The sequence below is a fragment of the Zea mays genome, chromosome 3 (assembly GCF_902167145.1).
Source record: "Zea mays cultivar B73 chromosome 3, Zm-B73-REFERENCE-NAM-5.0, whole genome shotgun sequence".
Classification (NCBI taxonomy): Eukaryota; Viridiplantae; Streptophyta; class Magnoliopsida; order Poales; family Poaceae; genus Zea; species Zea mays.
The window spans coordinates 224,003,240-224,074,790 of record NC_050098.1 but is presented as its reverse complement, the minus strand read 5'-3'; the positions used below and the strand labels follow the sequence as shown (position 1 = coordinate 224,074,790).

At 46.2% G+C, this 71,551-nt stretch overlaps 3 protein-coding genes across 4 annotated transcripts; 1 reads left to right on the top strand and 2 right to left on the bottom strand.

The window, feature by feature from the left end:
* Positions 1-34,477: 34,477 nt before the first annotated feature.
* LOC103651496 (uncharacterized) lies at positions 34,478-36,974 on the bottom strand. Its single transcript, NM_001301571.1, is given in 5 exon segments — positions 34,478-34,857; positions 34,979-35,044; positions 35,125-35,195; positions 36,536-36,628; positions 36,745-36,974. Coding segments are annotated over 5 exon segments (567 nt in total). The 5' UTR covers positions 36,812-36,974; the 3' UTR covers positions 34,478-34,587.
* A 14,771-nt stretch (positions 36,975-51,745) lies between these two features.
* LOC103651495 (psbP domain-containing protein 5, chloroplastic) lies at positions 51,746-55,072 on the top strand. Of its 2 annotated transcripts, XM_008677138.3 has the most exons (11): positions 51,746-51,939; positions 52,069-52,247; positions 52,555-52,675; positions 52,830-52,879; positions 53,107-53,174; positions 53,433-53,531; positions 54,046-54,105; positions 54,203-54,262; positions 54,423-54,477; positions 54,579-54,628; positions 54,790-55,072. In XM_008677138.3, exons 1-11 carry the CDS (start codon positions 51,869-51,871, stop codon positions 54,886-54,888), a joined length of 912 nt encoding a protein of 303 aa, XP_008675360.1. In that variant the 5' UTR covers positions 51,746-51,868; the 3' UTR covers positions 54,889-55,072. The 2 variants fall into 2 exon arrangements, with proteins under 2 accessions (XP_008675360.1, XP_008675361.1); XM_008677139.4 differs by lacking the exon at positions 53,433-53,531 and having other exon boundaries at positions 51,760-51,939.
* A 5,976-nt stretch (positions 55,073-61,048) lies between these two features.
* On the bottom strand, positions 61,049-66,614 carry LOC100286079 (uncharacterized). The gene is given in 5 exon segments (NM_001158967.1): positions 61,049-61,657; positions 61,751-62,266; positions 62,345-62,472; positions 65,993-66,114; positions 66,453-66,614. Coding segments are annotated over 5 exon segments (951 nt in total). The 5' UTR covers positions 66,500-66,614; the 3' UTR covers positions 61,049-61,519.
* Between the last annotated feature and the right edge of the window lie 4,937 nt (positions 66,615-71,551).

Below are 71,551 nucleotides of genomic sequence, written 5' to 3'. Positions count from 1 at the left end.
TCGGTCGGTTCCAGCTTCGCAAAGGGGAAGAGCCACAACACATGTACAACCGGCTCAAGACCTTGGTGAACCAAGTGCGCAACCTCGGGAGCAAGAAGTGGGACGACCACGAAATGGTTAAGGTTATTCTAAGATCTCTCATTTTCCTTAACCCCACTCAAGTTCAATTAATTCGTGGTAATCCTAGATATACTAAAATGACCCCCGAGGAAGTTATCGGGAATTTTGTAAGTTTTGAGTGCATGATCGAAGGCTCAAGGAAGATCAACGAGCTTGATGATCACTCCACATCCGAAGCTCAACCCGTCGCATTCAAGGCGACGGAGGAAAAGAAGGAGGAGTCTACACCAAGTCGACAACCAATCGACGCCTCCAAGCTCGACAATGAGGAAATGGCGCTCGTCATCAAGAGCTTCCGCCAAATCCTCAAACAAAGGAGAGGGAAAGACTACAAGTCCCGCTCCAAGAAGGTTTGCTACAAATGTGGTAAGCCCGGTCATTTTATTGCTAAATGTCCTATATCTAGTGACAGTGACCGAGGTGACAACAAGAAGGGGAGAAGAAAGGAGAAGAAGAGGTACTACAAGAAGAAGGGCGGCGATGCCCATGTTTGTCACGAGTGGGACTCCGACGAAAGCTCAAGCGACTCCTCCGACGACGAGGACGCCGCCAACATCGCCGTCACCAAGGGACTCCTCTTCCCCAACGTCGGCCACAAGTGCCTCATGGCAAAGGAGGCAAAAAGAAGGTTAAATCTAAATCCTCCACTAAATATGAATCTTCTAGTGATGAAAATATTAGTGATGAGGAAGATAACTTGCGATCTCTTTTTGCCAACCTCAACATGCAACAAAAGGAGAAACTTAATGAATTGATTAGTGCCATTCATAAAAAGGATGATCTCTTGGACACCCAAGAGGACTTCCTTATTAAAGAAAATAAGAAGCATGTTAAGGTTAAAAATGCTTACGCTCTAGAAGTAGAAAAATGTCAAAAAATATCTAGTGAGCTAAGGACCTGCCATGAGATGATTGACAACCTTAGACATGAAAATGCTAGTTTAAATGCTAAGGTTGATTCGCATGTTTGTAATATTTCGATTTCCAATCCTAGAGATAATAATGATAATTTGCTTGCTAGGATTGAAGAATTAAACATTTCTCTTGCTAGCCTTAGAATTGAAAATGAAAAATTGCTTGCTAAGGTTAAAGATTTTGATGTTTGCAATGCTACTATTTCCGACCTTAGAACTAAGAATGACATGTTACATGCTAAGGTCGTTGTCGGCGTTTCGAGACCGGGGGGTCCCCGAGCCGACGAGTGAGTGTGCCGCGTGCCCCAGCCCAGATGGGTCGAGCGCGTGGGCGAGCGCGAAGGGGGGAGAAGCGAGGTGGCCGGAGACGGGCGTGAGAGAGGTGGAAATCCCGCGGCCTTCGTGTTCGTCCCGCGCCCAGGTCGGGTGCGCTTGCAGTAGGGGGTTACAAGCGTCCACGCGGGTGAGGGAAGCGAGCGGCCCCAAGAGAGCGCCTGTCCCGTCCTCGTCCCCGCGCGACCAACCTTCTCTAAGAAGGCCCTGGTCCTTCCTTTTATAGGCGTAAGGAGAGGATCCAGGTGTACAATGGGGGTGTAGCAGAGTGCTACGTGTCTAGCGGAGGGAGAGCTAGCGCCCTAAGTACATGCCAATGTGGCAGCCAGAGAGATCTTGGCACCCTGCTGGCGTGATGTCGTGGCTGTCGGAGGAGCAACGGAGCCTGGCGGAGGGACAGCTGTCGGAGCGGTCGAGTCCTTGCTGACGTCCCCCTGCTTCCGTAAGAGAGCTGAGAGCCGCCGTCGTCACAGAGCTTGTGGGGCGCCATCATTGCCCATCTGGCGGAGCTAGCCAGATGGGACACCGGTCTTGTTCTCTGTGACCCGAGTCGGCTCGGGGTAGGATGATGATGGCGCTTCCCGTTGACGTGGCGGGCCTGTGCCCTAGGTCGGGCGACGTGGGGGCTCCTCCGAAGCCGAGGTCGAGTCTGTCTTCCGTGGCCGAGGCCGAGCCCGAGCCCCTGGGTCGGGCGAGGCGGAGATCGTTCGACAGAGGCCAGAGCGGAGCCCGAGCCCTGGGGTCGGGCGAAGCGGAGTTCGTCGTCTTCTGGGGCTGAGCCCGAGTCCGAGCCCTGGGTCGGGCGGAGCGGAGTTCGCCGTCTTCCGGACCTTAGCCCGAGTCCGAGCCCTGGGGTCGGGCGGAGCGGAGTTCGCCGTCTTCCGGGTCTTAGCCCGAGTCCGAGCCCTGGGGTCGGGCGGAGCGGAGTTCGCCGTCTTCCGGGTCTTAGCCCGAGTCCGAGCCCTGGGGTCGGGCGGAGCGGAGTTCGCCGTCTTCCGGGTCTTAGCTCGAGTTCGAGCCCTGGGGTCGGGCGGAGCGGAGCTTCCCATGGCGCCTTTGGCAAGGCATGACTGCCTGTCAGACTCACTCTATCGAGTGGCACTGCAGTCGGAGTGGCGCAGGCGGCGCTGTCCTTCTGTCAGACCGGTCAGTGGAGCGGCGGAGTGACGGCGGTCACTTCGGCTCTGCCGGGGGGCGCGCGTCAGGATAAAGGTGTCAGGCCACCTTTGCGTTAAATGCTCCTGCAACTCGGTCAGTTGGTGCGGCGATTTAGTCAGGGTTGCTTCTTAGCGAAGCCAAGGCCTCGGGCGAGCCGGAAATGTGTCCGCCGTTAATGGGGGGCCTCGGGCGAGACGGAAGTCCCTCGAGGTCGGCTGCCCTTGTCCGAGGCTAGGCTCGGGCGAAGCGTGATCGAGTCACTCGTATGGACTGATTCCTAACTTAATCGCACCCATCAGGCCTCTGCAGCTTTATGCTGATGGGGGTTACCAGCTGAGAATTAGGCGTCTTGAGGGTACCCCTAATTATGGTCCCCGACAGTAGCCCCCGAGCCTCGAAGGGAGTGTTAGCACTCGCTTGGAGGCTTTCGTCGCACTTTTTTGCAAGGGGACCAGCCTTTCTCGGTTGCATTTTGTTCCGGTGGGTGCGCGCGAGCGCACCCGCCGGGTGTAGCCCCCGAGGCCTCGGAGGAGTGGTTTCACTCCTTCGAGGTCTTAATGCCTTGCGTAATGCTTCGGCTGGTCTGGTTGTTCCCTCATGCGAACTGGCCGTAGCCCGGGTGCACGGTCGGGGCCCAAGCTCTCGGGCTGGTATGTTGACGCTGTCAACGGTCTGGCCGGAGCCGGGTTTGCGAGAGCAGCCCCCGAGCCTCCGCACAGGGCAAGAGGACGATCAGGGACAGACTCGACTTTTTTACATACGCCCCTGCGTCGCCTTTCCGCAAGGAGGAGGGGGGGAGAGCGCCATGTTACCCTCGATGGGCACCGAACATGGTGTCTCCAGAGAGCTGCAAGCGGGTAATCCGAGTGGACGTCCGTGCCCCGTTCGTTGGGGGTCGGCTAGGGGCCCAGAGGCACGCCCAAAAGTACCTGCGGGTGATCTGCCGGACCCGGTCCCCTGGCGACGGGGTCCGAGGGCTCGATGCCTCCTCCGATGGGATTCCGTTACAAGATCGTTCCCGCTGGTCTCGGAAATGTCCTAGGGTACCTCGGGAGCGCAGCCCGAGCCTCGGTTATGTATCGAACGTACCCCTGGTCATCCCTCGCTCGGCGTCTGAGGCGACTGTGAACCCTTCGGGGGCCAGCCTTCGAACCCCTGATCAGTAATGGGCGCGGAGCCCGAGTAGCCTGAGGCGGCCATGGAGCCCTTCGGGGGGCCGGCCTTCGAACCCCTGACCATGTGTGGGTGTCGGGCCCACGCGATCTGAGGCGACTGTTGAACCCTTCGGAGGGCCAGCCTTCGAACCTCTGATCAGTAGGGGGGGGGGGCGCGGAGCCCGATTCCTTCACAGAGAAGGATCCTTTTCGGGGTATCCCCCTTTCCCGGTCCCTGTTGCAAGAGATAGAGAAAGAGGAAAAAGGAAAAGGATACGAAATCGAACGACGTGGCGTACCTTTTTTGGCGCGGTTATTACGGCGAAGGCGAAGCGTCGCCCGCTTCTCCTGCCAGAGGCGCCGCCTGTCCCGCCGCGGAGTTAATGCGACGGGGCGAGTGGTTGGCGGGGCGGCCGTTGCGCGTGCGCGAGCCGTTCGAGGAACGGATCACGGGCGCACCATCTTCACGCCGTGGGAGGAGGCTCTCTTGCTGTCCCTGGATGGGACGTGAGCCTGGCTGACGACGTGACTGCTGCTCCCGCCCGCCTGCCACCGTCATTACTGCCGGCCCACTTTCGGCCGCATTGACCGTCGCGCCAGGCTGGCGCTGCTGGGTCATGCGCTGGGTCGCCTCGAGTCGCGGCATAGGTTCCGCAACCGAAGAGGTGCGACGGTGGCGCAAGTGGCGGTGCGGTTGCTTGCATGCAGCAACTGGCGCGCTGGTTGCGTGACGCGTGGGCCTGGGCCTCCAAGCTGGTGTGTCAGAAGTCGGAGAAGCGCGTCTACCTGGCGCGGTTGCATGCCGCCTGCATGGCTGCCCGCCCCTTCCGCCCGTTGGCCTGGGCAAAAGTGGGGGGTCGCTTGTAACCGCTGGGCGGTTGTGTGCACCACGCGCGGCGGTTTGGCTTCTTCTGCTCTGAGCCGGTTTGCATGACATGCGGGACCCAGCCCCCGAGCCGCAGGGGAGGGCCTTGGAACGTGTTGGAGAAGACTCGACCCGTGGCGCTTGGGGGCGCACGTAGGGAGAGTTGCCTTTAAAAGGAGGGCGACCCCTTTCGGGAGGCAACCATGTCTTCTTCCTCCCTTATGCGTCGTGTCTTTCCATCTTCCAAGCCCCCGGATGGGGGGTATCCGCCGTCTTTCCGCCTCCTCATTGGAGGAACGCAACTCCGTGGGAGTTGGTACCTTTCAGCCATCGTTCGGCTTCAAGGATTTTCACCATGCAGCCCGGCCGCACCCCTCTACCGGCGGTCACCCAAGACGGTGACCTCCGGCTTGATGGTGGGGGAAAGCGAGCCGGGCTGCGGCCTCTGCCCCTCCCTCAGCCTCAAGGATTTTCATCACCAAGGCTGGGGAGGGGAGTGTGCCGAGTTGGAGTCGGCCCCTGCGTGGGCGGTGGCCCGCTCCTTCACTCAGTGATGGGGGGGAGCGGTTGTTGTCCGTGGCGCTGGCAGCTGCAGCGTGCCCGACTTTCGGACGCGAGTGGCTTCGGAGCCGCTCGCGGCGCCGGCGTCTGCCACGGCAGCTGGAAGAGGTTCTTCCGCCGGCGTGATAGCCAGGGCCGGCCACAGGCTGACCTCCAACTCTACGGCCTTCTGCCCGTCCTTGCCTTACGAGTTTCGGCATGGGTGGGGGCCTCCTGGCAGCAGCACCCGCCCTGAGGTCAGTGCTGCCGCTGTTCGACCCCCCGGAGCAGAAGTCGTCGTCGTCGCTGCTGCTGGAGCAGGTGACGGCGCGCCGTTCGTCGGCCTTCCGTTGCTCCGCAGGCCTTCCCCCTCGGAGTGGGGTTGTTCGTACCTGCGGAGGGGGAACCGGAGTTCCATTTGTAATGGCACTTCGAATGCCAGTGTTTTTGTTCATTGTGGCTGTCGAGGCCTGAACATGTATGTAATTTCGGCACGGAGCCGTGTTTTTTCTTCATTTTCGAGCACTAAGTCTCGCCTGTTGATTATCTGAACCGCTTCACCAAGCATGAGTCGCCCCGTGTCAAGGTGATGAGTGAGGTATCCGTATCCCGGAGGCGTAGGAGTCCCTTGGCTCGATCGACCTTGTTGTCTGGGGCTCCTCTAGCTTAGTTAAAGGGACCCCTTGGCCGCTCTTTGATGAGCCGAGGCCAGGGGTAGCGATATCAGTACGAACAGAGGCGGAGTTGGCTCGAAAATGGGAACCTGGTTGGCCGGAGCCTAGCCGGGTTGTCCGTCAGCGGGGCCGACGCCGGAGTCGATCAGCCGAGGCCTCGGGTCGGGCTGGCGCCCTTGGAAGATGGTTGGCCGAGGCCCCAGGGGTAACCGGCCGAGCCGCCTGCTCGGGCCGGATTCCTGGAGAAGTCCCTGGACCGCGTCGCCGTCCGAGGCTAGGTCGGACCTCGCTGAAGGCGTCGTCGATGCCGAGGGTGCTACAGCCCCCTTCAGCGTGAAGACCCGAGCCTGCAGGATCAGATTGTCTTGTAGCGTGTGCCTTCTGCGGCCGCCGAGGCCAGATATCACACCCTCGCTATGTTGTAAAGCCGCGTCTCCTTTCCTCTTGTTTCGAGCATCTGGACTTTCCGTCGGTAACAGGGATGTTTGCGTGGGCGAGAGTTGCTTCTCGCGGAAGGTGATGAGTGAGGTATCCGTATCCCAGAGGCGTGGGAGTCCCTCGGCTCGGTCGGCCTTGCCGCTTACGCGTACCTTCGCCCGTCCATGAGGCCCTGTCACCGATTCAGTCGAGAAGGCTTGAAGGACCGCCTCGGCAGAAGAGCTTCCGAGCGTGAAGACTTGTTCGGTCCGCGGAATCACTTTGTCCGAACGCGAGTTACTTATCGCAGAAGGTGATGAGTGAGGTATCCGTATCCCGAAGGCGTAGGAGTCCCTCGGCTCGGTCAGCCTTGGCTGCTTACGTGTACTCCGTCGTTTCTAGGATCCGCTTTTCGAAGTAGTCAAAAAGCACGAAAGAAATTCTGCTAAAAAGAGATCCTTTTTCGAGGAAAATTTCGACGCAGAGGGGGTCTCCCCCCTTTTAGCCCCCGAGGGAGGGTCGGGCTTTGCCGAGGCGAGGCCGACCCTTCCTTGATGACTAAACTTTGCGTGGGTGCGAGGTATATGAACAACTTGAAAACATCTTGAGGGTAGAAGCGACGTAGCTGTTTGATGTTCCAAGCGTTGCCGTAGATCTCGCCTTGATTGTTGGCCAGCTTGTATGTTCCGGGCTTCAGAACTTTGGCGATGACTGAAAGGATCACGATGCCCAAGAGGGGGGGTGAATTGGGCTTTTCTAAAAATCAACACTAATTAAAACCTAAGCAAGAGCTAAACAAGAGCCCAACTTCACCCCAACGACTAGCACGAAGAAAATAATACTAGAAATGTAACAAGGCTAAAACAATGCTTCAAATACTTGCTAAACAAATACACAAAGTAAATAGCTTGAATTAAGTGCGGAATGTAAAGCAAAGTTTAGAAGACTCCTCCAATTTTTTTCCCGAGGTATCGAAGAGTCGGCACTCTCCACTAGTCCTCGTTGGAGCACCCGCGCAAGGGTATCGCTCCCCCTTGGTCCTCGCAAGAACCAAGTGCTCACTACGAGATGATCCTTTGCCACTCCGGCGCGGTGGATCCCTCGAGACCGCTTACAAACTTGAGTCGGGTCACCAACAAGATCTTCACGATGATCACCGAGCTCCCAACGCCACCAAGCCGTCTAGGTGATGCCGATCACCAAGAGTAACAAGCCATAGACTTTCGCTTTACCAAGAGAAGCCTAATGCAAGTGGTGTGTGCTCTAGGTGGCTCTCACTAGCGCTAATGAGGAACAAGCGCGGATTATGATTCTCTAATCTCCTCACTAGGCTTTTGGTGCTTGCAATGCTCTACCAAAGTGCTGGAATAAATGTGGAGTGCAAGCCATTGAATATGGTGGGTGGAAGGGGTATAAATAGCCCTCACCCACCAACTAGCCGTTACAGGAAACTTGCTGCGCGATGGCGCACCGGACAGTCCGGTGCGCCACCGGTGCGCCAACGGTGCGCCACCGGTGCGCCAACGGTCACTTCCAACGGCTAGTTCTGACACAGAGCCGTTGGACTCATGGCGCACCGGACAGTGAACAGTCCACTGTCCGGTGCACACCGGACAGTCCGGTGCGATGTCCGGTGTGCCACTAAAATTCATCTCCGAAGGCAGCGCTCTCGGGTTTCTGCGACTGGGAAGGCTCTGCTGTGAACCAGCCTGGTCCCACCTGGCAGAGGGTGCACCGGACAGTCCGGTGCACACCGGACAGTCCGGTGCCCCAAAGCCAGAAACCCTAAGTCTTGTTTTTCAGCTGATTTTCAAATCGGTTTTCGCTCTAACTTGTATATGAGTTCTAGAGTGACACCTAGCACTGTGTATGAGTGTGATTGTGCACCAACACTACACTAGAACTCTCTTGGTCAAACTACTCATCGACAACCCCTCTTTATAGTACGGCTAAAAGAGAATAAAAGACCTAACTAAATCGCGAGTGTCCACATCTCCTTGACACTCGGACTCCGTAGACCTTCACCTTTTGTTCCGTCGTTTTAGCCGTCGCTTCGAGTTCTTATCTCCGGGATTGCTTTCACATTGTAGTGCTTTTACCTGTCATGTGACCTAACTTACCACTTGTCTCTGCAAAACACACGTTAGTCACATATAATATTACGTTGTCATTAATCACTAAAACCAACCAGGGGCCTAGATGCTTTCAATCTCCCCCTTTTTGGTGATTGATGACAACCCTACAAGTTTTGTGAGAGTAGTTTGTTTTGAAGATTCTGTCAATTGAAAAAATGGTTAGTTATACTCAGTAATTTTTGACAGAAAGAATGTGTACCATAATAATAAGAGTGAGCGCATACACATCATAAGATTCTTGTTCATATAAAAGAAAAAGTAAATTAATGAAACAAGAACTAGAAGACTGGAGATATGATATAAGGTGAAAACGTAATACACACAGTCAACCAAAAGCAACGAGAGTATATGACGAGTTTGTGAGCCAAAAACATAAAGCTAGTACAGAGAGTAGCAGGCACAAATATTACATCAAAAGGACACTGACTCTCTACTAACTCTCTGACTCCCCCTAGCTCTCACAACTCATATCTCTCCCCCTTTGGCGTCAAACACCAAAAGGGACCTAAACACCTGATGCAGGAGGAGGCGACGGGGGCGCATCCGGTCGAGGTCGAGGTAGCAGAGCAAACGCCGACGGAGGGTCAGAGTCAGGCTCGGATCCAGGATCTGCGGTAGAAGCTGGAGCTGGTACTGACTCGGACGCAGGCAGCGCTGCAGGAGCTACCGGAGCAGATGCAGTCACAGATACTGCCACAGCGGTAGTGGTAACAGCAGATGCTGGTGGCACTGGCGGCTGCGGGCAGACAGAGCTGAGAACTGGAGAAGTGAACGCCAAGGTGACCGGCCGGAGCGGAGAGGTAACAGCAGGGGGTGCAGACAAGATCGAAGGCACTACTGGAGCGTGAAGCGAAGAAGGCGGAGCAGACTGAACTGGAGACGTTGAGATACCAGAATGCTGAAGCATGAGGGCCATGAATGCCCTATTCTCTGCCCTATCCTGAATAAGCTGCTGCTGAAGTGAATCCTGCCTGTCCTGCATAGTCTGAAACATTGAGAGCATCCTCTCGGACATACGGGCCTGCTCGGCTGCCAGCTGAGCCTGCTGCTGAGTGAGAGTCTGAAGAATCGAAGCTAGAGCAGGGTCCATAGCCTGAGTGGTAGCAGGGGCAGCACTAGAGCTCCCAGCCTCATGATCATGAGAGCGTGGATGCATAGGAGGCGGAGGTGGAGGAGGAATCCCAAAATCATCATCATCATCATCATCATCTGCTGCACCCTGGGTGTCAAACTGTCGAAGTGCGGCATCCTCGGCCTGAGTGTCAAACACAGGAGCATAAGCTGGCACTGGAATCTCTGGAGCAGGACGGTAAGATCCAAACACAAGGCGAGAGGCCTCAAGGGTGCTCTGAAAGCGAGGTGGCTGGATCAGCTGCGCAAATATGTGGCATAAGTAGTGAGCATAGGGCAGCTGTCGTCGAGCACGAATCCCATCCAGAACAGTGTCCTCAATCTCACAGATCAGAAAGTCCACAACATCAAACTCAGAGTGGGATACCAGGGCACCAAGGAGCCATAGCTGAATATGAGTAGTGGCCTCCCTGTATCCCATCCTAGGCAGGAGTGTCCGTCTGACGAGCTCATATAAGTACTTCGCTGCCGGAGTGAAGTCTGCTGGAGAACGTCGCGACCCATCTGAAAAAGGCGGGCGGAACAGAGCCGCGACGTGAGCTGTCCCTGGAGCCACACCGCCGTGAGGGCGACGTGGAGGATCTGAAGTGCCGTAACAGAGACTGTGGAGGCGAGTCGACGAATCAGGGAATCCAAAAAGCTGTCTGATCTGACTGGCAGTGATCGTGACATCCTCGCGCTCAAAACGGAACCTCATCCACTGATGATCCGGGTCAATCCAAACAGAGGCATAGAAGACGCGGACCCACTCCTCAACATATCTGCCGCTGATAGTCAGAAAGGATAGAAGGCCTGGCAAATATGTGAGATGCGCCTCAGACTCAGCACCGGCTGCTAGCAAGAAGGCTGGAAGATCCAAGAGGCGGTGAACTCGTAGCGCAATCTGAGCTGACATCTGAGCCCTGAAGAAAGACTCCTGAATCCGAGTGCTGAAAAGAACTCCTGCTGCTGGGTCTCTCTGAGCTGGCAGCCAAGACTCCACGGGTACGTACCTGAACCGACGTACCCGGGCTGCAGTAGCACGCTGAAGATCAAATAGACGAGGATCCGAAACCAGTGGACGGACCTCAGTCTCGTCACGCTCCCGGAAGCGAGGAGGGGGAACAGGTGGAGCAGAAGCGGGAGCGGGGGCAGGGGAAGCAGTGGAAGCTGGCGTGGTGCTGGTAGTGGGTATGGCGGTGGAGGTGGATGGAGCAATAGGAGTGACTGGGGCAGGAAGAGTGGGTGGTGGAGTGGAAGCGGAGGTGTGAGTGGATGAGCGAGACCGGGAGGCGACACGACGAGCACGGAAAGCAATCTGATCTGAAGGAACATCCGGCTGATCTCCAAGTGCTGCCTGTGCAGCGGCTGCTGCAGCTGCTGCTGCGGCACGAGCCTCTCTGTCCGACCGCCGCTTCTTGCGGCCTTCCTGCTGCTCCAAAAAGACAGTCTTCCCCTTCACCTGCCTGAAGGGGCGACGAGGGTCCTCGTCATCGCCACCCCCTGACGCCGACGCATTCTTCGTGCGCGGCATCCTGAACTAAAGTCTGCAAATGAGATAGAGAGACTAAGCACAGAGCAAATAGTGACTGATAGAATTATCAAAGAGTGAGATGTCTACCTGGAAAGCGCACACTGGAGGTGACGATCCAGGCAGAACGGAAGACGGCACACACAAAGTCACTGAAATGACAGAAGAGGTGAGCACGTATTAGTCACATAGTCATAAGCATATGAAATGTGAACAAATACATACACAAAGAGATATGGCACGAGACGGGACGATTGATAAGTCAAAAGCCGTGAAAACGACGTTTGACGGACAAATAGAGACATAGGATGATTGGAATGCAAATTGAGGCACAAAACGATATGGGATTGAGCCGATACTCCACGAATAGGTTTATATAGGTCAATATGAGTGAAGTGTGTGCTTGGTTTGAATTTAGGCGAAGAAATAGGGTTTTGGGCACTCGGCTCGGAAACGATCGTGCAAAACGAGAATTTTGGTTAAATTTAAGCCTGGGATCTCGGATTGGCGTGAAATTTGGCATGTAGGTTACTGGAAGTGTGGTGAAGGTGCCTGAAAAATTTGGGTTCAATTGGAGCAAGTTTGGCTGGTTTGGGCATTTCACCGAGCACTTGGTGTGCGGGGATCTAGGGTTTTAGGAATATGGCCATTTGAGGTGGGAATGCCCTCCCGAAGGAGCTAAAGGTTTGCAGGGATACACAATGGAGGTACATGAACACATTTCAACAATTGGATTCACAGGAATTTGAAGATTTGCAAAAGGTGGGAGAAAGGGTAGAGAGGGGGTAGACTTGTCACAGAGGACTGAGAGGAAGAAGAACAGGAGATGGGAGAGAGACTTGCTCACCGAGGGAGGGATGGAGAGAGGCGAGGTCGCCGGCGATGATGGCCGGAGATGGTGGCCGCCGGAGAGGTCGCCGGGAGGAGGAAAACGCCAGACGCAGAGGCTGGGCGGCTGGGGGAAAAGAACAACCAGAGGGCCTCTGGCTCGGCTCGGGCTGGAGGCTGTTTTTTAAAACGCGAGATGGGCACACCGGACAGTCTACAGTGGCTGTCCGGTGCACACCGGACAGCGCACAGTAGATGTCCGGTGAACCACCGGACAGCGCACAGGAAAAGAGGAACTTCGCGCGCGGCTGCCGGTGCACCGGACATTGCACAGTGCAGTGTCCGGTGCACACCGGACTGTCCGGTGAGCCCAGACAGAGGAGAGTTTGGAAAATTTTGAATTTTTCTATCTAACTCCTAACCAAACCAAATCCCAACTTATAATCACACAAAAGAACACTTGTTGGGACAGGTATTGGCACCCTCATATACTTTTCAAAATATTTTGCCATAGGCTAGATAATTTTTAGAGAAAATAGGCAAATGGTGAAATTTGCATTTTGGTTTGCACTAGGGGTTTTTCATGAGTGATTTGAGTTTTGAATACTCCCCCTAAGTGCAGTACCTCATGCATATTTCAAGAATCAATAATTGCTTGAAAGTAAGAATTTAAGTGCTAAAAGCTTAAAACTAAGACTTGTCAAGTTTGACCCGAGTTAATCTTTTTCACTCGCTTTATTGGCGGTTATCTCAACTAGGTTAGACAAGCCCTAGATGCAATACAAGGAATTTAAATATGCAATGCAAGTGACAACACCATTTGACATTTCACATAAAATTTCTGAGATCAAGGATATTTAGTTCATTCCTCAACATGCAAAAGCGGGTCTTATCAAGTGGCTTAGTGAAAATATCCGCTAATTGATCTTCCGACCTCACTCCTTCTAAAATAATATCTCCTTTAGCAACATGATCTCTAAGGAAGTGATGACGGATATCAATGTGCTTGGTGCGAGAGTGTTGTACAGGATTATTAGCAATTTTAACAGCACTCTCATTATCACACAACAAAGGTACTTTTTCTAGAACTACACCATAGTCTAGAAGAGTTTGTTTCATATATAAAATCTGTGTGCAACAAGCACCTGCGGCAATGTATTCCGCTTCGGCAGTTGACAAGGCAACACTATTTTGCTTTTTGGATGTCCATGAAACTAGTGATCTGCCAAGCAGATGGCATCCCCCAGAAGTACTTTTCCTATCAATTTTGCAACCGGCATAATCCGAATCGGAATAGCCAATTAAATCAAAAGTAGCTCCTTTGGGATACCACAGACCAACGCTTGTGGTGTGCTTGAGATACCTAAGAATTCTCTTAACAGCGCGAAGATGAGCTTTCTTAGGATTAGATTGAAATCTAGCACACATGCAGACACTAAACATGATATCGGGCCTAGATGCGGTAAGGTATAATAAACTACCAATCATAGAACGGTAGAGGGTTTGATTAACCGGGTTACCTCCCTCATCTAAGTCGAGATGTCCATTTGTAGGCATGGGGGTCTTGATTGGTTTGCACTTCTCCATGTTGAATCTTTTCAACAAGTCTTTGGTATACTTCTCTTGAGAGAGAAAGTTACCATCTTTCATTTGCTTGACTTGAAAGCCGAGGAAGTATGTTAGCTCACCAATCATTGACATCTCGAACTCCTTCGACATCAATTCACCAAATTCCTTGCAATGACAGTCATTTGTCGAGCCAAAGATTATATCATCAACATATACTTGACAAATGAAAATATCACCGTTATGTTTCTTGGTGAAGAGAGTTGTGTCGACGGTCCCGATTTTGAAGCCCTTTTCGATGAGGAAGTCGCGAAGACGCTCATACCAAGCCCTTGGAGCTTGCTTTAGCCCATATAGCGCCTTGGACAACCTGTAAGCATGGTTAGGATATCTAGGGTCTTCAAATCCAGGCGGTTGCTCAACATATACAAGTTCATTTATGAAGCCATTTAAAAATGCACTTTTTACATCCATTTGATAAAGTTTTATATCATAGCATGATGCATATGCAAGCAGGATACGGATGGCTTCCAGTCGAGCAACCGGTGCAAAGGTCTCTCCAAAATCTAAGCCTTCAACTTGAGAGAATCCCTTTGCGACAAGTCTTGCCTTGTTTCTTACAATCACACCTTGATCATCTTGTTTGTTTCTGAACACCCACTTTGTTCCAATGATTCTTGCATCTTGTGGGGGCTTCTCCAGGGTCCAAACTTCGTTACGGGTGAAGTTGTTAAGTTCTTCATGCATGGCATTCACCCAGTCCGGATCCTGTAGCGCCTCATCTATACAAGTAGGCTCAACACAAGAAACAAAAGAGTGATGTTCAATAAAATTAGCATGTCTATGTGATCGAGTAATAACCCCTTGTGAAGGACTCCCGATGATTTGGTTTTGAGGATGAGCTTGAAGTAGTGATGAGTTTCTCCTGTTAACCACTTGAGAAGAAGATCCTGGAGCATCAACATCTTCGGCTTGTACCCTTGCTTGTTCATTAGAGACAAAAGTATCTTCATTTGCATGCCTCTCATCTTTTTCATCATCTTGTGGTACATTTGATGAAGAAGGCCTGTCAATGATTTGCACCTCTTCTTCATCTTCTTTTGGTTTGATAGCTCCAATAGGCATGTTCTTCATTGCTTCCCTAAGTGGCTCATCACCTACATCATCAAGATTTTCAAGTGCTCCTTGGGAGCCATTAGTCTCATCAAATTCCACATCATATGTTTCTTCTACCACGCCAGTGGCATGGTTGAATACTCGATATGCTTTGGACTTTAATGAATAACCCAAAAGAAAACCAATATCACAACGTCTTTGAAACTTCCCTAGATGATGGCGTTTTTTGTAGATGTAGCATTTGCACCCAAACACCCGGAAGAAGGAGACGTCTGGCTTTTTCCCATTTAGCAGTTCATAAGGAGTCTTCGCAAGTAGCCGGTGAGGAAATAGTCTGTTTGATGCATAGCAAGCAGTGTTGACAGCTTCAGCCCAAAACCTCTCCGGTGTGTTATACTCATCAATCATTGTTCTTGCAAGAGTGATCAAGGTCCTATTTTTCCTTTCAACAACTCCATTTTGTTGAGGTGTATATGTGGCAGATACTTCATGCTTGATCCCAATTTCATCACAGTACTCATGAATGTTGGTGTTGTCAAATTCTTTGCCATTGTCACTTCTAATCTTCTTAATCTTGCAATCAAATTCATTTTGAGCTTTCTTGGCAAACTTCTTGAATATAGATGCAACTTCAGATTTGTCATGGAGAAAGAACACCCAAGTGTATCTTGAGAAGTCATCAACAATCACTAGACAGTAGAGGTTGCCACCGGCACTGACATAATTTGTAGGTCCAAATAAGTCCATATGAAGTAGTTCCAGTGGCCTTGATGTTGACATGAAAGCTTTAGTGGGATGTGTATTAGCAACCTGCTTTCCAGCTTGACATGCACTGCATGGCTTGTCCTTTTCAAATACCACATCCTTTAATCCTCTAACCATATCTTTCTTTAATACCTTCTTGAGTGTGCTCATCCCAACATGTGCAAGCCTCCTATGCCAAAGCCATCCAAGAGAAGCTTTGGTGAAGAGGCAAGTTCTTAGGTCTGCATCTTCTGAAGTGAAATCCACTAAGTAGAGGTTGTTGTATCTAAAACCCTTGAATACCATTGATTCATCATCCATTTTTGTTACAATAACCTCTGATGGGGTGAATAAGCATTGAAGTCCAAGATCACAGAGTTGTCCCACTGATAATAAATTGAAGCTCAAAGGTGCAACTAAGAGAACATTTGATATTGATAAGTCATTTGAGATTGCCACCTTGCCAAGTCCTTGTACTTTTCCTTTTGAGTTGTCTCCAAATGTGATTTTATCTTGACCATCAACATTCTCATCTAATGAGGTGAACATCCGTGGGTTGCCTGTCATATGTTGTGTGCATCCACTGTCAATAACCCAATGGCTCCCACCGGTCTTGTAGTTCACCTACATTCACAGACAATTCAAGCTTGAGTTTTGAGAGCCCTATATTGCATAGGACCAGTGACTCTCTCAATTAAGGACTTTGCCACCCAGATTTGTCTAGGTCTACTCTTATTTGGTGGACCTAGGAATGTAACCTTAATCTTTCCATTTGCAACCTTTCTTAGAACATAGTGAGCATTGAAAGCAAATGGTCTTGAGTGCTTAGGCAAGGGAGTTGGTGGTTTAGCTTTGCAGTTGTGGGCAAAATGACCTTCATTTCCACACTCAAAGCATTTGATAGGCTTGTGAGTCTGCTTTGGCTTGTATTGAGTGATAGATTTCTTTTGCACAAAAGCATTGTATCCAATACCACTCTTGTTATTTTTCATAACAGTGTTCATAAGCAGCTCATTTTGGAGGTATTGACCCTTGTTGAACTTTTGCACACTTGTTGCAAGATGTTCATTTTCACTTTTTAGTTTCTTGACCTCATTCTTAAGCCTTTGATTATCCACTGCCAACTCATTGTTGAAATCATTGTTCTCAATAGCAACTTTTCCTCTAGTAGTTGCATCAGTCAAATAATTCTTCAATTTTTGGTTGTCTAAAGTCAGGACTTCAACTTTTTCAGTCAATTCAGCATGTAGACTAGTTTGCTCTTCTTGAATCAAATCATCACATGAGGTTGCTACATCAAGCTTAACAACAGGGTTAATAGCCTCATGTGTTTTGCAAGATAAAAGTTCATTTTCAACAAGAAGATTGTCATGATCAAATTTAATTTGAGTATAGTCTTCCTTGATCTTAACTAGTCTATTTTGCAACTCCCTATTAGCTTCATTTAATTTGTCATATTTTTCCTTAGCATCTTTTAGGGAGATTGTGAGCTCATTTACAGTTGATGACATAGTTTTATTTTCTTCTTTTATTTCATCACTAGCCTTTATAACTATGTCATACTTGGTATTTAAAGATTCATTTTCATTTTTCAACCTATCACATTTAGCTTTTGACTTTCTAATGATTTGAGTATATTCTTTAAGTAAGTCAGCTAACTCATCATATGAAGGTGAAGCAAATTCTTCATCACTATCACTATCACTATCATCATCAATGTCATTTTGTACCTTTCGTTCACCCTTAGCCATAAGGCACAGGTGAGAAGTGGATGATGGCGATGATGGTGGTGAAGAGAAGTCCCCGGCGATGGCCGCAACTTTTTCATCATCCTCTTCTTCACTTGAAGAAGATCCACTTGATGATTCGACGTCGGTGAGCCAGTCACCAACAATATAGGCCTTTCCATTCTTCTTCTTGTGGAACCTCTTTTGCTTCCCATCCTTCCTCTTGAAGAATTTCTTTTCCTTCTTTTCATCATCACTGTCATCTTCTTTCTTGCCCTTGAACTTGTTCTTCTTGGGCTTGTTGCATTGATGAGCAAGATGACCAAGCTCACCACAGTTGTAGCAGTCCATCTCAGAGATGGGCTTTCTTTTGTTGGAAAAGAACTTCTTCTTCCTTGAATCAAATTTGATGCCTTCTCTGTTTAGCTTCTTCAACATCTTGGTGGTCTTCCTTACCATCAAGGCAATGTTTGCATCAAGGTCATCATCACTTGAGGATTCTTCCTCAACTTGTATTTTTGCTTTTCCTTTTCTTTCATGATTTGCTTTGAGGGCCAAATCCTTTCTTTTGGAAGATGATTCTTCTTTGTCGTTGATGTGCATGTACATTTCATGGGCATTGATCTTTCCCAAAATTTGTGTAGGTGTAGTAACCGAAAGATCCATTTGATGTAGCACAGTGACAATGTGTCCATATTTGTCTATTGGGAGGACACTGAGAATCTTCCTCACAACATCCGGTTGTGAGATTTGAGTAAGCCCCAATCCATTGACTTCCTCTACAAGAATATTAAGTCGTGAGTACATAGCGTTTGCATTTTCATTAGCAAGCATTTCAAAAGAATTTAACTTTCGCATAGCTATGTGATATCTTTCCTCACGTTCACTTCTAGTTCCTTCGTGTAGAGCACAAATGTCCATCCACAAATCATGAGCATTTTTATGATTCCGAACTCTATTGAACACATCTTTGCAAAGGCCTCTAAAAAGGGTGTTTTTGGCCTTCGCATTCCATTTCTCATAATTGAACTCATCACCTACAAGATTTGTGGGATCTCTAGGTTGGGGAAACCCTTGTGTGGCGGCTTTATAGACACCAATGTCTATAGCCTCTAAGTATGCTTCCATACGAATTTTCCAATAAGGAAAATCGTCACCATCAAAAACGGGAGGAGGTCCATCCCCACCGGACATCGTAACTCTAGCGGTTAAGCTAATCTATGAGCAACAAGGCTCTGATACCAATTGAAAGGATCACGATGCCCAAGAGGGGGGGTGAATTGGGCTTTTCTAAAAATCAACACTAATTAAAACCTAAGCAAGAGCTAAACAAGAGCCCAACTTCACCCCAACGACTAGCACGAAGAAAATAATACTAGAAATGTAACAAGGCTAAAACAATGCTTCAAATACTTGCTAAACAAATACACAAAGTAAATAGCTTGAATTAAGTGCGGAATGTAAAGCAAAGTTTAGAAGACTCCTCCAATTTTTTTCCCGAGGTATCGAAGAGTCGGCACTCTCCACTAGTCCTCGTTGGAGCACCCGCGCAAGGGTATCGCTCCCCCTTGGTCCTCGCAAGAACCAAGTGCTCACTACGAGATGATCCTTTGCCACTCCGGCGCGGTGGATCCCTCGAGACCGCTTACAAACTTGAGTCGGGTCACCAACAAGATCTTCACGATGATCACCGAGCTCCCAACGCCACCAAGCCGTCTAGGTGATGCCGATCACCAAGAGTAACAAGCCATAGACTTTCGCTTTACCAAGAGAAGCCTAATGCAAGTGGTGTGTGCTCTAGGTGGCTCTCACTAGCGCTAATGAGGAACAAGCGCGGATTATGATTCTCTAATCTCCTCACTAGGCTTTTGGTGCTTGCAATGCTCTACCAAAGTGCTGGAATAAATGTGGAGTGCAAGCCATTGAATATGGTGGGTGGAAGGGGTATAAATAGCCCTCACCCACCAACTAGCCGTTACAGGAAACTTGCTGCGCGATGGCGCACCGGACAGTCCGGTGCGCCACCGGTGCGCCAACGGTGCGCCACCGGTGCGCCAACGGTCACTTCCAACGGCTAGTTCTGACACAGAGCCGTTGGACTCATGGCGCACCGGACAGTGAACAGTCCACTGTCCGGTGCACACCGGACAGTCCGGTGCGATGTCCGGTGTGCCACTAAAATTCATCTCCGAAGGCAGCGCTCTCGGGTTTCTGCGACTGGGAAGGCTCTGCTGTGAACCAGCCTGGTCCCACCTGGCAGAGGGTGCACCGGACAGTCCGGTGCACACCGGACAGTCCGGTGCCCCAAAGCCAGAAACCCTAAGTCTTGTTTTTCAGCTGATTTTCAAATCGGTTTTCGCTCTAACTTGTATATGAGTTCTAGAGTGACACCTAGCACTGTGTATGAGTGTGATTGTGCACCAACACTACACTAGAACTCTCTTGGTCAAACTACTCATCGACAACCCCTCTTTATAGTACGGCTAAAAGAGAATAAAAGACCTAACTAAATCGCGAGTGTCCACATCTCCTTGACACTCGGACTCCGTAGACCTTCACCTTTTGTTCCGTCGTTTTAGCCGTCGCTTCGAGTTCTTATCTCCGGGATTGCTTTCACATTGTAGTGCTTTTACCTGTCATGTGACCTAACTTACCACTTGTCTCTGCAAAACACACGTTAGTCACATATAATATTACGTTGTCATTAATCACTAAAACCAACCAGGGGCCTAGATGCTTTCAATGACGAATGGCCCCTCCCAGGGGGGCGTGAGTTTGTGCCTCCCTCGGGCGTCTTGCCGCACCCGAAGCACCAGGTCGCCGACCTGGAGGTCTCGGGGCCGGACCCCTCGGGCGTGGTAGCGTCGCAGGGACTGCTGGTACCGCGCCGAGTGTAGTAAGGCCTTGTCCCGAGCCTCTTCCAGCTGGTCCAGCGATTCTTCTCGGCTAGCTTGGTTGCTTTGATCGGTGTAGGCCCTCGTCCTCGGGGAGCCGTATTCCAGGTCAGTGGGCAGGATGGCCTCGGCCCCGTAGACCAGGAAGAACGGCGTGAAACCCGTGGCTCGGCTCGGCGTCGTCCTCAGGCTCCAGACCACCGAGGGGAGTTCCTTCATCCATCGCTTGCCGAACTTGTTGAGGCCGTTGTAGATTCGAGGCTTGAGCCCTTGTAGAATCATGCCGTTGGCACACTCTACTTGCCCATTCGACATGGGATGAGCCACGGCGGCCCAGTCCACCCGGATGTGGTGATCCTCGCAAAAATCCAAGAATGTTTTGCCGGTGAACTGGGTACCGTTGTCGGTGATGATGGAGTTTGGGACCCCAAAGCGATGGATGATGTTGGTGAAGAACGCCACCGCCTGCTCGGACCTGATGCTGTTCAGGGGTCGGACCTCGATCCACTTGGAGAATTTGTCGATGGCGACCAGCAGGTGCGTGTAGCCCCCGGGCGCCTTCTGCAAGGGACCGACGAGGTCCAGACCCCATACAGCGAAGGGCCAGGTGATGGGTATCGTCTGCAGAGCCTGAGCGGGCAGGTGGGTCTGGTTCGCATAGAATTGGCACCCTTCGCAGGTGCGGACAATTCTAGTGGCGTCAGCCACCGCCGTTGGCCAGTAGAAGCCTTGCCGGAAAGCATTCCCGACAAGGGCTCGAGGCGCTGCGTGATGGCCGCAAGCCCCCGAGTGTATTTCTTGCAGGAGTTCCTGACCTTCGACGATGGAGATGCATCGCTGGAGGATGCCCGAGGGGCTCCGGTGGTAGAGCTCCTCCTCATCGCCCAGCAAGGCGAACGACTTGGCGCGTCGAGCTACCCACCGAGCCTCGGCTTGGTCGAGGGGTAGCTCTCCCTGGCGGAGATATCGCAGGTACGGGGCCTGCCAATTTCGATCAGGCGTGGCCCCGCTCTGCTCCTCCTCGACGTGCAGTGCCTCGGCCCCGGGGGCCGAGGCTACCTCGGGCCGAACCGAGGGCGCCTCGGGCGGAGCCGAGGGCACCTCGGGCTGAGCCGAGGGTGCCTCGGGCTCGGGCGTGTCGTCGATCTTGACGGAGGGTTGATGCAGATCCCGGGAGAAGACGTCCGGGGGGACCGTCGTTCGCCCCGAGGCTATTTTAGCCAGCTCGTCCGCAGTCTCGTTGTAGCGCCGAGCGATGTGGTTGAGCTCGAGCCCGAAGAACTTGTCTTCCAGGCGCCGAACCTCATCGCAGTAGGCCTCCATCTTCGGGTCGCGGCAGTGGGAGTTCTTCATGACTTGGTCGATGACGAGCTGCGAGTCACCGCGGGCGTCGAGGCGTCTGACCCCTAGCTCGATGGCGATCCGCAACCCGTTGACCAGAGCTTCGTACTCGGCCACATTGTTGGACGCCGGGAAATGGAGGCGTAGCATGTAGCGTAGGTGCTTCCTGAGGGGCGAGATGAAGAGCAGGCCCGCGCCGGCTCCCGTCTTCATCAGCGACCCGTCGAAAAACATGGTCCAGAGCTCCGGTTGGATCGGAGCCGTCGGCAGCTGGGTGTCGACCCATTCTGCTACGAAGTCCGCCAACACCCGGGACTTGATGGCCTTCCGAGGGGCGAACGAGATTGTTTCGCCCATGATTTCCACCGCCCACCTTGCGATCCTGCCCGAGGCCTCTTGGCACTGGATGATCTCCCCCAGGGGGAAGGATGACACCACAGTTACCGGATGAGACTCGAAGTAGTGTCGTAACTTCCGCCTCGTCAGGATCACAGCATACAGCAGCTTCTGAACTTGTGGGTAGCGGATCTTGGTCTCGGACAGTACCTCGCTGACGAAGTAGACTGGCCTCTGAACGGGCAATGCATGCCCTTCCTCTTGCCTCTCGACCACAATCGCGGCGCTAACCACCTGAGTGGTAGCGGCGACGTAGACCAAGAGGGCTTCTCCATCAGCTGGGGGCACCAAGACAGGCGCCTTTGTAAGGAGCGCCTTCAGGTTCCCGAGGGCTTCCTCGGCCTCAGGGGTCCAAGCGAAACACTCGGTCTTCCTTAAGAGGCGGTACAGAGGCAGACCTCTTTCGCCGAGGCGTGAGATGAAGCGGCTCAGGGCCGCGAGACATCCCATGACCCTCTGTACGCCTTTTAAGTCCTTGATGGGTCCCATGCTGGTGATAGCTGCGATCTTCTCCGGGTTGGCTTCGATGCCTCGCTCGGAGACGATGAACCCCAGGAGCATGCCCCGGGGCACCCCGAAGACACACTTCTCAGGATTGAGCTTGACTCCTTTCGCCTTGAGACATCGGAATGTCACTTCAAGGTCGGAGAGGAGGTCGGAAGCCTTCCTTGTCTTGACTACGATGTCATCGACGTAGGCCTCGACTGTGCGACCGATGTGTTCGCCGAGCACATGGTTCATGCACCGCTGGTACGTCGCGCCCGCATTCCTCAAACCGAACGGCATGGTGACATAGCAGCACATGCCGAACGGCGTGATGAAGGAAGTCGCGAGTTGGTCGGACTCTTTCATCCGGATCTGGTGATACCCTGAGTAGGCATCGAGGAAGGACAGGGTTTCGCACCCAGCGGTGGAATCCACGATTTGATCGATGCGAGGCAGAGGGTAGGGAACCTTCGGACATGCTTTGTTGAGACCAGTGTAGTCTACACACATCCGCCATTTCCCCCCTTTCTTCCGCACAAGCACAGGGTTGGCAAGCCATTCGGGATGGAATACCTCTTTGATGAACCCTGCTGCCATTAGCTTGTGGATCTCCTTGCCTATCACTCTGCGCTTCTCCTCGTCAAATCGGCGCAGAGGCTGCCTGACGGGTCGGGCTCCGGCCCGAATATCCAGCGAGTGCTCGGCGACATCCCTCGGTATGCCGGGCATGTCCGAGGGACTCCACGCAAAGACGTCGGCGTTTGCGCGGAGAAAGTCGACGAGCACTGCTTCCTATTTGGGGTCGAGCCCGAAACCAATCCGGATCTTCTTGGAGGTGTCGCCGCTGGGGTCGAGAGGGACGGCCTTAACCGTCTCCGCTGGCTCAAAGTTGCCGGCATGACGCTTCACGTCTGGCACCTCCTTGGAGAGGTTCTCCAGGTCGGCGATGAGGGCCTCGGACTCGGCGAGGGCCTCGGCGTACTCCACGCACTCCACGTCGCATTCGAACGCGTGTTTGTACGTGGGGCCGTCGGTGATGACCCCGTTGGGGCCCGGCATCTTGAGCTTCAGGTAGGTGTAGTTGGGGACGGCCATGAACTTCGCGTAGCATGGCCTCCCCAATACCGCGTGGTAGGTTCCTCGGAACCCGACCACCTCGAACGTCAAGGTCTCCCTTCGGAAATTGGAGGGCGTTCCGAAGCAGACGGGAAGGTCGAGTCGTCCGAGGGGCTGGACGCGCTTCCTAGGGATGATCCCGTGGAATGGCGCAGCGCCTGCCCGGACGGAGGACAGATCGACGCGCAGGAGCTTGAGGGTCTCGGCGTAGATGATGTTGAGGCAGCTGCCCCCATCCATCAGGACCTTGGTGAGCCTGACGTCGCCGATGATGGGGTCGACGACGAGCGGGTATTTCCCCGGGCTCGGCACGTGGTCGGGGTGGTCGGCCTGGTCGAAGGTGATGGGCTTGTCGGACCAGTCTAGGTAGACTGGCGCCGCCACCTTCACCGAGCAGACCTCCCGGCGCTCTTGCTTGCGATGCCGAGCCGAGGCATTCGCCGCATGCCCACCGTAGATCATGAAGCAGTCGCGGACCTCGGAGAACTCTCCTGCTTGGTGATCTTTGTTCTTGTCGTCGTCGCGGGCCCTGCCACCCTCTGCGGGTGGCCCGGCCCTGTGGAAGTGGCGCCGAAGCATGACGCACTCCTCGAGAGTGTGCTTGACGGGCCCCTGATGCTAGGGGCACGGCTCCTTGAGCATCTTGTCGAAGAGGTTAGCACCTCCGGGGGGCTTCCGAGGGTTCTTGTACTTGGCGGCGGCGACAAGGTCCGCGTCGGCGGCGTCGCGTTTCAATTGCGACTTCTTCTTGCCTTTCTTCTTGGCGCCGCGCGGAGTAGACGCCTCGGGAGCCTCTTCCGATGGGCGGCCCTGGGGCTGCTTGTCCTTTCGGAAGATAGCCTCAACCGCCTCCTGGCCAGAGGCGAACTTGGTGGCGATGTCCATCAGCTCGCTCGTCCTGGTGGGGGTCTTGCGACCCAACTTACTCACCAGGTCGCGGCAGGTGGTGCCGGCGAGGAACGCGCCGATGACATCCGAGTCGGTGATGTTGGGCAGCTCGGTGCGCTGCTTCGAGAATCGCCGGATGTAGTCCCGGAGAGACTCTCCCGGCTGTTGTCGGCAGCTCCGGAGGTCCCAGGAATTCCCGGGGCGCACGTACGTGCCCTGGAAATTGTCGGCGAAGGCTTGGACCAAGTCGTCCCAGTTGGAGATCTGTCCTGGAGGCAGGTGCTCCAACCAGGCGCGAGCAGTGTCGGAGAGGAACAGGGGAAGGTTACGGATGATGAGGTTGTTGTCGTCCGTTCCACCCAGTTGGCAGGCCAGGCGGTAGTCCGCGAGCCACAGTTCCGGCCTCGTTTCCCCCGAGTACTTTGTGATAGTAGTCGGGGGTCAGAACCGGGTCGGGAACGGCGCCCGTCGGATGGCCCGACTGAAGGCCTGCGGACCGGGTGGTTCGGGCGAGGGACTCCGATCCTCCCCGCTGTCGTAGCGCCCCCCACGCCTGGGGTGGTAGCCTCGGCGCACCCTTTCGTCGCGGTGGGCCCGACGGTCGCGACGGTGGTGCTCGTTGCCGAGGTGGCCCGGGGCCGCAGGCGCGGTGTTGCGCGTGCGCCCGGTGTAGACCGAGCCTTCCCGCATGAATCGGGAAGTCGCGGCGTGAGGTTCCGAGGGATATCCCTGCCTTCGGGAGGCAGTGCTCTCGGCCCGTCGGGCCGCAGCGCCTTCCAGGAGATTCTTGAGCTCTCCCTGGATTCGCCGACCCTCGGTGGTGGATGGCTCCGGCATCGCGCGGAGGAGCATCGCTGCGGCTGCCAGGTTCTGACCAACCCCGCCGGATGCGGGCGGCGGCCTGAGCCTGACATCGTTGGCGACGCGGTGCTGGAGACCCTGGGGCAGGTGACGTATTTCTCCGGCCGGGGGTTGGCCCGCCCATACCTGCCCGACGTCCCGGCGGATCGTCTCAAGCGCTCCTGTTCCCTCGTCGAGCCTGGCCTGCGCCCCGCGGACTTGCTCGAGCTGTGGGTCGTGACCCCCCGCCGGAACGGGGACCACAGCTAGCTCCCGCGGGATGTCGGCGCGAGGCACCGGCCTAGGAAAATCACCGTCCTCCGGCATGCCAAGATGGTTTCCTTCGGAGGGATCCCCTAGCTCGACGTGGAAACACTCGCGGCTTGGGCCGCAGTCCTCGTCGTCAAGGCTGCAGCTTCCGTCGGAACAGTCGGAGAGGCAGTAGTCACATGCGGTCATGAAGTCCCGCATGGCACTGGGGCTGCCAAATCCAGAGAAATCCCAACAGATGCTGGGATCGTCATCTTCCTCGGACCCAGAGGGCCCGTAGGTCGAGACGTCCGTCAACCAGTCCCAAGGCGACCGCATACGAAACCCCAGTGGGGTTGCACTCGCCTCAATGAGAGCGCTCGCCAAAGCGAGGTCGCTTGGCGGGTTGAGGCCGAGTCGAAAAAACGTAGGATGGGAATTAGTCGGTACCTTTTGGTCGACGCGGAGCGACGTAGTCACATCGGGGACTGGTTGCACCGTCATCTCAGGTACGAGGGCGACGTCCTGCAAGCTCTCCGCGAGTGCGCCGGCGTCGTCCACTTGCTCGGGATTGGCGTGTCACGGGGGGACGGCGCTCGCCTTCGTCTCGAACGCGAGGTCGACGCCCGGCGTGCCTTCCGTCGGGGCGCTGGGGATGTCGATTCGCTCGACAGCCGACGAAGCGCGGCCTCCCGCTTGGCCTTGGTTGCCCCGCCTCCTCCTCCGTTGGCGGGGGAGAGGACGGGGCGAGCTTGAATGTTGTTCTTCCACCGCGCGGGGAAGATGTCGTCGGTTCCGCCGCCGGCGGGCGGGATGTCGGTCGCCATCGTCGTTGTCGCGCGGTGGTGGAAGGAGTATCATGTCGTAGCTGCCGTCGAAGGACATGAACTCAAGACTCCCGAAACAGAGCACCGTCCCGGGCCGGAGAGGTTGCTGGAGACTACCCATCTGGAGCTTGACGGGAAGCTGTTCGTCAGCACGCAGCAGGCCCCTACCTGGCGCGCCAACTGTCGGCGTTTCGAGACCGGGGGGTCCCCGAGCCGACGAGTGAGTGTGCCGCGTGCCCCAGCCCAGATGGGTCGAGCGCGTGGGCGAGCGCGAAGGGGGGAGAAGCGAGGTGGCCGGAGACGGGCGTGAGAGAGGTGGAAATCCCGCGGCCTTCGTGTTCGTCCCGCGCCCAGGTCGGGTGCGCTCGCAGTAGGGGGTTACAAGCGTCCACGCGGGTGAGGGAAGCGAGCGGCCCCAAGAGAGCGCCTGTCCCGTCCTCGTCCCCGCGCGGCCAACCTTCTCTAAGAAGGCCCTGGTCCTTCCTTTTATAGGCGTAAGGAGAGGATCCAGGTGTACAATGGGGGTGTAGCAGAGTGCTACGTGTCTAGCGGAGGGAGAGCTAGCGCCCTAAGTACATGCCAATGTGGCAGCCGGAGAGATCTTGGCACCCTGCTGGCGTGATGTCGTGGCTGTCGGAGGAGCAACGGAGCCTGGCGGAGGGACAGCTGTCGGAGCGGTCGAGTCCTTGCTGACGTCCCCCTGCTTCCGTAAGAGAGCTGAGAGCCGCCGTCGTCACAGAGCTTGTGGGGCGCCATCATTGCCCATCTGGCGGAGCTAGCCAGATGGGACACCGGTCTTGTTCTCTGTGACCCGAGTCGGCTCGGGGTAGGATGATGATGGCGCTTCCCGTTGACGTGGCGGGCCTGTGCCCTAGGTCGGGCGACGTGGGGGCTCCTCCGAAGCCGAGGTCGAGTCTGTCTTCCGTGGCCGAGGCCGAGCCCGAGCCCCTGGGTCGGGCGAGGCGGAGATCGTTCGGCAGAGGCCAGAGCGGAGCCCGAGCCCTGGGGTCGGGCGAAGCGGAGTTCGTCGTCTTCTGGGGCTGAGCCCGAGTCCGAGCCCTGGGTCGGGCGGAGCGGAGTTCGCCGTCTTCCGGACCTTAGCCCGAGTCCGAGCCCTGGGGTCGGGCGGAGCGGAGTTCGCCGTCTTCCGGGTCTTAGCCCGAGTCCGAGCCCTGGGGTCGGGCGGAGCGGAGTTCGCCGTCTTCCGGGTCTTAGCCCGAGTCCGAGCCCTGGGGTCGGGCGGAGCGGAGTTCGCCGTCTTCTGGGTCTTAGCCCGAGTCCGAGCCCTGGGGTCGGGCGGAGCGGAGTTCGCCGTCTTTCGGGTCTTAGCCCGAGTCCGAGCCCTGGGGTCGCGCGGAGCGGAGCTTCCCATGGCGCCTTTGGCAAGGCCTGACTGCCTGTCAGACTCACTCTGTCGAGTGGCACTGCAGTCGGAGTGGCGCAGGCGGCGCTGTCCTTCTGTCAGACCGGTTAGTGGAGCGGCGGAGTGACGACGGTCACTTCGGCTCTGCCGGGGGGCGCGCGTCAGGATAAAGGTGTCAGGCCACCTTTGTGTTAAATGCTCCTGCAACTCGGTCAGTCGGTGCGGCGATTTAGTCAGGGTTGCTTCTTAGCGAAGCCAAGGCCTCGGGCGAGCCGGAAATGTGTCCGCCGTTAATGGGGGGCCTCGGGCGAGACGGAAGTCCCTCGAGGTCGGCTGCCCTTGTCCGAGGCTAGGCTCGGGCGAAGCGTGATCGAGTCACTCGTATGGACTGATCCCTGACTTAATCGCACCCATCAGGCCTCTGCAGCTTTATGCTGATGGGGGTTACCAGCTGAGAATTAGGCGTCTTGAGGGTACCCCTAATTATGGTCCCCGACAGTCGTAGAATTAAAATCTTGCAAACCCTCTACATCTAGTGTTGAGCATGTATCTATTTGTACTAGATGTAGAGATGTTAACATTGATGCTATACATGATCACATGTCTTTGATTAAACAACAAAATGATCATATAGCAAAATTAGATGCTAAAATTGCCGAGCATAATCTAGAAAATGAAAAATTCAAATTTGCTAGAAGTATGCTCTATAATGGGAGACGCCCTGGCATCAAGGATGGCATTGGCTACCAAAGGGGAGACAATGTCAAACTTAGTGCCCCTCCTAAAAGATTGTCCAATTTTGTTAAGGGCAAGGCTCCCATGCCTCAGGATAACGAGGGTTACATTTTATACCCTGCTGGTTATCCCGAGAGCAAAATTAGGAGAATTCATTCTAGGAAGTCTCACTCTGGCCCTAATCATGCTTTCATGTATAAGGGTGAGACATCTAGCTCTAAGCAACCAACCCGTGCTAAGTTGCCTAGAAAGAAAACTCCTAGTGCATCAAATAATCTTAACATTTCATTTAAAACTTTTGATGCATCTTATGTTTTGACTAACAAATCCGGCAAGATAGTTGCCAAATATGTTGGGGGCAAGCACAAGGGGTCAAAGACTTGTGTTTGGGTACCCAAAGTTCTTGTGTCTAATGCCAAAGGACCCAAAACCATTTGGGTACCTAAAGTCAAGAACTAAAACTGTTTTGTAGGTTTATGCATCTGGGGGCTCAAGTTGGATACTCGACAGCGGGTGCACGAACCACATGACAGGGGAGAAGAAGATGTTCTCCTCCTACGAGAAAAACCAAGATCCCCAACGAGCTATCACATTCGGGGATGGAAATCAAGGTTTGGTCAAAGGTCTTGGTAAAATTGCTATATCTCCTGACCATTCTATTTCAAATGTTTTTCTTGTAGATTCATTAGATTACAATTTGCTTTCTGTATCTCAATTATGCAAAATGGGCTACAACTGTCTTTTCACTGATATATGTGTCACTGTCTTTAGAAGAAGTGATGATTCAATAGCATTTAAGGGTGTGTTAGAGGGTCAGCTATACTTAGTAGATTTTGATAGAGCTGAACTCAACACATGCTTAATTGCTAAGACTAACATGGGTTGGCTCTGGCACCGCCGACTAGCCCATGTTGGGATGAAGAATCTTCATAAGCTTCTAAAGGGAGAGCACATTTTAGGACTAACCAATGTTCATTTTGAGAAAGATAGGATTTGTAGCGCATGCCAGGCAGGAAAGCAAGTTGGTGCCCATCATCCGCATAAGAACATCATGACGACAGACAGGCCGCTTGAGCTACTCCACATGGATCTATTCGGCCCGATTGCTTACATAAGCATCGGCGGGAGTAAGTACTGTCTAGTTATTGTGGATGATTATTCTCGCTTCACTTGGGTGTTCTTCTTGCAGGAAAAATCGCAAACCCAAGAAACCTTAAAGGGATTCTTGAGACGAGCTCAAAACGAGTTCGGATTAAGGATCAAGAAAATAAGAAGCGACAACGGGACGGAGTTCAAGAATTCTAAAATTGAAAGCTTCCTTGAGGAGGAGGGCATCAAGCATGAGTTCTCTTCTCCCTACACACCACAACAAAATGGTGTAGTGGAGAGGAAGAATCGAACTCTATTGGACATGGCAAGAACCATGCTTGATGAGTACAAGACTTCGGATCGGTTTTGGGCCGAGGCGGTCAACACCGCTTGCTACGCCATCAACCGGTTATATCTTCACCGAATCCTCAAGAAGACATCATATGAACTCCTAACCGGTAAAAAGCCCAACATTTCATATTTTAGAGTTTTTGGTAGCAAATGCTTTATTCTTGTTAAAAGAGGTAGAAAATCTAAATTTGCTCCTAAGACTGTAGAAGGCTTTTTACTTGGTTATGACTCAAACACAAGGGCATATAGGGTCTTTAACAAGTCCACTGGACTAGTTGAAGTCTCATGTGACGTTGTGTTTGATGAGACTAACGGCTCTCAAGTAGAGCAAGTTGATCTCGATGAGATAGGTGTTGAAGAGGCTCCATGCATCGCACTAAGGAACATGTCCATTGGGGATGTGTGTCCTAAGGAATCCGAAGAGCCTCCAAATGCACAAGATCAACTGTCCTCCTCCATGCAAGCATCTCCACCAACTCAAAATGAGGAAGAGCCTCAAGTTGATGAAGAAGAAGATCAGTCAAATGAGCCACCTCAAGATGATGGCAATGATCAAGGGGGAGATGCAAATAATCAAGACAAGGAGGATGAGGAACAAAGGCCGCCACACCCAAGAGTCCACCAAGCAATCCAACGAGATCACCCCGTCGACACCATCCTCGGCGATATTCATAAGGGGGTAACTACTAGATCTCGTGTTGCACATTTTTGTGAGCATTACTCTTTTGTTTCCTCTATTGAACCACACAGGGTGGAGGAAGCACTTCAAGATTCGGATTGGGTGGTGGCGATGCAAGAGGAGCTCAACAACTTCACTAGGAATGAGGTATGGCATTTAGTTCCACGTCCTAATCAAAATGTTGTAGGAACCAAATGGGTCTTCCGCAACAAGCAAGATGAGCATGGTGTGGTGACAAGGAACAAAGCCCGACTTGTGGCAAAGGGATACTCCCAAGTCGAAGGTTTGGATTTCGGTGAAACCTATGCACCCATAGCTAGGCTTGAGTCAATTCGTATATTATTGGCCTATGCTACTTACCATGGCTTTAAGCTTTATCAAATGGACTTGAAAAGTGCCTTCCTCAATGGACCAATTAAGGAAGAGGTCTATGTTGAGCAACCTCCCGGCTTTGAAGACAGTGAGTACCCTAACCATGTCTATAAGCTCTCTAAGGCGCTTTATGGGCTCAAGCAAGCCCCAAGAGCATGGTATGAATGCCTTAGAGATTTCCTTATTGCTAATGGCTTCAAAGTCGGAAAGGCCGATCCTACGCTCTTTACCAAAACACTTGAGAATGATTTGTTTGTATGCCAAATTTATGTTGATGATATTATATTTGGGTCTACTAACGAATCTACATGTGAAGAGTTTAGTCGGATCATGACACAAAAGTTCGAGATGTCTATGATGGGGGAGTTGAAGTATTTCTTAGGATTCCAAGTGAAGCAACTCCAAGAGGGCACCTTCATTAGCCAAACAAAGTATACTCAAGACATTCTAAACAAGTTTGGATGAAGGATGCCAAGCCCATCAAGACACCCATGGGAACTAATGGGCATCTCGACCTCGACACGGGAGGTAAGTCCGTGGATCAAAAGGTATACCGGTCGATGATAGGTTCTTTGCTCTATTTATGTGCATCTCGACCGGACATTATGCTTTCCGTTTGCATGTGTGCAAGATTTCAATCCGACCCTAAGGAATCCCACCTTACGGCCGTAAAACGAATCTTGAGATATTTGGCTTATACTCCTAAGTTTGGGCTTTGGTACCCTCGGGGATCCACATTTGATTTGATTGGTTATTCGGATGCCAATTGGGCGGGGTGCAAAATCAATAGGAAGAGCACATCGGGGACTTGCCAGTTCTTGGGAAGATCCTTGGTGTCTTGGGCTTCAAAGAAGCAAAATTCGGTCGCTCTTTCCACCGCTGAAGCCGAGTACATTGCCGCAGGCCATTGTTGCGCGCAATTGCTTTGGATGAGGCAAACCCTGCGGGACTACGGTTACAAATTAACCAAAGTTCCTTTACTATGTGATAATGAGAGTGCAATCAAAATGGCCGACAATCCCGTCGAGCATAGCCGCACTAAACACATAGCCATCCGGTATCACTTTTTGAGGGATCACCAACAAAAGGGAGATATCGAGATTTCTTACATTAATACTAAAGATCAATTAGCCGATATCTTTACCAAGCCTCTTGATGAACAATCTTTTACCAAACTTAGACATGAGCTCAATATTCTTGATTCACGCAATTTCTTTTGCTAGATTGCACACATAGCTCATTTATATACCTTTGATCATATCTCTTTTATATGCTATGACTAATGTGTTTTCAAGACTATCTCAAACCAAGTCATAGGTATATTGAAAGGGAATTGGAGTCTTCGGCAAAGACAAAGGCTTCCACTCCGTAACTCATGCTTCGCCGTCGCTCCAAGCCACTCTCCATCTTTGGGAGAGAGCAAAAGGACTTCATCTTTGGTATAATCTTAACTCATTCATTTATGACCAAAAGGGAAGAAAGTACTTCGAGGGCTCTAATGATTCCGTTTTTGGCGATTCCTGCCAAAGGGGGAGAAAGTAAGAGCCCAAAGCAAACGGACCGCACCACCACCAATTTCAAAAACTTCGTGTTTTCAAAGAATTTTATCATTTGGTATCCTCTTGTGTTCAAAAGGGGGAGAAAGTAGTATTTCAAAAATGATATATCAAAACCCTCTTGAACACTAAGAGGAGGATCTCATTTAGGGGGAGTTTTGTTTAGTCAAAGGAAAAGCAAGCATTTGAAACAGGGGAAGAAAATTTCAAATCTTGAAATTGCTTTGCGAAATCTTTTTCATTTACCTTTGACTATTTGCAAAAGAACCTTGAGAAGGATTTACAAAAGAATTTGCAAAAACAAAACATGTGGTGCAAGCGTGGTCCAAAATGTTATATAAGAAAGAAACAATTCATGCATATCCTGTAAGTATTTATATTGGCTCAATTCCAAGCAACCTTTGCACTTACATTATGCAAACTAGTTCAATTATGCACTTTTATATTTGCTTTGGTTTGTGTTGGCATCAATCACCAAAAAGGGGGAGATTGAAAGGGAATTAGGCTTACACCTAGTTCCTAAATAATTTTGGTGGTTGAATTGCCCAACACAAATTGTTGGACTAACTAGTTTGCTCTAGATTATATGTTCTACAGGTGCTAAAGGTTCATCTATAACTATACTAAATCGACTGTCCGGAATACCGTAGATTATTCCGGACAGGAGAAGCTTTTTGGAAAAACAGGCCAAGCGCGGACCGTCCAGGCCCTTGCGGCGGACCGTCCGCGACACAAGAATGACCCTCGGACAGAACCAATGTAAAAATCCGAGTCTGCACTGTGGACCGTCCGGAGGATGAGCGCGGACCGTCGGAGACCCCGCGCGGACCGTCCGGTCTCAGGCGCGGACCGTCCGGTAGGCAAGGATCCGAAAAACCCGAAGGTGACGGGTTCGGAAGAATGAATTATAGCGGCCTCGCGGACCGTCCGGGGTGCACGACCGGACCGTCCGCGACTGGCTTTATCTGACATCTGACGACGCATTAAATGCAATATAGCCGTTGATATAGCCGTTACTGCTGACCGTTGCGTTTTCAGCCGTTGATCTACAGGGGCGGACCGTCCGGACCAGGCGGGCGGACCGTCCGCGCTCAGCAGAATGGAGCAACGGCTAGGAAGTGGTTGGTGGCTATAAATACAACCCCAACCACCTCCATTCACAAAATCCAAGCATTCCAACCTTCAACATTCAATACAAGAGCTAGCAACCCATTCCAAGACACATTCAAAGCCTCCATCTCTTCAAGTTTCACAATTGAGAAAAGAGATCATTAGTGATTAGTGGCTTGAGAGAGAAAGTGATCCGTGTGTTATTTGTCGCTCTTGTCGCTTGGCTTTTTCAATCGTGCTTTCTTGATTCTTTCATTGCGATCAAACTCACTTGTAATTGAGGCAAGAGACACCAATCTTGTGGTGATCCTTGTAGGAACTTTATGTTCCAAGTGATTGAGAAAAGAAAGCTCACTCGGTCCGAGGGACCGTTTGAGAGAGGGAATGGTTGAAAGAGACCCGGCCTTTGTGGCCTCCTCAACGGGGAGTAGGTTTGCGAGAACCGAACCTCGGTAAAACAAATCCACGTGTCACACTCGTTATTTGATTGCGATTTGTTTTGCACCCTTTCTCTCTCGCGGACTCGTTTCTATTTCTAACGCTAACCCGGCTTGTAGTTGTGATTATTTTTAAGAATTTCAGTTTCGCCCTATTCACCCCCCTCTAGGCGACTATCAACACTTCAACATTATCTTCTACCCATTTTTATATTTTAATAGATTAATCAAAACTAAAACATATTTAAGACATTTAAATATAAGGATCATAAGTACAAAATATAGAATAAAATGTTTCTAATATGGATAATTAACATATAGAGGATGAGATATAAAAAATGTTGTTGAAGCGGAATAATATATAGAAGGAATCTTTTAAAGAAGGTCCATCAAAAGGGATATATAGAGAAAAAATCTAGAGAATATGGTTTGAGACGGTCTTAGACGAAAGTAGTAGGCGCCGAGTACGATGATTCAATGCCCCGTTTGAATCCATGAAAGAAACATCATTGACGCTTTACAGAATTTATGGCACGCTGTAAGAAAACTTCCTCTCTACCTAAAAAATCACAAGGAAACCATACATGTAAGGAAACTTCCTCTCTACCTAAAAAATCACAAGGAAACCATACAGAGGCCAGAACATTGGTACGCATTGTATAAACTGGAACATGCATTACTTCTTTTAGCCCCTGTGCAAGTTGCCCTAGCTGGCCTGAACATTGCACAACACTGAAAATAATACTTACTCAGTTCTCGAATATTTGTTGCCCGTTAGTTCATTTTTAAACTAAACCGTGACAAATAAAAAAGAATGGAAGGAGTAAATAACTTCTGATAATACCAGGCCAACACATTCACCACTTGCGCTCTGCCTTCTGAACTAGGCTCCAGCCCTTGTTCTTAGGTGTACAAAAGACAAGGGTACTAGTTGAGAACAACAATTTTCTGTCTTTTATTGGGCTTCTTTCCTTTCGCTGGACCCATCTCCGCGTCATCAGGACTTTTACACTTATTATCTTTGTCAGACATGACAGGTTTGTCATCAGCATCTTCATCGCTGTCATCACTATCATCTTCCGAGTCAGATGAGCTGCAAGCAAATGACATTTCTGAAGTCTGGCGGCCGTTTATTGTCGCTTCAGCTGCCTCCACAGCCTGCTCTGAATGAAGATCAGCGACACCTAGAAGCAGATCCTGTAGAAAACAAATACATAGAAAGAACATCATGCAAACATAAGTTCAAACAGCTTGGACCTCAAGCTTTCCTCCATGATGCAGCTGAGACAACATATTACAAATATACTATCCCTCTCACCATCTCAATGTATTGCTCCTCGTTCCCAGTAAGGGCTTCAATATCGTACTCCACAGGAGGCTTGTTCTGCAATTGCACGGATACGATTTAACCACATCGTGAATAACATGATTAATGCAAAACTGGTTAGAATCTTATAATTGTACCTGTGCATCAAGCTGCAACTTTTGGTTGGCCCTTGCAATCTCCCCCAAGAAATCCTTCACTTTCCCGATAACTGACACCCCAAAACAATCAATCAAAATTCAGTGAACTGGCACACAAAAGAACACCAGAAATTCTTTTGTGTACCACCTACTAACTATGCCGCACTGCAGCCCTAAACCTAGGAAACTACATGATTCAGTGGTGTGATTTAAGACTATAAGGAAATACAGTACAAATAAAAAGGTAATGTGATAACTTGGGATCTAGGCCTAGTCATCAAAGTCGACAAATGTTATAATACAAAAAGTACTGTACGAGCCAGAGGCGGATTCAGGCCCCAGGGCTGGGGGTGGCTGCAGCCTGGGGTGAGCCCAGAAAAATTCCACTACAACTCTTCTATGTAATCCAAGAACAACCCACAAAAGGACTCCAGCCACCCTAGCTGAATTGGCAGCTGCCCACCTCTCTGAGTGCCGAGCGAGAAGCCTCCCCTCCACTCCATGTCTGTTCTCCTCCACGCTGGTGCGGTGGTACCTCCCAGCCTCACCATCGACCCTCTGCCCCTCACCCCTCGAGACCTCACCTCCTCTTCCTCAGGCCTCACTGCTTGGGCTAGCAGACACTATGGATAGGCAGTGGGCACACTGCACAGATCCACCTGCACCAACACCATTGCTTGCTTGCTTCTGCTATTCCTGCATCTGCAACTGTTCCAGCATCCACTGCCGCCACAGTGGACTTGGTGCCCAACCGAGGACCAAACACCCAAGTCAAATTGACAGGGAACACAGAAAAGCATGTTTGCTGCATCACACAAGAGGGCTACTATCTCAGGATTTTCAATATTTTTTCATTATTTGCCAAATGCTGATGCAAGACAATCTGCTGCGTTCCAATCCTGTCCCAGGTTCCGTTTCACGGTCCTCCTTTTATTGCATTGTCACTTATTGTAGAGGATAGGAAGCTTGTTGGACATTTGTAATTCTGATGTTGGTAAGTTTTGGAACCTGTCTAGAGACACATGATTTACCTAATGCAAAGGACAAGCTGCCGACTGCACCATTGGGAAAAAAACTTTTGGTAAGTGTCCCTGCTTGAAGGGTAGGATTGGTGCAGTCGTGAGAGAAAGCTTGCCTCAGTTCCTAGATCCCTGTATGTACAAAGCTCCGGCACTGGGTCTGCCCCTTTTTTAAGTGGCCATGCTTAGTTTAGACTTTAGACTTAATAACTGCTTAAAGTTGCATGTAGCATTATGATTTTCTGACTGCAGGCAATGAAATTGATATCATTATTTGTTATATCTATATTGTGCCGCTAGAAAGATTTCGAGCTTCTATTTAGCCCCCTTACGGCCTTACCGCGTTTCTGGATCAGACACTTGTACAAGCTGAAGAGCTAGTTCAACAGTACCTTGGCTTTTGGGTAGGGGATCAGTGGACGCCCCCAACTTACGCTTTCCCTCCTTATCCTGCTGCTGCTGCTCCCTGCCAGCGAGAAGCGACTCTGCCGGTAACACGGATCAAAACGTCGTCAAGGGGACGAAGAGAAGAAAAATCGTCGAAAAGGGGTTAAAAGTTCGGGAAGAGAGAAACGAGGGTTAGATAGATGGGGAAGCCTACCGATGAAGGAGGCGGGAGGCCTGGGGTCGGAGGGCAGGTCCAGGAGCTCCTTGCTCGGCTCTCCCATGGTGCTCCTGTAAAGTGAGTTAGTTTGCCAGTGGCGTGGTGGAGACGCCTCGAGGTCGTAGGTGCAGCGTGGTAGTCAGACACTCAGACCTTTGTGTCGGAGCTCGGAAAGTCGGGCGAGCGGCGAGTCGCGAGGAAGAATCTGCGGCGGCGGCGGGAGGAGTAGGGCTCGGCGCCACGGCTGGAACTTGTTAAAAGGTGTGGGGCCTGATTGTTAGGTCAACACGAAATAAAATAGCGTTAGAGTACGAGGACACAAAAATGTAAATAATATGAAGTTTGGAATAAAAAATAAGATAAGATAGAAGATAGTCTAAAATCGTTGTAATATATTTTTTCTTGAAACTCTAAACTTATATATTTTACCTATAAACTCTCAATTATTATTTGTCTAACCATTTTTGGGTAGTTTTGTTTTTTATTTAAAAATAGGAAATACTTATTAAGGTTTTAAACCACGAAAGGTATCTTTAAGATTTTAAAAATTCAAATAAAGAAATTAATATATTGGTATATGAAAATCCAAAAATATTAAAAACTCATAAAAATATCACTAGATTATTTAGGAAAGATTTATTTTTAGGAAACTAGAAAAATTATCCAAAGAATTTCAAACATTTGATATTAAATATGTAAATGATAAATTTGCTATTTTGCCGCTCTCAGTTTTGGCTCTCTGTTATTATGTCATCTCGTGTCTATAACTGATGGGATCATCTGTGTCTATGATTTGTGAGACCGATGACATATTAGCGAAGACTAAAAATAATAATGACAAAATTGTTAATGGCTCTATGTAAATGTATTTTGAAACTTCTCGTAACAAAAAAAGTTGAAGATGGTGTGGAACCAACATGAACACATAACCTGAGCTCATTCAACATCAATGCATGTTATATTTATGTTGATTGCATTTATTTTTCAGAATAAATTTTTTTTTTAAAATATGTTTATACATCAACTATATTATTTTAAATAATTTTACTCTTCTAGTTAAAACTATTGTTTTAAGTCTTTAGAGTTGTTTATTTGCATTCAACATATTCTAGCTATCTCTAATTTATTTGCATTCAACATATTCTAGTTATCTCTAATTTATCTAGAATTTAAGAAAGTCAAATATATTTTATATGGTTTAATAATATTATAAAATATTTAATAATTCCTTTTTAAAACAAAAACTTATAAAATTATATATAACTAGGACAGCGAGATAATTTTGAACAGTTTCAGAACCATCAAAACCTCATTAAACCTTATTCATTTTACCTTGTGGCGACCTATTCAGGGAGACATGTTCGTTAAAAATGGAGGCTAAGATAACATGGTAATGGTAATGGTAGCCCACACATGCATGTTGTCGAGGACTCGAGATTCCATATGACAACCACATAAGTTGTAGGCAGTGGCGGATCCAGGATTGATCCAAGAGCGGGGCTACTAAGCTAAAGCTATAAATTTTTTAAACCAAACAAAAAAAGGCCTACTCGAATTGGCTACTAAGTTAAGGTGGAGCCTTCGCCGATCCCAGGAGTTGATGATCCAATTTCCAAATTAAAGTAGGACACCCTAGAACTAAAGGCCTACTCGAAATGTGATTGTAAAGAAAATGGGCCCATTTGAAAAACCCACACCGGAAGGCTCGCTAATTGTAGCATGCAAGGAAGGGGAAAACAACATGAATCGACGAATCGATGGGTTTCCTGCATCCACACAAACATACGAACTCACCCTTGATCGTCTGGAGGGAAGAAAGTAAAAAATGTAGAGAGGGCAAGGCAGCAGGAGCGAAGCTTGCTAGCTCACCGAGCGCCGCACACTAGGTGATGACGGCGACCTCCTCCCACGAGACCTCAAATCACGGCTGGACAACGGCGGGGCAAGCGTCGCTGTGGCTCAGCTGGCGCTGCTCTGGGCCTCTGGCGGTCCGGCTCGGCGGGCAGCGGCTCAGTCCGCGGCTGCAGCAGTGCTCTGCTGGTGTTGCTCTGGGCCTCCGGCGGCGGCGGTCCGGCTCGGCAGGCAGTGGCTCGGGCCTCCTGCCTCCAGGCAACTAGGCGAGCAGCGCTGCGCCGCTGCGTGCTGCAGCCTGCAGCGGCGGTGGTCCGGGGCTCGGGTCGTCGGGGCGTCGCCGTGTGGGGTCGTGGGCGGTGGCGCGGTACAGCGGTGGGTGCCTGTGCCTGGGTCTGGGTGGGGGTGGCTCCTCCTGTCCTCCACGGCTGGCGGCCTAGCGGCGGCTGGTTTAGGGTAGACGCGGACGCGGGAGTGGGCACGGGGACAGAGCTTCACGCGCGCGCGATGGGCCTATTCCTTGTTACTGGGCTGCGACCGGGGCTGCAGCCCAGGCAGCCCCAGTCGTAAATCCGCCCCTGGTTGTAGGCCATGACATATAATTGTCATCATGTTTCTAGTTGTAGACCCTTTTGACGTCCAGCTACGCATATAGGTTATTTGCTTCAACTACTAGCACTTTTAAATCATGCTTGCTCCTACTGTGCAGATGTGTGTTGCCTGCTGAGACATGATAGCCGCACATTCATGAATCACAAACCGGCAGCGCTACCAATAGCATAAGATCACAACATCTATGTTGTATCTTTATAATACTAGTGTCATTAGAGCATATATCTAGTAGATTAAGAAGAAGCCTGATTATTGGTGACTACAGAACAACAAAAGATCAAGGAGGACATGATTTCCTTGCTCAAACGTGGGCTAGCCTAAAAGACATCATTAAGGAGGCCTGAGCGGCTCCTGCACTCAAGACCCTCCGAAGGAAGGGAGTGAAAGAGGCTTCCTGGAAAGCGATGGATGAAGTCGTCGAAGCCACCATTGCACAAGCTTGAGAGAGTGTTAAGGAAATTAGAAAAATGTTGTGACACCAACGTTAAGAGGTGGAGGGCTGACTTGAGGTGGCCAAAGAAAGGGAGATAACGACAGTGAACATGACGAAGGAGCTCAGTGCCCAAGTTTGGATGATTCAAGAGTGTGAATGGGAGGCAACCATGGTCATGGAGAGTGAAGGCTTTGAGCTCCTTCATCAAAGGATAGAGGCTAGCTCTATTGCCATGGGGGTCTGAGAGCATGTGTTTATTGACGAAGAGCTAGATTTAGCCAAGAGGCTCGCTGGGCAGCAGACAGTAGAGCAAGCTTTCAAGGATAAGGTGTAAGCGAGCTCACTTAAACGAACCCACTTAAATGTACATAGAAGAGGATGGATTAAGGTCCACGGGACTTAGCCTATTGGGACTATGCTTCGTCGCCGAAGGTCTTGTAGGAAGAAGCAGTTTTCGGCTGAAGCTGTTATTATGAGATGACCGAAGGTTCCTCTTCATGAAGCTTCGAAATTTACAAACCGACATAAAAGTAGAATGACCTTTTAGTCCATAAATGTTTGAGTCACCGGTGTAATCCCTTATGAGGGATATAATTGTAATTCCTCACAGGCTACGCCCTGTGCCTATAAATAGGTGAACAGTACCTCTGAACTGTTCATGCAATCTTGTAATCACTGGCACATTACGCTGGAATTATTGCTTTCTGCTAAGACGAAGGTAAAAATGTTCCTAAATATTATGTTTCAATATTTAGGTTCACATAATAAAATATATGTGAATATTGTTATTCATTTTCGGCATGTTTTTCTATAATGCCTTATATTTTACATTTTACTTCATATTATTTTTCAAGTCTGATCACGAAGGTATGACCTTCGTGATATTTTGTCTATGGCCTTCGTCCGAAGCTCATTAAATCCTTAAGGAGATAATGCTTCCACGGACGAAGGGCATTAATACTTAATATTTTATGTTGCCTTGTTCTTAATTCATAGCATTTGAGAACAAGTCCCCAACATTGGCGCCCACCGTGGGTGAACTCACTTCCACTTTTTTGAGCTGATGGCTTCGTTCAACGATCAAGCTGGAGCTGCTTCGGCTCCGAAGCTGGTGCTCCCGATAACAGGTGGTTCGTGCTCAGAGCCGGCCAACAAAAAGCAAAAGAAAGAGGCACAGAGAAGGGTACAACATGTTGGAGTGCAGGGACCCTTCATCAAGTCAAGGTGGTCCCACATACCAATCACCTTCTCCCAGGAGGACCTTCAGCTCAAGGATTTTCCTCATAACGATGCTATGGTTATTTCTTGCGTTATCAAAGGGTTTCTGGTCCACAATGTCTTGGTTGATACAGGCAGTGCAGCTGGTATCATATTTGCTAAGGCCTTCAGGCAAATGCAAGAGCCAAAAGATAAGATTCATGATGCTACACACCCTCTCTGTGGCTTCGGAGGAAGACAGATTGTAGCACTGGGCAAGATCACCATGCCAGTGACCTTCGGATTCATCAACAACACCAGAACTGAGCAAGTTGTGTTTGACATTGTTGACATGGAATACCCTTACAATGCAATTATTGGTCGTGGCACCCTCAATGCTTTCGAAGCAATTCTTCATCCTGCTTACCTTTGCATGAAGATACCTTCGGATCAAGGACCCATTGCTATTCATGGGAGTCAGTAAGCTGCCAGAAGGGCTGAGGGAAACTGGACTGACTCAAAAGCAATCCATAACATAGATGGAGCTGAAGCTTGTGAACAGTACAAATTCAGAAGGGAGAAAGCAGCTTCAGCAGATCAGCCGAAGCCCATGCTCTTATGTGAGGACATAGCAGAGCAGAGGGTGCTGTTGGGCTCTCAATTATCCGAAGAACAGGAGAAAACCTTGATAAGGTTTTTGTTCAACAACAAAGATGTTTTTGCATGGTCAGCCAATGATCTTTGCGGAGTTAACAGGGATGTTATTGAACACTCGCTCAATGTTGACCCATCCTTCAGACCCAGAAAGCAGAGGCTTCGGAAAATGTCTGATGACAAGGCCGAAGGTGCTCGTAATGAAGTCAAAAGACTTCTCAGTGCAGGAGTTATCAGAGAAGTAAAGTACCCAGAATGGCTAGCTAACACTGTTATGGTAAAAAAGGCCAATGGCAAATGGCGGATGTGTATTGATTTTACAGATCTCAACAAGGCTTGTCCGAAGGACGAATTCCCATTGCCAAGGATAGACTCCTTAGTTGATGCCGCAGCTTCGTCAGAGCTTATGAGTCTTCTCGATTGTTATTCAGGCTATCATCAAATTTGGATGAAGAAGGAGGATGAGCCAAAGACCAGTTTCATAACCCCTAGTGGAACATATTGTTACCTTCGGATGCCTGAGGGGCTCAAGAACGCTGGAGGAAGTTTCAGCAGAATGACTGCGAAGGTTCTCCAGTCTCAGATAGGCAGAAATGTGCTAACTTATGTTGATGATATCATTGTAAAAAGCACGAAACAGGAAAATCACATTGCTGATTTGCAGGAGACCTTCGCCAGTTTTAGACAAGCTGGCCTAAAGTTGAATCCAGAAAAATGTGTCTTCGGAGTAAAGAAGGAGAAATTTCTTGGATGCTTGGTCTCAACAAAGGGAATTGAAGCTAATCCAAGTAAAATTGAAGCTATACTTCGAATGGAGCCACCAACTACAAAAAAGGGGGCCCAAAGATTGACAGGGAGGCTGGCATCTCTCAATAGATTTATATCCAGATCTGCAGAAAGAAATTTACCATTCTTCGAAGTGCTGAAATCAGCCGAAGTCTTTCAATGGGGACCAAGCCAACAAAAAGCCTTCGAGGAACTGAAGCAATATTTGATAGATCTAACAACATTAACTCCACCAACGCCAGGGGCTCCTTTGTTATTATATGTGGCAGCTTCGCACTCAGCGGTAAGTGCAGCACTTGTTCAGGAGAAGCTTGATGGCCAAGTCAAGAAGTAGGTCCCAGTGTATTTTGTATCTGAAGTTCTTAGCATATCAAAGAAAAACTATACAGAATTGGAGAAGGTGTTATATGCTGTTCTGATGGCATCCAGGAAGCTTCGGCATTACTTTCAAGCATACAATATTGTTGTTCCTTCTTCGCAGCCGTTGAAGGATATTATGAGAAATAGAGAAGCTACTGGGCGGATTGGAAAATGGGCTGCAGAGCTCAATGAATTTTGCATTGATTATGTGCATAGATCTTCGATCCAGTCTCAAGCGTTGGCAGATTTTATCGCCGATTGGACGCCAGGGGCTCAGGATGAAGAAACAAATAAAGATGCCGAAGTATGGACAGTGTTTTGCGATGGGTCTTGGGGAACCTTCGGAGCAGGAGCAGCCGCTGTGTTGGTCTCACCATCCAAAGTTAAAACTTGTTATGCGACAAGACTCGATTTTAGTTGTACAAACAATATTACTGAGTACGAAGCCCTGCTTTTGGGTCTTCGGAAATTAAAAGCAATGGGAATCAGAAGGGCCATTCTTAAAACTGATTCCCAGGTTGTTTCGGGTCATATCGACAAGAGTTGCAAGGCTAAAGATCCGAAACTTGAAAAATATCTAGACACGGTCCGAAGAGTCGAAGCTTCCTTCGAAGGATTTTCTGTCAAAAATATCCCTCGAGGACAAAATGAGCATGCTGATTTGCTAGCTAAGTCAGCAGCACAGGGGCTGCCCTTACCTTCGGATGTGTTCTTCGAAACAATAAAAGCACCTTCAGTGGAACTTCTTGAAAGAGCAGTCCTCAATATATCTCCTGTTTATAGCGAAGATTGGAGAACTGAGATCATCTCTTACCTTCAGGGTAAATTCCTTTCAGATGACGAAACTTATAACAGGAGGATAGAGGCCAGAGCTCGTCCATATGTCATGATAGAAGGGGAGTTGTACAAGCATGGAGTTTGTGCTCCACTACTCAAGTGTTTATCTAGAACCGAAGGCATAGAATTGATGAAAGAAATACATGCAGGCCTGTGTGGATCTCACATTGGATCTAGGCCATTACTTGGAAAAGTTTTCCGTCAAGGGTTTTATTGGCCGAAGGCAGCTTCGGATGCAGCGAAATTAGTTCAAAAGTGCGAAGGTTGTCAGAAATGTGCAAGAGATCAAAAACAACCTTCGTCCTTAACCCAGCTCATACAACCCATCTGGCCATTGCAAAGGTGGGGCCTTGACTTGTTAGGTCCGTTACCACCGGCCCAAGGGAACTTAAGATATGTTGTAGTGGCTGTGGAATATTTTTCTAAATGGATTGAGGCAAAGCCTTTAGCCACAATAACTTCGGCCACCATTCAAAAGTTTTTCTGGCAGAATATTGTTTGTCGTTTCGGGGTACCAAAGGCCATCACTGTAGATAATGGAACACAGTTCGACTCCGAAGCTTTCAGAGATTTCTGTGATCAAATTGGTACGAAGATCCATTTTGCATCAGTCAGGCATCCGGAGTCAAACGGACTCGTTGAAAGAGCCAATGGCATTATAATGACAGGAATAGTGAAGTTAATCTTCAATCAACCCAAGGGAAAGTGGCCGGATCAATTAATCAAAGTGGTATGGAGCCACAACACAACAATATCAAGGTCAACAGGCTTTACTCCATTCAAACTATTGTTTGGTGATGAAGCAATAACTCCGGAGGAAGCAAAAACTGGATCAATAAGGGTAGTAGCTTCGGCAGAACCAGATTCTGAAGCTGTTTATTCTGTGGAAAAAGATGCTATAGAAGGGATCAGGCTTCAAGCTGTGGAGAACATCAATAAGTATCAAGCCGAAACAATCAAATGGCGTGATAGAAAGGTTCGGCTAAAGAATATTGAGCCAGGACATTTGGTGCTTCGACGAGTGGCTAACCCAGATACAGTGGGCAAGTTGCAGTTGAAATGGGAGGGACCTTTTTTGGTAGCATCTTCGTCAAGACCCGGTTCATACAGATTGAAGGATATGGACGGCAACGACATTCCTAAATCTTGGAATGCGGATGAGCTTCGGCGATATTACGTGTAACTTGATGTAATTTTTTATATTTTTTCTTTTTTATGGCACCCTTTTCCTTTCTGAAGGGGGAGAAAGGTTTTTAATGGGGCCATCATATGTAATTTCCTTTTTAGTTCTATAAGAGCAAAATCCCCCAAGAATGTAAATGTAAAAGCTGAGAATGCACCATCGAGTGCCGAAAAGTAAAAAGCGAAGAAGCTCCAAAGTCGTTCCTAAGGGAATGCAGAGCTTACAGCGAAAAGTCAACGCTGATTCCGCCGAAAGTAAAAGGCGAAGAAGCTCCAAAGTCGTTCCTAAGGGAATGCAGAGCTTACAGCGAAAAGTCAACGCTGATTCCGCCGAAAGTAAAAGGCGAAGAAGCTCCAAAGTCGTTCCTAAGGGAATGCAGAGCTTACAGCGAAAAGTCAGCGCTGATATGTGATTGTTTCTAAGGAAATAATGGCTGTGATTATGGCTTCGGATATGTGTTTGGACATTCGTTTGCACATCACATTACATCATAACATTTGCATTCATAAACATTCATCCAGGCATATGTAGGATAACCATCATCATAGCATAAGTGGTTGCTTCGGCAAAAAGAAAAAATTGTCTTTTGTGCTTCTTCGTGTACGAAAAGAAGAGCTTCAGAAGAAAGGGAAATGTTGTTTTTTATGCTTCGCTGTGTACGAAAAGAAGGGAAGGTGTTTTTTCGCTTTCGGCTCAAAAAGATAATTTCGTCCACATCAAAGCACCTCTCATACATTAATGGAAGGGTAAGAGCATATTAAAAGGTATGAACAGAATTCATTAAAGACAAGTTTAGTCACATTTACAAAAGTTATCTCAAAAGTTTCTCGAGTCTGTCTACAGTCTACTCCTATTTAATCTTCAAGGGACCTCAGCTTCGGAGTCATTCTCTTTAACCATCGACCTCGGCTTCGTCATCCTGCATGAAGTAAGTTCTTGTAAGTCAAAATCGAGCTTAAAGGAAGAGGTAAGCACAAGGTATGATTTCTTACTGGTTCAAGATGACTCCGAGCTTTGTCTCCAGCCTTTTCTCGCCCGCCTTTTGTCCATATCATCTTTACAAATCTATTAGAAATGCTTCGGGCGAGATCAGGAATGTCATCTAGGATTGATGGTGATAAAGTGAAATTGGGCCTATTGACAATTTTTCCATGATCGCAGCCAGCTTTTAGGAAAGCTGCAGCAGTGCCCCGAGAAGCTACCCAGGCACAGAAGTCACCGTGCCCGGCTATAACTTCGTCAAGCTCATCAATTTCACCCTCAATATGTTCGAAGGTCTTTGATAAATCTTCAGCCGACGGGGTGAATTTCTCACTGCTAGCTCCAACTGAGTGGAAAATTTTCCTCAGTCGTTGAATACATTTGTTGCCAAATTCCAAACATTTGTCTTGAAGGCCTGCCAATAGTTTTTTCAAATCTGAATTTTGTTGGACTTCGGCTTCAAGTTTTGCATTAAGTTCTTGCTTTTCTTGTTCAAACTGTTCAGACTGGCAGAGAAGCTTCGTGTTCAGTTCTGTTATTTTAGCTTCGGCTTCTGCCAGTAAGCTTTCAGCTGCTTGAAGTTCGAAGTTCTTCTTTTCAATAGTAGCTGATTGCTCTTTTATTTTGCCTTCTAAATTTTCAATTATAACCTCGTGTTTCTTGTCTTCCAGATCTTGCTGCATTTTCAAAGCTTTGCTCAACAGCATACTCTGCACGAAAACAACCTTCGTTAGACATGTCTTCATTGTTAAAAACAATAAAAGTCAAGGGAAAAGTAGTTCACCTTGAAATTGGAATAAAATAAACTACCAACGATATGTTGTCGTCGGTAGCGGCTAATGTCCGTTTCTAGCTTCGGAAAACCGATAATCTTTGACAGAGTACCGATGACCTTAGCTCCAGTTTGATCCCGGATACAGTCTAATTTTTCATCATCAATACCTCCGAAGAGGAGTGCTCCTGGTTTATATCCGCAAGATTTGGCATACTCTTTAAGCTCTTCCATTTCGGTTTTTGATAATTTTTCTCCAACTAAATTTTGAAACATGAAAACCTCGTCCTCTGAAGCTTCGTCAACTTCGTCAGCAATTTCCTTTTCTTTCCTAGGCACTGCGGCCATGGCCTCTTCGGCGACAGTAGTAGCTTCTTCTGTGGCCATGTCTAGCAGCATTTTGTCGATGTGTTCGATTGTGTTTTCCAAGTTCAAATCTTCAATTGAGGTAGCTTCGGTAGCCGCGACCTCCGAAGGTGTGATTTTAATATTTGTTATTTCTTCACCCGCTGGTATCTTCTGAGCTGAAGCTCTCGGTGGTGTCTTGTCAATGACTTCTGTCACTGCGATGATTCTTTGTCTCTTTGTTTTAGTCGTTTTCTTCATTTTTTCCGGCTCCTTTTCCTTCTGAAAAAACTTTGTCAGTTGAGGCCCCAATGGACTTAGCTTCGCAGGCAGGGATTCAGTCATTACCTTCAAAATTTCTTCCACGTCAGTGGCAGAGTGTGATGCGGGAGTCTCCTCTTCGTCGGATACTTTTTGCTTCGGAGATGTTACTTTCCTCTTCTTCGGAATTTTCTTCTCTTTTGATGGTTCTTTTTCATCTTCATTTAAAGCTTCGGTTATCCTTTTCCTTTTCCGACCTCCGACACCTTTATTCAAATTTTCGTAGTCAGAGTATTCAAAACCCAAGGCGTCCAGCACTCGATTCAATCTTCGCTTCGGACGGGTGCCGAAGGCCGCAGTCATCAACTGATCTTCTTTTTTGGAGTAATTGCCGAGTATTTCATTGCACATTACTTCAATTGTATCCAGCCACTCTTGGCAAGGTGTTTTAAAGTATTTCTTAAACTTGAAATAGTAAGGTAACCGTACAAGTTCTCCTTCTTTTTTCTCCCCCTCTAGCTTCGGCATTTCCCATTCTTTTAAACTAGGAAAAACTCTGAAAGCCAAAAACTCCTGAACTAGGTCTCTTGTACTGATATGTTCTGCAATAATTCTGAATTCATCCAACGCTTGTTGGGTTGGACCTTCTGGTGTCATGTTGCAACGAGGTCGGGTTTCTCCGAAGATTAGTTCAAGTGGACTTTGCACAAGCTTCTCCTTGTCGTCATCAACCTTGACATAGAACCACTCCGACTTCCAGCCTGCTGCCCATTTGCTTCGGTAGCTGATTACAGGAAACTTTGTGGTTTTCCGATAAGCAAAATTATAGCAACCAAATTGTCATGCAATCCATCTTTTCTAGCCTTCGTCTGATAGTGCAGCTCGTGAACTCGACAAAAGCTGTCCGCAAACGGCTCCACTGCCTGGCTTCGGAGGGCCCAGATATAAACACTAAGCCTAACGATAGCGTTAGGAGTCAACTGATGAAAGTAGATACCAAACCTCTTCAATACCTCTGCGATAATCCCGTGCAGGGGGAATCTTAATCCAGCCTTTACAAAGCTCTTGAAAATGATAATTTCATCCTTCTCCGGCTTTGGGGTAGTTTCTTCCCCCCCGAAGCGTAGTAGCTTCTTTTGACTTTCACTGAAAAAGCCCGACTTTACCATCTTGGAGAGATCAGCCTTCGAAACAGTAGACTTTCCGAAGTCCAAGTGGCTGGGCTTACTTGGCATAGCAATACGATAATCATCTTCGGGATCAGTTTCTTCAATGTTTTCTTCTTCTGCTTCGGCAGTTGTTTGTTCTGCTTGTTCTGCATCAGCACTGGGGATTTTTTCCGAAGTTACCAGCCCGGATCGTTGCATCGCTTCGGAGATGGGAATAGTCTCCGAACCTTCAGCTTCGCCTCCCTCACGCTCAACCCTAGCGGTAGAACGCACTCTGGCCATTTAATTCTGAATTTGCGGGAATTAAATACTTTTTCTTCCGAAGTTTTTTTTCTTCTGACGAACCAGGCTTCAAGCTGGAGCTTCGTTCGATTCCGAGAGTCAAGCTTCGACTATGGTTAAAAATTTTGGCAGCAAAACAGTGCAAATAGCAATGAATGCTGTGGTAACTTCACACCTACTCGTCTGTTTATATAGTCCTGCAGGTAAGAAGGCGAAGCGCCAGGATTTTTACACCAGGCAGACAGCCGCTTGCACTCGCTGCGCGGTGGACCGCAGAGACCAAACAGTAACTCTGCAAGGTGGGACCGCTATACGTTGGGAAACTGAATCGTTTCTCGTCAACGAGCTCAGGGAAGGTGTTTTTTGGACCTTCGGCTTCCTGAAGCTTAGGAGACTTTTTCCACGGATCAAGCTCGTTACGAAAAACGATCTAGCACCGCGAAAGGGGCTACTGTTGGGACTATGCTTCGTCGCCGAAGGTCTTGTAGGAAGAAGCAGTTTTCGGCTGAAGCTGTTATTATGAGATGACCGAAGGTTCCTCTTCATGAAGCTTCGAAATTTACAAACCGACATAAAAGTAGAATGACCTTTTAGTCCATAAATGTTTGAGTCACCGATGTAATCCCTTATTAGGGATATAATTGTAATTCCTCACAGGCTACGCCCTGTGCCTATAAATAGGTGAACAGTACCTCTGAACTGTTCATGCAATCTTGTAATCACTGGCACATTACGCTGGAATTATTGCTTTCTGCTAAGACGAAGGTAAAAATGTTCCTAAATATTATGTTTCAATATTTAGGTTCACATAATAAAATATATGTGAATATTGTTATTCATTTTCGGCATGTTTTTCTATAATGCCTTATATTTTACATTTTACTTCATATTATTTTTCAAGTCTGATCACGAAGGTATGACCTTCGTGATATTTTGTCTATGACCTTCGTCCGAAGCTCATTAAATCCTTGAGGAGATAATGCTTCCACGGACGAAGGGCATTAATATTTAATATTTTATGTTGCCTTGTTCTTAATTCATAGCATTTGAGAACAAGTCCTCAACATAGCCTAAACTATATATTCAACCATATTCTCTATATCCCTTGTCTAAATCATATTTATAGACTTTGTCTTTTCTATATTTCAATCCTCTTTTTGACATTGTCATCCATATCTCGTTATGTATACGTTAAATACTCATATTAATGATGTATTTTTCTCTAGAACCTTATACCTGTATATTACCCTCAATTATTATATATATTAGTTTAATTTAATCTATTAACAAAAATATAAAAATAAATAGAGAAGAAGGTACAATGTCTCTATATAGGAAGACGATGGAGAAGCTTTAGAGAATATAGTTAAAGCGTATATAGGATAAAGACAACCTTACACTTTGGCTAGGGTCTAAGGCGCCATCGTGATTTAACCATTATTTGAACCGAAAAACTAGTTTAATAATCATGAGAAACCAAAATGTTCTATCGGAAGTCTAATCCCTTCATCCCAACTCCCAAGCTACGAAATTGCCGTGTTTTATTTAATTTTTAAATCAAAAAAATTCTAAATTTGATCAAATCACTTAAGGAGAATATTGACTGTGTGCCTGTATTCCATTAACGAGTGTCGAACTTTAGGTAAAAATAGAAATAATTATTTTTTGAGATGTGAGAGAATTTAATTTCCCTCTATCTATACGTGCATGGTGTAAAAGTTTGTGCGGATTGTGTAGTCGTTGGTGTGTTTCGTGAACATAGAGATGTTTAATTACTTTATCCATGTTAAATTGTAAGTATGGGAGCGAAGGCCGTTCGCTCCTTCGCGACCATTATCGATGTTGAGGTCTTTGTTCAAGAGTCGTCGAAGGCATTGAAGCGAAGGATCTACCGTTTATGGTGGGACTCCTCATGACTTTGCGTAGGGGACCCCGCTCAGATGGTTTCGAGCTATAGTCTTGGCAAGTATCGAAGACCCAGTGTCAAGGGCGAAAGGTGCCACACATGGGCGAGGACTGCGCCGCCCAATGGCAGGGCCCATGCCACGTCCTACTGCCATTCATGCCCATCTATAAGCCACTCTCTAGGTAGGATTTATTGTGTATTTGATCATGCTGTACTTAACATCGCTGTAATGACCCCTTAGGAAAAATATTCCGGGGCTGTAGTAAGTAATCAGGGCCATAATTGTACTTATAAGGGCACACACCCACCTGGTTACCTATAAATACCCTAATACTATACATTGATAAGACACGCTTAACAAGACGCTACAGTCTGCCTATTGTTTTGTTGAGCACCTGAATACTCTCTTTCCCTAGTGTTTCGGCTAGCTTGACCACATATCATTCAGTACCAACAGTAAGTTTATTTTACTTTTATTCTAAATCAAACTTTCTAGTTCTAACTATATTTGTGAAAAAAATCATAAACATATACAATATCGAATAATATTTATGGTTACATTTGTGCATTTATTTGTAAGGCTAGATGTTAACAATTTTTTATAAATTTAGTGAAAAGCCTAAGCTATACATGATTAATCTAATACAAAATAATACATCTTTAGTTTTAAATTATAAAAGTAGTTGCGGGTTTTATAGGTACATAACTAGATATACACAGAGGCGTGTCAATACATATATATAACTATAATTATAATATTAATAAATAGAATATATGTATATATACAATATACAATAGTATCTAGTTATAATATATTTTAATTTATTATAAACCAATTCTTTTTATTTTAGCCATAAAAATTAATTACAAAACAAATTTTCTTTTTGTTGAAGGGTGTCATGACACCTGCTAGTCCCTTGTCTACGCCACTAAATACACACTACATCTAAAAGAAGGCTAAAAGAACGAATTATTTTAAAGAACACAATTATTTTAAGTAGTTGTGACTTTTTTAGCTACTCCATCTATTCTTAAAAGAACGCAATTATTTTTTAAAAAAGTCAAATAATTTTAACTTAAACTATCTCAGTCAAAAAGAACAAACATTTTTTTATTAAAATAAAGATTCATAAGATAATTGCAAAATATATTTTACAGTAAATCTATTTCAAGACATAAATATCAATATGTTTTTTTTCTATAAAGTAGATGAAACTTGGAAAGGTTTAACTGTATTAAATCTAGAACTACATTATAGAAAAAAATATAAAAATGATTTACAACTTGCAAGGGTGGGAGTACCGTTTAAACGGAAGGTACATAAAAACAATCTTATTTTAGATTCAGTTTTAAATTTTAGATATGCCGAAATGGCCATGAACAGGGAGATCTTTTGCTCTCACGCAGAAAAAATGTTTGGATAGAACTTTCTGCTTCTCCGTCCTTAAGCCCAAGTGGAAGAAGGAGGAGGGGGCTTTGACGCCGGCGAGCCATGGCGGGGGCTCTGCTCTCCTCTCCCCATTATCTCTGGAGCCCCACTTCTCAGCCCTCGCTTCGCCCCAGGCACGCGCTCGCTCTGCCGCTTACACGATTCCCTACTCGCCGCCCATTCGTGTTACTGTGCACAGAGTACCCACCCTCCTTGACTGCCGCTCCTGATTGTTGGATGGTTGGTTCCTGGGTATTGCGCAGGAGCAGGGGACCGCTCGGCACTGGGGCAGTGCGTGTTCTGCCGCCGAGGAGGAGGGCCCGTGTGCTCGCTTCGTGCTCTCGCGAGCCTGCCGCCATGAACCGCGGTTTGGAGGTGGAGAGGAGGCGCCTTCTCATGTCCGGGCTCGTGTCTTCTTTCACAATCGTGCTCCCGATTTCAGGTAGTGTTCACGGGCCTCCGCTCCTAATGATTCGTTGTTAACGCAGTTCGCCAGTTCAGGGTCTTCTGAATGGTAGAGCTAGCATTTTTTACTCTCTGTTAATGTCCACAAACTGAATTTGTCAGGCGTGTCAGTTCTATGAATATATATGCGTAATGTGCTTACCGTTTAGAGTAAAAATGCTAATGGTATTGTCAAATTTAGAACAAATTCATGAGCTTAGCGATTTATGAATATATGCATAATGTGCTTCTTTTCTCGAAAGTTTTGAATGCTCATAAGTGCTTTGGTCGCAACAATTATGTAGGAGCATATGCTGTTATGGAGACTAATGAAGACGTAAAAATGAACACACAAGTTGATGAGATCAATGCATACTCTTTTCTTTACCCGGTCGAACTGCCAGGAAAGAAATTTTCCTTCAAATGGTATTTCAGTTGTTCTCACTATAATATTTTGTCCAATCTACTCTTTGTCACTCTTAACCTGTTGTTTGGGTACTTAGTGGTTTCTCATGGCTTCTCATGAGAACAGGGATAAACTTGTCACTTACAAATTACTATCCTGTTATTCTGTTCCTAGGGTAGAGTCCAGAAAACCAGAGCGATATTCCTCAGCAGCACCACTATCACGTGAGTAACTTCTGGCATAACAATGATAAGAAATGGTCTTAGTACTTTGTTCATATGAATGGACTATATTATTGACCTCCACAGTTACGCTTTTTAAAATAATCATGTACTCCATCCGTTCTTTATATTTGTCGCGGTTTAGTTAAAAAAACGAACTAACGGGCGACAAATATTCGAGAACAGAGGTAGTATTTCGTAATGTAGCAGCTGACTAGGTCTCTATGCAGCTGATGCACGGCAACGAATTGTATCGGAGCGAGTTGACATGATACATAATGTTGTCATCTCAGTCTCGGTAACTCCTTAAATACTCTATGATACTAGGAAATGCATCAATCTGCAATTTGTTGGGTTTTACTAACCCAATATCATCTTTTAATAGTTAAGTTTTTTGTATTTTGATATTTTTTGCAAATTTCTGTCCGTGGTTAAATATTTCATTTCCGGTGCAAGTTATTATGTAGCTTGATTATCTGGATGGGAAATACATCAGTTGAAACTGAAAAATAAATTTAAGTCTACACGGTAATATCCATAGATGTTTTTGGTGCAGATTGGGCCACCGAATTCACGTTTTTTGCCTTCCAAAGACAAGAGTTTGTGGGATCCAAAAGATGTTGCAGATTGCATTTTATCTGATAGATCTACCCTGGTACATGTGTTTTTGGAGTTCTTTTGGATATGCTATTTCTTGCATTTCTTGAGCTAAATTATGTATGACAAACTATAGAGATTAATAAAAGAAGGAATATAATCCGAGTAGTTTATCAGATACACCAGAAAAGCGAATAAATGTAGAAATATAAATTCTTATTATGTTCCTTTGTTCTCTCTCTGTGTGTCATAAGAAACATGTACATTGTCTCATGGAGTGAAGCAAGGATAAGCATGGTAGAACTCTGTCACGTGCTGAGTAGCTAATACACCTAGAAAGCTAAATTCAATCATGCATAAATTTAAAGTCAGATGCGGCTTAGTGTATTATAAGAAACATGCACATTGTCTCATGGACTGAAGCAATGGTGGCTGCTAAACAAAGTATAAATAATCCATAGAGCTGATCAGAGATTGTTGACATGCTGGAAAGGTTTTAAGTTCCTTGAGTGTAACTTTTAACGTCAATATTGGACATATTGATTCTACAATGAACTTTTATCACCCTGTAGAAGGTGACGACTGGCCAGCGCATGACAGAGAGTTCTGTCCTTGATGCACATGCTACAGAGGTAAGATCTGACCATTGTTGTCGTCCTTTAAGAGTACTTTCGCTTTTTGGAGTTGACATGCTCACATGCACCAGTACACCTCGAAAATTATATGTAGGTTGACGGAGAACCATACTGGTATTATGAGTATCTTGTTCGGAAATCACCAACAAAATCTGTAAGGTTCCTGGCACATATACATCTGACAACAAATATACTTATATGAAGAGTGTCAAAGAGAGGCCTATGCTTACATGGTGCATTGTATTAACTATTTGATGGCCAAGTGGTGCAAAAGGCAGCTTATATGTTCTTAATGATACTCTTTGTTTCATCAGGCATCAGAACCAAATTTGTTTCGACACAATGTAACGTGCACTGCTGAGCGTGATGGTATTACTTCATCTTTCCAGTTTTTGTCATCGACCATTCACTCCCTTACATTTGAAGCATTCTTTGTCCACTCACCTTTTTTTATTTCTTTCTTTTAATAGGGTACCTGTACTCACTGAATGCTTCCACTCTTAGCAAACAGTGGGAATCTGTACGTCTCGAATGTCCCATTGTTGCATACCACTTCAGCAAAGAAATATTCTTTTGTGTTTGATTTCATTTTGTGACTTCAATTACAGGAGGGACATATATTTGTCATACAAATATGTCTATATATCAGCTTCTAACCAATATTTAACTGTTGTAACGCAGATGGGGCCCTTTCTGCAACAGACTGTTGCATCATTTCGCCTTCTCCCACCTACAGAAAACTATGTTCCTCCCTACAAGGATCCTTGGAGATTTTGGTGAATGGAGATCCTTTTTTGTAGTTACCATTTTTTTCCTCTTCAGATTCAGGTTTTAGACCATATGTTTTTCACACCATATGTTTAGTGAGTGTTGTCCTTTCAACTTGACAGATAAAATTCAGAGACCCATTTTGGTTACACCAATCCTGTCCGTTCTGATTAATTAACAGTCATATTCACCTTAAGAGTTACTCTCTTTGTCCCAAAATAAATTAACTTCTTGAATCACCCTAAGTCAAACTACCTTGAGTTTGACCAACTTTATAGTAAAAATAACAAAAAAAATATGACATTAAATAAGTAGATTATAAAAAACTCGATCTGTGCATGTAGGTAAGGCCGCCGTCAGGCATTGTATTAAGAAGTAAATTTTGTCTAAGACTTGTGCTTTTGGCGTGAGATAGATGATATATTTTTTCTATAAAAAACTTAGGACATAAGGAGTGCTACTTAGATCATAAAACCAACTTAGTTAGAGACTGTTTTGCGAATAAACAGATTATAAAAGTATACTTTTCGGTATGTCCTGCAATACTACTTTAATGTCACAAGTATTAATAATTTTTTCTATAGTTTAGTTAACTTAAAATAATTTGACTTAGGTTAACTTTAGAAGTTGATTTGTCTTAGGAAGGAGTAGGTATGTAAATGGTTGGGGAAAAATCATGTTCGTTTCTACCGATTTTTATATTTACTCTGCTTGAATTTGTATTTTCGGACAAATGTGAAAACAATACGAAAACGAGATGGAAAATGAAAACAGAACAAAAATGGTTTAGGCCATATTTCGACCCCGTTTATCTTGTATTAATACAGGATTATGCCGTATTCAAATATAGTATATCTCGTTTACATTGTAGTCAGCCCACTACCGTGACTATAAGGTGTATCTTGTATTTCTATATGCAAAACTATATATCATATTTCTATATATAAAAGTATAGTATGATAAGAACATAGATGGGAAGGACTCGGAGCATGATGATTTTTAGCTTGAGTTACTGAAAGTCGTCTAGAGGGGGTGGATAGATAGAATCTGAAATTTACAACTTTAACCACACACTACAAGCCGAGGTTGGCGTTAGAATGAATATTAAGTCCGGAAGATAGAGGGAAAACAAATCAACCAAGAAATAAGGCGGATGAACACGGTGATTTGTTTTATCGAGGTTCTGTTCTTAAGAACCTAGTCCCCGTTGAGGTGGTCACAAAGACCGGGTCTCTTTCAACCCTTTCCCTCTCTCAAATGGTCACTTAGACCGAGTGAGCCTTTTCCTTAATCTTCTGGGTCACTTAGACCCCGCAAGGACCACTACACACTTAGGTGTCTCTTGCTTCGATTACAAATCACTTGAGAAAAGAAATGAGAAAGGAAGAAGGTAATCCAAGAGGCAAGAGCTCAAAAGAACACAAAATCTCTCTCTCACAAGTCACTAAATGTTTGAGATGAATTGGGGACTTGGAGAGGCTTTGATCTTTTGAATTGTGTTTAGGAGTGAATGCTAGAGCTCTTGTAATAAATGTGATACTCAGAAATCTTGGATGCTTGGAGTGGTGGTGGTTGGGGGGTATTTATAGCCCTCAACCACCATATAGTCGTTGGGAGTGGCTGCTGTCGATGGACGCACCGGACAGTCCGGTGCGCCAGCCACGTCACCCAACCGTTAGGGTTCGGGCGCTGTCGACCGTTGGAGCTTTATCTTCTAGTGGACTCAACCCACTGCCACTGTATCTCCCAAACATACCACTCGTTTGTACATAGATGTATCAGATGAAGTAGACTCAATTCTCATGTTTGATGGTGTAACTTCTCTTTGTGGGGCTTAACTAAATTATTGATGAGCTGAAATCCACACTTTAACTTTTGTTGCATCACTTGTGTTTGCCTGGTTGTATCCTCGAATTCACATCTAAAAATCAAAATCATCCTAGTCATATTTTCTAGTGCTCTATTAAAAATAATCATTGCATACCACAAGTTAAATTAAAAATTTTCTTAAAAGGTATAACCAACCTCATCATAACCAACCGTATGACCGCATAATGACATATTCTAGCCTCTAAAAAACTAGGTCGTAGTAGGCTTCAACACCATATTTGCAGAGTACTAGAGGCTACAATATGTTCCTTCTCTTTCTCTTGCTTTGGATCCGTCCAATGAGATTTAGGTCTATATACCCACTCATTGTAATGACATTTCCCATATTCGTGCTACAGACTACGACAAATTATTAATTTTGTGCTGACAAATACAAGGTTAAAAAGAAACAAAGATGAACTCACTTCATTCTTGTTAGCATACTCAAACTCAAGCAAACTCATAGGTGCAAGCACAACTAGATCTCCTCAGTCACAAAGAGAAGGATTCTCAAGTCGTTCATTGGTGACTTTGTTCTACCCATCCATGATTGGTGGAGGGTTGGAGGGAGATAAAAACCATCACTTAAAGTTCTCATGTGGCCATCTCCCTCTCCACCGGTCGTTAAAAAGGTACCTTGGATTGACTTGTTAGGATCATCGATCTACTAAAAGGAAAGGCACCTCTCATGGTCCTAAATAAGTTGATGCCACCAATTTATAAGTAGCTCAATAACATATATCAAGGAACTTGAAATTAAATATTTGCACATAATTACTTACATTAAAATAACCAAGCAATGTGCAATTATGTATGGATGCTCGATTGAAACATGTGGTCTGGCTTATCACAGTTAGTTAGACATCAGTGGCTCAGGGGGACAAGTGCATCCTTGAAGGCGCATGAGCAACTTTGTCTGGATGCCTTGATTGTGGTCTGGCTCATCACAGTCATAGTTAGGCACCAATAGCTCAAAAGGTATAGGTTCATCCTCGCAAGATTCATTCAGGTATAAATCAGATGGCCCTGTTTTCGCCACTTCTCCCACCACATGTCCTCCATCTATCTAAATATAAGATTATAAAAAACAAGTTTCTTTGTCTTTATACAACAATCTAAGTATTTTAAATTAATGTACATGTAGACATATAACCTATACTCACAAACTAAATACACTAAAATTAAGCCTAAGCATTATAACTATCAAACTAAAATATAAATATGTTGACCAAATGTAACCTAAACTTAAACACACCAACTCAAATTTATAGCTAATTGACTTAAACATATAGCACATGCAACTACATTCGGACGCATTCAATCGAAGTTTCATAATGCATTCGATCTACCTAAAATACTTTACATCTCTAGCCAAATATACTTTTCCTTCGAACGCTAGCAATCAAGGCTAATCTTTAAATCCACCATAGAAACAAGAAATAAGAAGAATATTACTTTCCTCTTAGGCGAGAGGAGCATGGGGAACCAACAACTTGAGCTGGTGGTCGATGTGGCAGGAAAGACCAATGTCGTTGGTTGGGGAGGAAGAAGAAAAAGAGGAAGAAAGAAAAAAGATAGAGAGGGCGAGAACCGAGCAGGGGCTCTATAATCTTCCATACCACGTCAGACAAGGTGGCACAACAACGTTTATCGACCAGCGTTTGGCTGACCTGCCATGCTGATAGACATATCGCGTCAGATAGAATGCACAACAACATTTATCATATCGTCAATCACTTCCATACTAGCAGACATGTCACGTTTGACTGGTTAGCGTGTTAGTGTTGTTTAGCCACACCATAAAAATTTGCGTGGCTTTTAAAAATAAAAATCACTGTAGTATTATTTTTAGGAATTGTTCTAAAAAGATTAAAATAAAAAAGATACGCTGTCATACCCAAGACCACCGCGCATTAAGTGTTTTTTAGTACTAATATAAATATTTATAATTGTTTTGCTGCGTTGCGTGTTCAATAATTCTGAGCACGTTTTTAATTTCCTCATTATCGAATTCATCCTCTTGTGGTCGTGACATGGGCCCATCCTAATGTCAATTTTATTTGCTGCTATTGAGGATTCGTCGATTCGAGGTAGCAACGCGAGGCAATTTGAGAACTGTCTTGATGGCAATAGTACATTAGGATGTATACATCATTACGTAACTAGTTTTTTATTCCGCTAAAAAAATGCTCAACAGTGTATGACACGGCCCTCAAAATGTTGAGGCTATTTAATTGTTTGGGATTAACGCCCGTTTGGATCATTGGAATTGAATTTCATCTTAATAATAGTAATTTAGACATATATCAATTAAGATAATTTAGTTTTATGTAAAATATATTTGTATACTATTATTAGTAAAATGTCGGAGCTATTTATATACTACATTTTTACTATAGAGGAGTGAGATAAAGAGTGTCATGTAAGTTACAAAGTAGAAACAAATTCTACTAATGCATAAAATCATTTCCTATCATCCACCCTATGAATTTGAGATAAACTTATATCTGAACTTTAAAAAGTGGTAGAATGTCAAATTCTAAACTAAATAAGTTACTTTATTGAGTGAATTCCAATTCCACTAAAATGAAGGGATCCAAACGCTTTTACATGCTATTTTCCTAATATACAACTTATAGCACTCTTCTCCTTGCTTCTCTATAGCATAAGTGTAGTATATAACGATCTCTCTCATATGATTTAGTATAGTATACAAATATATTAATTTAATTTGTTTGTGTCTAAATTATAATTATTAGACTAGAATTCGATTCCAACGAAACAAACAGAGCCTAAGAGTATTGGAGGAAATTGAGAAGGTTAAGTATTGGAGGGAATTGAGAAGGTTAAAATCCTTCGGTATTCAATTTTAAATAGTAAAAGATTTTAGCCTACTTAGAGCTAGTTTGGAAACTCAAATCCTTTTAGAATCCCTATCATTTTTAGGGTAAGAATCCCAAGGAATATCATTTAAATAAGATATTTTGTTATTTATGGCATGTTTGGGAGCAAAGAGATTGAAGGAGCTGAAAACTCCTTGCTATTCAAATTGAGTAGCAAGAGAATTTTAGCTCATCCAATCCCCTCGCTCTCAAACAAGCTCTTATGGAAGGTTTTTTCTTCTTGGTTTTGCCTTCCCTTCTTCCAAACTAGCCCCAATCTCCTTTCACCCAATCAAGCCCTAAGGGCTACTTTGGGAGCAAAGTTGGCTAAACCTAAGAAGAAAAAACATGTCACAAATAACTAAATGTCTTGTTTAAATGTCCCTCCAAGGGGTTACAAACCCTAAGAAATAAGGAGGATCCCAAAAGGATTTATGTTTCCAAATTAGCCCTTAGAGTTGGAGCAGCAAGGCACCAAGTATTATCTAGTATTCATATAGTAACAAAGATGAAATGCAATCATTTCGGTGCTACATGAATAGAAACATTAGTGTCTCCAAACACAATATCTGTCATTGAACTCGCCGAGTGAATCCACCGTGAAATGTCATGTAGTAAGAATAGGACTGGTAGTCTAGTCAAACTAATACACAAATAACTATATATTGCAATGCAATGCTATAACAAAGCTTCAGTTTTACATTAGGGTCTGTTTGGTTTCCTTCATTTTGAGAAATTGGAATCTAACTAATATAATAGTTATTTTTTTAGAATGTGATATTCCATAACTTTCTAAAATATATATATAAGTCTATCTCAAATTCATGGAGTAAGAGATGAAAATTGATTCTATACATTTACATGCTACTTTTCTAATATACAATTTATAACACACTCTTTTACTTGCTTCTCTATAACATAAATGTAGTATATAACTATCTCTCTCATATGATTTAGGATAATATACAAATATATTACATAGACAAATATATTAATTTAATTAATTTTGTCTAAATTATAATTATTAGAATGGAATTCAATTCCAACGAAACAAACAGGCCTAATAAAACCATGGTTGCCTCAAAGCACAATATCTACCTTCGAACTCAAACAAGTGAGCGAATTTACCATTAAACGTAATGTGAGAATAATAGGACTACACCAAGAACTATAGTCCAATGCAAATATATACCAAAGCTCAATGTACAAACTTCAAGGGCTTGTTCAGTAAAGCATGCTGTAGCTACCGTAGCCAAGGAACAAACTCATGCAGACACTAGACACCAACACAACAAGCTTGAAGCTGCAGCAGTTTCAGATGCAATTGATCACTACCGAAACACCCCTAATAGTAAGGGATGTTAGACCCCTCAATCCCATCCAATACACTTGCTCCCAAACAAGGCGTTACCCAGCAAGTTGAATAGGCCAACATAGACACTATATATCCAGTTATCCGCCCTCGAGTTATTTACATATTTGACACAGAAATTTATGTAAAATGCCAGTCTAGGACGAACTATGCAATGGTACTAGAATCCAGTTATTATGAATATCTACCTGCCATGCCGAACACTGACAATGCTCACCATACCTAGTCCTGGAGTCCCTACCGAACCACCATAGATGCTGCTGTCTATGATTTTGTTCTCTCCTTTTTTCCCTTCCACCAAACTTTTACCACTAACAATCATGAGATTATCTACAAAGTCCACGCCTCCCAATTTGTGAGTCATCACATTAGAATCTGACCACTTCTATGTAAATAAGCTAGCAACAATAGCAAATTACACTGCATATAGAGTTGGGAGCTCACTTATGGGTGGTTAAACGAGATCTTTTCTCAATCTATACCAGTCAACGGTTTGTATGTTAATCGGTCGTCAAGCAGCTTATTCATCAATAGCACTATTAGAAACATCTGGGGGACCATTGGAAGAGCATCTGCTTGAACTACTGCTTTCAGTGAGAGTGCAATCATTAATCTGCTTTATGCAATGCTTCTTTGTTTTCAAATCCGAAGAGGAATCCTGTGACAACAAACATCAATTGTAACTTAGCTTGATTTGTTATCTAATCATAATTTGCACAGAAGGATTTACTGGCTGAAAAATAACTCTTACGTTGTAAGCAATCTCTGCATGTGATTGACATGAAGAACCAGGAGTCTTCAATTCCAGATCAGTAGCAATATCACCAGCATCACTGCTTCTCACTCCACAGCTTGGTTGCTGCAATGTAGATGACTTGCTTCTACAGTCTTGAGCTGGAGAGTTAGACCTATGACTACTTGAATGGGCAACTGGAGTATTAAGTTGGTTAGACGGCTGATCAGTGGGAGGATGGCAGGGTTGTGTATATGCCATGTAAGGGATGCATGTGTTTTGGATGGTTCCAGAAGCTTGACTGTGGAAGAAGTGGTATGTTTGCAACTGCGGATGCATGGGTACAGCACCAGAGGGTATTGGAACTGGGACTGGGTAGGGATATGCAGGAGGTGGCCCCATGACAACAGAAGGCTCCATTCCAACCCATGGGTATAGCACCCGCATTCGTTGCTGATACTGATTATTCAAATTATCAACCTCAGATTTCAGTGAAGCTTTCTCATCTCTAAGCTCATTCTTTTCTTGTGTTAACTACAAGCACCAGTAAAAATGTGTATCAGGTGTCAGAACTTTTCTGCGGTTGACCAGTTTCTTTGTACTAATATTTACCTCACACGCTTCTTCAGAAAGTGACGTGTATTCAGCTTTCAGCTTGTTCACCTGAGTAGTCAAATCTTTCAGCATCTGGATTGTGTCACCAAGTATAGTTGCCTTATCGTTCCTGGGACGGTCTGGATCTGGATATTTGTGCATGATAAAATTAAAGAGCCAACTCTACCACTTTAAGAATCAAATAGATGAAGCTAGTATGAGTAGCACATACAACTTCTGAACATTGTTTAGTTTTGATTATGCATTAACTATCAAAGCTACAACATATTTATTAATTTCAAGACAAGTAACACATTCATCTGCAGGACATCAAACACAAGGTCCCAAACTAGTTTGCAGTGAATAAGCTTTCTAAAATGCAGATGGCATCAGTCTGTATGTAGACAATTACTGACTAATAGAACCTAAAAATCAAGAGCACCTATACACAGCCTAAGCCAAGAAGTGGACTAGTGGAGACCTTCCAACAGCTCAAAAAAAAAGGCTTCAATCCTTTTCCAAAATTTTGGATGCATTGTATCATAATTTTTGTTATTGGTTATTTGAAAATAGATTCATACAAGGCTCATCACAGGAGCTTTGTTAGGTCTAGTGGATGGAGAAGCAAAAAGACTACAGAAGCCAGGACTTCCTAAACTGATGCTGAACAAGTCAAAACTGACTAGTATGGAGGACCATTTCTAAAATGTAGTAAATGAACTTATCACTTGTGGTTCACTGCATAAGATTTATGCATGTATGTATGTACAAGTTTCATCAGTATACTGTCAATACATACTAGTAGCACACAAATATAGTCAATGAGAGGTATATAGCAAATGTAAGTTCCTTGTGCATTGTTTGAAGAGCATGGCCCGATGAGTAGGAGGGCACAGGATGAAACTATGAGATTATGATTTAGTCAGAATGCCTTTTGTGACAATATGAAAAAAGTAATTGGTAGCAAACAATCATACAGATTGTGCCAAAAGCACCTAGTAAAGCATGAAGCTGGTCGATGGTTTGATCTTGCAACCAGGAGTAGCGGATCAGTAGCGCTGGAAGCTCACAAAATCTGAGCAATGCAGCAGGAAATCTGCATATAATACCTTATCTTTAGGAAGGGTTCGCTCGTGGAAAAGGGTTTGGAAAACTTGGGTGGTCCTATGGTGCAAATTTTTCATTTGACTTGCAGTGAAAAATCGATGCTAGAGTGCTAGACTGCTGATCGTCATGCCAAGAGTGGTCTTCCTCACGCGGCTGTCTGCTCCCTTTGTGATCAAGCTGAAGAATCCAACCAACACTTCCTTGTCTCGTGTGTTTGTGCCCAACATGTCTGGACTGTGGTTCTTCAGAAGTTGGGATTGATCCTAAGGACGCCCCAGACTAACACAAGTAGATTTTCAAGTTGGTGCTGCCAAGCAATAAAAAAATTGCCAAAGGAAATCAAGAAAGGCCTCAATTCTCTCATCATCCTGATGGCATGGCATACATGGAAGCATCAGAATGAATGTATTTTTAATGGCATAAGGCTAAATGTCATGACAATCCTACAGGTAGTGGCAGATGAGTGTGTTCTCTGGTGCTAAACTGGAGCTAAAGACCTCCAAGAGCTCCTGGTCAGTGTTTTTACAGGAGGCCTGCATTTTTAATTTCAGGGGAGTTGGCCATCTTTTTTCAGTTTTTTTGTCTATGGCTTCCCTCTTCTTTTCTTTAGAGTTTTGTGTGTCTTGGAGTGAGAGGACTTCTCCTTTTCACCCATGTATTTTCCTCATCTCTTACTGATGAAATGATACAGATTCTTTTGCTTGTTCGAGAAAAAAAAACATGGAGCTTTCAAGTAGTAGGACAGAAGAACAAAAGAAATCCTAAATAAATGTCAAAAATCATGTGTTGAGTAGGACATGTAGGAAATAACCAAACATGCACAGACACAAAGCACTTGCAGTACTGTTTATGCAGTTATTATGCACATGTCTGCAGTTACAAACACCATTTGTGAAGTTTACCAGTTCCTGATAACTCATTTTTTGGTTTGAACATCAGGTTTGACAAGGTTACCATGATATGAGCTCCATGGCTAAAGTTTTGGAAGTATTACTTTGCAGTCCCATAAGGAAAAGTTTCCATTTAATTTCAGTATCGATATGCGATATCATTTGAAAACATTGATCATTATAAAAGTAAAACAGATAAACCAAGAAAAGATTGGCAAAGAAAGGTAAGTAATATTTAAAGGGAACACACCTAATTGCCTTGATTAGATGGAGCAGTACAATCCTTTTAATAAAAAAAATGGTCTAATGCAACAGTGCTTAAATAGTACAAGTTTATAACCCATGCAGTGCGTTTGGCAAGTATTGGAAAGGGGCACATGTAGTTGATAGAGCGATTAAAGATGGTGATTTGAATTTTAGTCCTGATCCCTTGTTTGGTTCGTAGAGGAAAAAAAGAGGGTGCTAAGTTTGGTGTGTGCATTTTGAGTGGGAAATTATATGGCAAGTTATGATGGGCGGATAGAATCCATTTATCTCAATTACCCCCCCCCCCCTGCGCGTGAGTAATTAATGGGATATTTGACCCTCTAACCTCCATTCCCTGCCCGCCATAATTCCCACTCCCATGAAATATTTTTAAACTCCTGTCCTGCCTCCTAAGTCCCATTCCCTCTTTCCAATTAGTCCGAACCAAACATGCCCTTGGTAAGGTACAATGTGAAAGAGATAGGTGTTTGGTTGCATTCCTGAAAACTATTTTTTCAAAACCATGGTATTCTAGATACCATGGTATTTTTGGAGTATTGGAAAATCCACTCCAACCTAAAGTTTTCATGCCAATGGCTAGCTTTTGCCTAATACCATGGTTTACAATATTGTATCTAATGTGAAAGGGCCTCTAGCGTAATGGTTAAGGCTTCCGAGTAGCACCTCCAGGTCCCAGGTTCGATCCCCCTCGGGGGCGAATTTCGGACTTGGTTAAAAAACACTCCTCGTTGTGCCCCGCTCGCTCCCGAGTTACGTCTTGTGTGCCACCCTCCGGCTGGGCCATTGCAGAATGGGCGGCGACGGCCCGCTAGTGATGGGAGACTAGGGTTCAGGGATTTTCTCGATCGGGACTATGTTTCGGTCTCTTCTTAATATAATACCAGGAGGGTGGTCTTTCCCTCCCTGTCCGAGTTTTTTTTACAATGTTGTATCCAAACAATGTTTCTCAACCATAGTATTTTTGAAGCTGCCAAAATTACGGTATTGTCATGGCAATTGCAAAGTGTAGTATTAAAAAACTATGGTTTTGAGAAACATTATTGCCAAAACAGGCCCTACATGACCTTCCAACATCGCTAGGGCCTGATAGACCTCACAATTTTTTACTAGTACCATACAATATCTCTAATATAAGGCATTACGGTAATAACTATATAGTCTCGCTAACTTTACTAGTCAACTTGAAGAGATTGGTATACAGCATGGCACCGTGGACGTGCTATATAGTTGATATATGACACTGGACTGGAGCATATGTTGGTTGTATAGGATGGACAGGTCATAGACATAGTTTGCGCTTTAAGATAAACATTCTTGCTGATTTAGCCTTTCAAAATTAAATGATTCCATTTGTATATCATAGGAGCAAAGAGATCCAAGAAAATCCTTGAAAACTACATACCAAGTGCATTTCCCAAGTCCTGGAACTGCTCGTTTAATTTATCTCTTCGCATCTTCTCACGATCAGCCTTTTGTACCTTGCGTGCAGAAGTGGAACCCTGGGATTTACACTCTGCCCTTTGACTTGATAAAAGAAGGGACATTAATTAGAGCAAATTTCAGGTGTGATCATAAATTATTTTGTACAAAACAACACGCAAGAGGATCTATGTTAAAATTCCATTGGTTATCACACTTGATTTTAATCAGGGTCGAACCCAACAAAATAGATGGGTGTACACATGTACGAAGTTAGTAGGCGTAATTAATTCATACACTTGTAATGAGATCAGACACGGATAAAGATAACCAGATAGCTCAAACTAGATTAGATCCGAATACAAATAGCCAAATAGCTCGAGCTAGGGTTCGGGTGCTCAAATTTGCACATCAGGAAGGGAAGAGAAGGGGCGGATACATACCTGCCGTGGTGGGTTCCGGTCGCCGGCAAAGGCCCCGACGAAGACATGGGCAGCAGGGGCGTAGTGCTGCGGTCGCCCTAGTTCTCGCGCTCGGGGTGAAAAAGAAACAGCAAACTGGTGTGAAGACAGGGGCGCAGTGCTTCCAGCTCAAGTTTACAGCTTTGCCCCTCCGGCGGCGCTACTGGGCCGCTTTCTCCTGTCTTTGTTTCCACCTTAGCCTGTATGGTCCCCCGCGTATAAGGCGAAGCAGGTTCAACTGAGATGGCAATCTCCGTCACTCGATACCTCCGTTAAGGTATATATAAACTAAATATTTTACGCGTGAGTCTTTTATTGAGCAAAAAAATTTCACCCAACGGTTAAACAAGGATTAAAACGTTCCGGACTCAAGCATATCTGTTAACCCGTGGGTATAAAATACCCAAAGGCATGAACTTGACTTCACTCATCCATCTTTTTCACTATTTAACAACATTTTAGGTTGTAATGTCATAGAAGGTTTAAGGACTAATTGATGGTCATGTAATGAAACATATAATATGCTATGTAGTACTATCATAGTGTTGCTACTTTATCTAATTATATTTGGTGTTTTTGAATGGATGGTTAAATGATGCTAGAAATTTTGTAATAGTATTTACATGGATATACTTGGCATTTGTATAATATAATATTTTGATAAATGTTTAATTTTTATGGATATGGGTAATCTATACCCATATGGATATATATATGGAGGTAAATCTATACCCACTAATATATATGGGTGATTTAATAGGGTTATTTTTTATCGTGGGTACAAGTAATTCGTTTGAGCCTCGCTCGAGAGATGCAAAAGGAGCCCGTGTACGAAAATGGAATATGTTTCTTTACCATAAGGCTCCTAGGATATAGTACCTCATTTTTTTTATATTTATCGTGTTTTAGTTCAAAAATAAACTAGTGAACGAGAAACATTAAAAAACGGAGGTATTATTGAGCAAATACGATATTAGCTAATTAACATGTTTTAAGTTGTATCGGTATATTTTATAGAAGATTAAGGCTTCACATGATAAAAAATAGTATACAGTTAATTTAAATAAAGAAATATTATCTTAGTACTTTTTTACGTTTCAATTTAATTTGATGTATATATGCAGGTAACCAAACAAACATTTTGTTAAACCTATTTTTTGAATAATTGTAAATATGTCACTCAACGTTTACAGAATCAGATAGCTAGTCCATCTCGATGTCATTGTATAGCATCCAAATAAATAAGTTGTTTAATTTTGCAAAAGTTGAGTGTCATATTTTCGAACTAAACAACAAGTAGTTACATCTCTTGAGCCTGTCCTTGCTTATATAAGTCGGGTTGCACGAAAAGATATATATATATATAGCCCTGAGCTCTGTTTAACTACAGGAAGGTCCGGCCATCCGCCCGGTTGACCAGGCGCACTATCCAGTCCACCCACTATAATGTTTACGCTTAGTTATACATAAGTTTACGCTCATGTACCATCGTATAAAACCAACTGCTCTACCTGGCCTTCAGAGATGGCCAAAACTAGAGTTTCAGTGGCGGCGGTTGCGCGACACGAGCGAGCGCGGCGAAGTCAGCACGACTGCGGCGGACAAGCGTCCCCATAGACGAGATCCATGGCGGATCGCCTCCCGTCATCGTTCTAGAGGTGCCTTCCCTTCGTTTCCCTCATTTTCTTCCCTTCCCTAACCTTACTTCCTTTCCCCGCACGTAACCGCCTGTTTCTTCTTCCCCCATCTTCATCTTCCTCGTAGCGCCGGTGCTACATCTCCAGACTGCCCCTGCTCCGCGCGGACCTGCTCTCCAGTGCGACTGCATGACTTTTGTTCCTAGCGGCGGTGGTGTTCCGTGGCGCGACAGCGAAATCGACGACCGCAGGAACGCGCTCGACTTCTACTCTCCAGGCGCCGCCAACCGCATCGTCCCAGTGAAGACGCCCCTCGCGTGCCAACCGCTGTGTTTGCGACGACTTGACCTCCCCTCCACCGACCAGATCCACACCGCCAATGGGCTCACCGCCGACGACCCCGACTCACCGCTCAGTTCAGGCCAGGAGTTCGTCATCTCGCTCCCCTGTTAGGTAGAACAAGTGGACGTGCAGTTCTAATCTTGGTCGTTGTCGTGGTATGTGCCGATTTCTGCTAATTTGGTAATTTGAATTTTCCAATGTAGAAATGCAGAGCCAATATCACTATTTGGTACCGCCTGATCCTACTCTCTTATCTGTTTGGGCCATAAGACTATGTGTTTGCATAAAATAAATTCACTATTGTGTTAAAAAAGAACATAAATTCACTATTTATTTTTTATGTCTGGTATTATCAATTCATGTCCCATGAATCCAGAAGTTTCACCCAAGAGATAATCTAACTTCATGGATCAAATGCTAAGGGGCATTATGGGTTGTTGTACTGTCTTATGTAGTCTGTTCATTTTATTATGCACTTGTTTATAGTTTAGACATTGTATCTGGTATCACTACTCGTTATATTATGTTGTTCCCGACGAGTTAAGTTGAGTTGAAGCTTGTGTCACTAGATTATACTAAGTTCTGACTATAACCTGCTCAGTCATTGCACATGTAATACCAGCACAAGATTACAACACCATGTATCAACACATACAGTGGGCACTATATTGTCCTAAAACAAAAATATTGGTAGCTTCTGTCCACCTTGGACCAGTTTTATGTGAATTTGCAATAGTCAACTGATTCTTGTGTCACAAATATTATTATTTTTGTCTAGTTTACTAGTGTCCAAGCTACATTGACCACATGCTTAATTAGTCACCGGATCAAGTCTTCTCTTGCATAAGAGATTTTGTTTTTTCCCAGATTGCAGCTAAGCCAAAAGTAAAGGCGGAAGAAGAGCCAGAATTCTCATTAAAAGTCATCTCAAATGTTGGAGGTGTGCCCATAGTGATGGATGAAACTATTGGGGTTTAATTTTGATAGTGACACAAGATCTTCCATTCTAAGACGTTATCCAACTCTGCCATCTGTTCTACAAGATTGCTATTAAGGTTGTAGAGAATGATGAAATTTACACAAAATACTCCAACGAAAGTTACAACACATTTAGTTGTGTTTTATGCTACAATTAGCTCAAAATACTTCTTGATGCATTTTACGTCAATTTACGAAATTCTTGATGCGTTTTACGTCAATTTACAAAATTCTTGATGCGTTTTACGCCAATTTAAGATATTTTTATGTGTTTTACCACAACCTTGTGCGAAGCAAGATACATAACAGTTATTCCAAATTGTGTGTAACTTTTACGCCCCGAACAGTGGACCTCTTACCCATTATAAAGTCAACTGTAGTTTACGCTAAATTATACACAATTTTACGCTTTGTATCAGTTTTACGCTAAAACGGACAAAGCAAGATATACGACAACCACCACAAATCTTACACATCTTTTACGCAACATTGGGAATAAAGTGATAATTGTCCCACATTTATCGCGATTTTACAACACTACTTTCCTAATCTCAAACCAGCCCAGATCTACGCACACACTGGTCACGTATATACAATATCATAAATGGTCTAACGTCTCAGTATTGCATGGTTTATGATATTACGTTTCATGTTCTTATGCAGTCGTAAACACTGAACAAACTTGTAAAGTCGTCCCACGTGATTTACGCGTCAGCAAAATCTTTTTGCATGGTTTATGCACATTATTCAATCTGTTTATCCCAGTATAATTGTTGACGCATGCATAGGTGAACTGCTTTCCCAGATCCGTTGCATGGTATATACAAATTATATAACTCGGTTATACCAGCATAAGTGCTGACGCAATCGCGTGGTTGGTGGCCTACCCGCGTCCTGGCTGGGGCTTCCCCTACTGATCGAAGCCCAGGGCTTCCATTACCTCGATCACACACACACACACACACACACACATATATATATATATATATATATATATATATATATATATATATATATATATATATATATATATATATATATATTACGAGCCTTGGGCTTCCAATAACTAGAGGAAGCCCTGGTTCAACAGTGTCATCCGGTTTAGCCGAACCAAGTTCGGGCTGCTATAAAAACACCCCCACGCCGCCAGGGATTAAGTTTTAGCGGCGGCGGCGGTTCCCTCGGGCGTGCAAGCGGCGGCGGTCTTAAGACCAGCGATAGTGCCGCCCCGAGGCGAGCGACCGATGGCGGCGCTCCACTAGGAACGAGCGACGGCAACGCTCTCGAGGCGGGCGGGCAAGAGGTGACGACGCTCCCGAAGCGGATGGGCGGCGGCGATGCACCCTAGGCCCGGTGGCAATGGCGGTTGTGCGAGGCGCGGTAGGCGTCGGCAGCGGCGACGGTGGCCACGAGGGACATGGGTCGCTCCGGTGGTCGCGCGAGGCGCCGTCGTCTCTGGCGATGGCGGCCACGCGAGGCGTGGGTGGCTCTGGCGTCCTTCGACGACTAACTCCTCTGATCTAGTGGCTTCGGCGGCGTCCTTTGATCTAGCGGTCTCGGGATCGTCCTCTGGCGACGAACTATCTGATCCATGTTTATGTCATCGATGATTATGTTTTATGCCTGCTGCTTACACTATTTATGCATTTCGAAAGGGAAATGGTCTCAACATTCCCTATAATCGGTTTTGGTGTTTGACGTCCATCACAAATCACATGGACTAACTAGTTTGCCTAGTTGCTATTTTTCTCAAGAGCATAAAGTTCAACATAAACCAACAAAGAAAATGAGTTGGGGTGCTCTACAAAGTTTGGAGCAAAAACAAGTATTGGTGCAGCCAGTGGTGCACCGGACACTGTCCGGTGCCCCAGGCTGCAGCCCTCGCGAACTGGTCGCTCTCGAGTTTTCTCAGAGCTGATCCGCTATAATTCACCGGACTATCCGGTGAGCCACCAGACTATCTGGTGCACCAACGGAGCAACAATCAACTTTGCCAACGGTCGACTGCGCTGACGACGGTACAGTGAACAGAGCAGAAGTCAGAAGTCAGAACTGTAAAGTCAGAACGCACTGGACTGCCCGATATTACACCGGAATGTCCAGTGCCGCAAGAGAACAAAGGAC

What these genes read in the sequence shown, in the direction of transcription:
- LOC103651495 (XM_008677138.3), top strand. Translation starts at nt 51,869, where the DNA reads ATGGCGGGGGCTCTGCTCTCCTCTCCCCATTATCTCTGGAGCCCCACT. An exon ending in CTCAGCAGCACCACTATCAC is followed by an intron (nt 52,880 to 53,106) that starts GTGAGTAACTTC and finishes GTCTCTATGCAG; the next exon opens with CTGATGCACGGCAACGAATT. An exon ending in TATCTGATAGATCTACCCTG is followed by an intron (nt 53,532 to 54,045) that starts GTACATGTGTTT and finishes ATCACCCTGTAG; the next exon opens with AAGGTGACGACTGGCCAGCG.